Source organism: Pinus tabuliformis, chromosome 9 (genome assembly GCF_031772625.1).
Source record: "Pinus tabuliformis cultivar Carrire ecotype Pingquan chromosome 9, CPIR1, whole genome shotgun sequence".
Classification (NCBI taxonomy): domain Eukaryota; kingdom Viridiplantae; phylum Streptophyta; class Pinopsida; order Pinales; family Pinaceae; genus Pinus; species Pinus tabuliformis.
Window position 1 is genome coordinate 426,886,602 of NC_142307.1, and position 72,089 is coordinate 426,958,690.

Below are 72,089 nucleotides of genomic sequence, written 5' to 3' on the forward strand. Positions count from 1 at the left end.
ATCCTCTAAGCTAACAAATACAATAGTGAAGAAACCTTTGGCATTGAACTCAAGCTTGATTTGGCCTTTCCATTTCCACTTGATTTGGACCTAGTGAGAGCGGGATTTTTTTGAAGGCCATATCCCTAGAAATTTCTGGATGAGTACATGATCTCGCATATACTGTATATATTCTCCCATGTGATTTGAGTGGACCTCAAGTTTGGGCTTTATTGTAGTATTTGACCAACAACTACTAGGTTGTAGTTTCCCTAGTTGGGTAATAGAATGATGAAGATTGAATTGAGCTCCATTCAGAATAGAACCAAAAGTAGAGAGGCATTTTCCATAGAAAAACCGGAAAGAGTGAGAACTATAAATGCTACAACTAATGTTTAAAGACAAAGCCTAAAAAATGTTACCCTTAAACTTTCAAAATTTAAAACTATAAATGCTACGACTAATATTTAAAGACAAAGCCTCAAAAACGTTACCCTTAAACTTTCAAAATTTTATCATTATCCATTATAATAATAATTAATCTTTAAAATAATAAAAATAATATATTTTAAAAATATAATTGGAATAGATGCTAAAATATTTACTAAATTATATAATTTATAAAAATATATAATGTAATTTTATGCATTTATAATGTATATATATATATATATATATTAAATATAATAAAACTCTATAGTAAACTCTACACTAAATCCACTTTTAAATAGAACCAATACAAAAATTTTAAAATAATAATTAAACCATTAAAAAACATAACAATAATTTAAAAATAATAATTAAACCATTAAAACAACATAACAATAGGAAACACATGGAAATAATATAATTGTAACCAACAAAATCCCTAAATGGAAAACGTTGTTAAGGAAATTTTAATCTAAGTACAACAGAGAGATGAAACCGCCTCTGGACACTATCCACAAAACCATCATTTTTTTTTAATTCGGCTCAACGTCCAATCGGAATGAGACAAACATTACAAATGAACCAGAACAACGTCACGTCCAATCGGAATGAGACCAACATTATAAATGAACCAGAACAACATTTCTCAGAAAACCATTTAAAAAACCATTCGTTTCTAGAGAAACCGGTTTTATGTATTCAGAAACGAAAACGACCGTACAAAACGGCGTTTTCAGTACCGTTCCCTTTTTTTTGCGTTTTTTTCCCAAAACGAACGCTCCCGTTTCGTTTATGGTAACACAGCTGTGGGTCTCTTGTATGTGTACCAACGTGCAATTAAAAGATAGACCAGAAAATTCAGACCGCTCAGGATGGCAAGAAGCCAAAAGAAGTAATCAATATGTCCATAGTTCAAGTTATTGGGAATCCATCCTGCTTTTCCATTCCTTGTTGTAATGTCAGTTACAATGGTAACCAGCAGAGTACTCAGGTAACTGCCCAATGCTCCTGTAGTTAGTTGAACTGCACTCATTAAGCTTCGCATAGCATCAGGTGCTTGATCATAAAGGAACTCTATTTGCCCTATGGAGGTGAAAATTTCAGCAGCACCTATTAAGAAATACGGGGGAACCTGCCAAAAAATGCTCATGGGTATGGTTGTTCTTTCATAGTAGTTATGCTCCTTGATCATGTCGAGTCTCTTGATCTCAACAATGGCTGCAATCACCATGGATAAAATAGAAATGACCAAGCCAATCCCTATACGCTGTAGTTGGGTAAAGCCCCTTTGATGACCTGTATATTTTCGTACAAGTGGAACAATTAGACGGTCATAAACTGGAACCCAGAATAAGACACTGATAGTATCAAATATAGATAATGATGCTGCTGGAATATTAAAATGGGGACCAATACTGGCATCCATAGTGTCTCCTTGTTCCACAAACAATGTATCCATTTGACTACAGACAGTAGAAAAAATAATCCCGGTGCCACAAATTGGAAGAATACGGATAACTGCTTTTAACTCCTCCACTTGAGTCACTGTGCAGAGTCTCCATGGGTTATTGGAGCCAACTGTACTTTTATCATTTACTGTTTCTACTGCAGCTTTGTCTAGAAAGCTGCATGAAGACAGGCTCTGTTAGTTGACATCATCTTTGAAATAAAAATGTTTACACTCATGAAAAATTTACTCTGCAAATGCATTAAGCATAAACTACTCAGAATTGTAAGATATGAAGCAGATGAGTTACAAACTTACAAACATTCAGAGGAGAAATTTTCAAATAGGACGAGCACAATTTCAGAGCCTTCGGGAATTTAATTTGATTAAAGCTAAGATTGATTTTGTAAATGAGAGGAGAACAGAAGCATCAGAATTCTACTAAAATCTAAATATAGAATCTCATCTGCCTATATTAAGTGTAAATACTAAACATCATAATCAATTTTAATTGATATAGTAAACAATTGGAAAACTAATGAAAAGGTCAATAGAATATGATTACTCCGTCATCATGGTTCTGTGACTTCCTCTGCACTAGTTCCTTTGGTTGCTCAGATGTTAGCATATATGCATTGGCATCTTGCAGGTTCTAAAAACAAATGCACAGGGGCTGCTCCGACGGTTTTTACCTTTTTAGTGTTTGGTTGAGTCAACAAAGTTCGCATACATTGAATTTTACAGCAATCAAATATTTCAGGATAATAGTTTTCAATCCTCCCCCTGTTGAAACAGTTTTGTTTAGTGTTGATGTAAACTTACTTATACAGTTTGAGTGCTTTTAATGGTAGATGGTAGAGTATGTATATATCCGTAGACTTTGCAGTCAAATTGCTCTGCAGAGGTGAGTCCCTTGTCACACAAACAATGGGGTATCATACACCAAATTTGGGAATAGAGTATGTATGTTTTGGTAGACTTAGCAGTCAAATTGCTCTGCAGAGGTGGACCTCTTGTCACACAAACAAGGAGTCTGATACACCAAATTTGGGGTAGAGTACGTATGCCTTGGTAAACTTAGCAGTCAAATTGCTCTGCAGAAGTGGGTCTCTTGTCGCAGGAACAAGGGATCTCATACACCAATTTAGTGTCTGGCTTTGCTGTGACCTTAATATTACATTATTATTATTATATGTGTTTTCTCATCTAAGCAATTTTCCATTATAAGCAGAAAACAATGATAATGATTATTATATATGTTTTCTCATCTAAGCAATTTTCCATTATAAGCAGACAGCAATGAAGAGTAGTTTCTCTCAAGTGGTTTGAATGTCGAAGCTGTGAAATCCTTTTAAGATCGTGCTGCATTGAATACAAGAGCCGTCATCAACAGAAGGCAACCTATCAGCTTTCCATGGAAAATTCTTGTGATTAATCTGCGAGGTTTCTTTAATGGTGATTTATTCAATCCTGAATATGAAACCGAGTTAGTTTTGAAACGTCCATATGAAGAAATCAAACATAGAGTATTATCAAATTACTTCTTCCGACGGAAATTGGAAATCACAAAGGTTACTTTGTAGGCCTAGTCAGTTGATTGCAGGTAAATTAGTATTAAAAGACACTAAAGGCACTTAATTAGGTTAACCATTTTTAAGCAGATGCTTGAAGTCAAATCATTCTCAATGATTCTATAAATAGGAAAATTCAGAAAAAAGTATGAAAAAGAAAATCAGGAAGCTTGGTAGTAATCTTACAGGAATTTATCTGTGTGCTCAAGCTTTCGACTTCCTTCAATGACAGACTCCTTATCTTGAACTTCATAAAGACCAGACTTATCACGTGGAACAGGGATGTTCCATTTTCGAAATGATGCAACTAACACCTGGGCTATCCGGGTCAAGGGACTGCCCCCTGGCTTTTGATGTCGGTATAAACGGGTACCTGAAAAGAAGCTGCACACCGCTATTCCCATGGCCACAGTAGGAATTCCAAAACCCCACCCCCAACCAACATTCTCTTGGACCCAAACAAGAACACTAGCTGCAACAAGAGCACCAATGTTAATTGAAAAATAAAACCAGTTGAAAAAAGAACTTTTCTTTTTCTTTTCTACATCATCTGTCTCATCAAACTGGTCTGCTCCTAACGATGATACGCATGGCTTGATACCACCAGTCCCTAGCGCAATAATGTAAATTGCCAAAAAGAAAACACCAGTTTGAGTCGTTGTTGCATGGCAATTAAGGTCTGAAGCTTTGCAGGGAGGCTTAAGATTAGGCACAGATGCAGATATAGTCAACAAGGCCATTCCCTGAAAATGGACAAAAATATTCTTCAACCAAAATGTGTTGCAAACAATGTCAAAACATGATAAATTGACAGAAAGGTGTTGAGAGAATTTGCTTCTAAATATGTTACTATTCATTTCTCAATTAACAGAAAAACTTGATAGAACAGCAATGAACTTACAAAAAAATACACAATAGAAAATACAGCAATTGTTTTATAACGTCCCCAGTATGCATCAGCCATAAAAGCTCCAATCAAAGGAGTTATGTAACAAGTTCCAGACCAATTTGTGACATTATTGGCTGCAGTTGAATTGCCTTGCTTGAACTTATCTGTCAAATAGTTCACCAGATTTGAACTGAATCCATAGTATGCCAATCTTTCGCAGCACTCATTCCCTGTAAAATAAATCCGTTATGGAGACCATAATCCAATTGAAGGTATATAAATATAAAATAACAGTGTTTCCTTACCCAAATTTCAAAACCAGTTCTGCAATTACTAGTTATTTTCTGGTTAGTTTGTCAATAAATATGTGTGCTAACTACTCGTTGAGAAAGATATTAGTATGCTGAAAAGAACATTTTGACGTTTAAAGGTCATCACATATACCCAAAATAAATGGACAAGCCTTCCAGTTCCCCGATTTGTTCTTGACTGAACGTTTTCCATGAATATCTACAGACCCATCTTGAGTATACTCATCATCAAGATTCACTGAAGAGTTCATACTTCTTATTGGTCGAGTGTTGACCTATAACATAAAAACCAATAAAATGTTAGCAAAGAATGAAAGAACAGGAATTATATTTATTTATAATTACTGGATAAACAGTTCCATAAAAAAAACCATGACAACTCTGTATTATACATTTCACGTAGTTACACCAGGCATACAGATTTGGCAAGCACACACAATAGTTTAAGTCATTGTGCAAAACGTTTCACTAAAAGGGGATCAGCGTTATGCTTCAGCTCAAGATGTGTTTACTAACTACATCCCCAATTTGTAATTTAATTATTTATGAAGAGAAATAGGGAACTGAATGTGGTGATGATTCGAATAAGCTCCCTAGGAATGTTCCCGAGTAAAAAACTTATCGCATAGAATTTAACACATTACATAAATTGAATACACTCTTGATCTTACAGCCATATGAAAGTGCATATGCATTTGCATGGAAAATTATAAGACCACATTAAAAAGGGTCATAGTAAAATATTGGGAAACAACTTTGGCTAAGACCACAAAGATAATACATTGCTAGCTCAACGTTACCAGAATTCAGATGCAACAACGTTGATGATTGATCCCTCAATATATGACCATAAACTGGCCTTAATACAATATTTCATTCTGGCAGTTTCAAGTTTCAACAGCAGTCCAAGGGTAAACAGGACCACTCTTGATTGAAGACCACTCTTGATTGAAGAGCACTAGAAGGTTTTTGGTTGAAACTCTAGCCTTTTCCCTCATTGTGTAGTCTAGTCCCTTGTGAAGCTAACAATTGCTTTCAAGTGTGTAGAATTTTTTTTTGTGTTTGAGCAATGCTTGAGCGTGGGGGATAAGTCTTCGATTGGATGAACTCACTCTCAAGGAAAAACATGTAAGAACCCACATCAGATCAAGTTTCTCTCAAAGGCTTATCCAACAAATTGAAAGGGAGCCTCCTACCCTAGCTTTCTAACATATTTTGTTCTCAAATCAAATTTTATTTGTTACAATTTATGCACTCTCATGGATCATATCTAGCTTCGAGGGCTTGTTGAATGCGATTTCCCCTCTTGTCTTTTGCAAGTTGTATTCTAGTTGTACATTCTCTTATTGTATATTCATCTCTTGATCTAATTCTCTTATGTTTATATGCTTGTACAATCCTATGGGGGCTTGAAAGCCGTGTTTTTTTTAGGCATCATTTGAAGGGATTTGTAGGTGGAAGATTGAAGGACTAAAGAAACTTCACCTTCACTCTTACCCTCTTCCATTTGCGCAAGGATTCCTCTAGGAGTTTGAGAAGTTGAGCCACCAAATTTGATCTCCTTGAGGAATGTGAGTTGACTCTTTGAGGCATTCTTGAGTTGTAACTTTGCAATAAATTGTAGCTTCTCATTCCTTGTATTTGTATTCGATCTTAAGGAAGAGTAGCTTGCTCTCTTGAGCTTGTTGTAAACTCTCCTCAAGCCTCAAAGTCCCTCATTTCTCTATAAGAGAACTTCTTGTCTAAATAATAAAAGTAAATCTTTCTTCATGAGGGAGCTTGGGGATTTCCCCATGGCATCCCAATCTCCTCATTTAGTAGGAGGTAGCAGTGGTGATTGGTTTCTTGCTTTGCACTTTCATGTTCTCTTTTCACTCTTGGAAGTAGCCTAGATCAATTTCATTTCACATATTTACTTGCTCAAGTTTCTCACTAATTCACACTTTTGTTGGCCTAATTTAGCACTTGCAATTTACACTTTACATTGCTCATCTACTCATTGCAAATTTGATATATTCACAGCTGATCTAGTCCATTTAAATGTTGATAATATATTCGCAGCTGATCTAGTCCATTTAAATGTTGATAATAGTGTTATTTCATTTGCTCTTTTCATAGCTCTCATTTGTAGTTCTTTCTATTGACATGCAAAGACACTTTACATGCTAATGTGGTTTCCATTTTGATACAATTTTCTGATTTTGTCATCTAGTTTCAACTAGTATTTTTTTATCATAAGTTCATTTCATTTTCATGCAAGTATAGTGTCATAATTTGTTGATTGGTATCTTTATGAAGTTATTTTGAGCCATCTTGAAATACTACTTTTACTTGCAATCAAATTTGATCATTTACATCTCACTTACACTTGCAATTTTGCAATCCTTCTAAAATTTACCTCCAAGACATAAGTCTTGGTTGAATAGACATTTCAGGAAATCTTCTTTGAAGATCCCAAGTCTAAGTTTGGAGAAAAGGTTAAAACACGTGACCATGCAGTTAGGGTATGGCTGAGTCCTGCATGAAAATGGTGGCACGTGGATAGCCTTGAGGGACTAGGTGGATCTTTGGTAATGAAGCTAGCTTCTCCACTTAAAACCCCAAGCTATAACCTCTATCCATACAGTGGTGAAGGATTTGAGAGGGAGTAACACCTTAGATATGCCTTTAATAAAATCAACCAATAACACTTACCTCACACAACTCACTCCAGCAACTTTGGGTTATCTTGCATGCAATTGTGATATCATTGGTTATCTTATCTTTCCTTTTTACATGCAAGTTGAATTGTGAGCACTTATATTTACTTTATTGCAAGTACTTTGCTTCATTCACATTCTTGTACTTTATTTGGTTTATGGTTATTTGCTTATCTTGAAGTTCATTTGATGCAATGTTGTTTATATCATATGTGAGCATATTTTATTTCCAAGTACAAGTATTATTTCACTTGCAAGTTTCATTCAAGTGCTCTTCTTTCAAAGTTGTATCTAATATTTTACAATTGTAATCTAATCTACTAACATCTGTCTTGCAGCTTTCACATATCATTGTACTTGTCAACTCTTGAAAGAATTTATTTTATTGAAGTATTGTTATTTATTTGAGCATATTTATCTCTTGCAAGTTTATATTTATTGGCACTGGTCTATTTACATCAATTTTCCTTGCAGGATATATTGTTGAATCATTGTGATTTATTTACACGTAGATGTTGATTATATGCTTATGATTCATTTATACTTGCTAGTTTAATTCCTTGCTTCAAGTTACATTTCAAAGTCTTTGGATGGTTGATTCTTTAATTGATTTATTAATAATCTCTTAGAACTTGTTGAGTCTAGCAAGCTTTCCTTAGAAATATTCCTTAGGGTCTATTGAAGAATGTAACTAGTTTCGGTATTCGTAATTGTACTTGTCAAAAGAAATTTTATTATTAAAGAAAATGACTTATTAAAGCATGGGTTTCATGCTTGGGTCAAATTTTTTCTAAGTCAAAGCCTCCATTGAAGGCTTCTCGGTTTTGTCTTGAGTCATTAGAGTCATTGTCGTTTTTATTAGACCCTTCTTGGGCTTTTGTATCATGTAAAAAGAGTTATTTTTTAGTCAAAAAGGTTATTTGTCACCTCCACACCAAGGCGGCCCTATCCCCATGAAGTCGGCCTATATTAGGGCAATTCGACCGAGCATAAAGGCTATTTAGAGAGAGACAATTCGACCTATTTGGAGCATTCACTAAACAAGTTCGATCTTCAAGGAAGATAGGCAGAAAAGAGAGCGAAATTTGCTGAGAAGACCTAATTCGCGTTTATGGGCTATCTATGTCTCACACGTGCGAAGCTTTTGGGAAATTGCTAGAGCCGAAATTCTGTTTCTACTGCAGGTTCGAAATTATGTTGTTGCGGGTCGAAGTTCTGTTGTTGGGAGCCCGAAATTATGGATCGAATCTGCTGCTAGGGAGTTGTTACTTGGAGAGTTTGACAGGGATCATCTATTGAAGGGAAGGGTTGACTTGGTGGTTGGAGGATGTCTTTGTCTAGGTCTGAGAAGTCTGGAAATGTCTCATCTTTATTTGAATCTAATAAAGGAAGAGTTTGACTGGGTTTTCCCCTTATAGGGGATTTTCCCTGGCTAAGCGCCTACATCTTGTGTCTCTTGTTCTTGCGATCTTCATTTACATATAATTTGGTAATTTCTTGATGAAAGATAAACTAATAAAGAAGTGAAAGAAGCCAACATAATTCACAAGTAATTATCAAGAAAGAGGAATCAAACCCTAACTCCTATAAGCGTTGATTTCTCAACATGGTATCAAAGCTAAGGTCGAAAAAGGCTGAAGATCACTTTGTTAGCTTGGAAGAAAAGGTTACTCCCTCTATGGCAAGTTACTTGAAGATGGGATTCAATATCATAAGAATGCAGGAAGCTGGATTGGAAGAATCGTCTACAGTCTATCTAGAAGAGTCAAGAGTGAAGGATTCTTGGCTACACTTTCAGGTACTCTTGATGATGATAATGCATGGATCATTGATAGTGGAGCCTCAAGACATATGATGGGAGAAAGAGGAAAAATCCATACTCTATCAAGAGAACCATCATCGCATGCAGTGGCGCTAGGAGACAACAACAATTATGCAATCAAGGGCCTTGGATCTACATACTAAAGCTGGAAAGTGGAGCAAAGCTACACCTCAACAACATACTCTATGTTCCAGGTTTAAAAAGAATTTACTTTCCATTTCTTATTTAGAAGATAAAGGAGATCATAGGGTTTCCTTTGTAGGTGGTAAATTTTTGGTTTGGGGAAAGGATTCAAATATTGAAAAGGAAAAAGTTATTTGAGTTCGTGAAGGAAGGCTATATAGAGTCATAACACCATCTCCTCAAGCCCTAGTTCACATGAAGATCAATCCTATTGAACTATGGCATAGAAGATATGGGCATATTCATTACAAAATAATACCGTAACTTAGTCAAATGGTAAAGGGCATCCCCAACATCAAGGAAGATCATGAAGGAGCATGCAAGGGATGTGCTTTAGGAAAGAATACAAGGAAACCTTTTACAAGTAGTGATACAAGGTCTAAGGAGATATTAGACCTCATTCATTCTGATGTGTGTGGGCCAATGTCTAACAAATCTCTTGGAGGCCATCTTTATTATGTGACCTTCATTGATGATCACTCTAGAAAGACATGACTCTATCTTCTCAAGACAAAGGAAAAATTATTTGAAAAGTTCAAGGAATTTAGATCCGAAATGGAGATCTTAACCGAAAGAAAGATAAAAACTTTGATACTCGACAATGGTGGGGAATACAATTTAAAAGAATTAATTGAATATTGTAAAGAAGCAGGTATTAAGAGGGAGCTCATTGTTCCCTACAATCCCAAACAGAATGGAGTTGCAGAAAGGAAAAATAGAACAATTGAAGAATGTATATGAACTATGATATTTGATCAAGATCTACCAAAGTTTCTATGGGGAGAAGCAACAATGACAACAATATATATACAAAATAGAAGTCCTCATAGAATCCTTGATAATATGACACTGGAAGAAGCATTCACAGGGAAGAAGCCATGTGTAGACCATCTCCGAATCTTTGGGTGTCCCGCATACATCCATGTTCCAAAAGACAAATGAAAGAAATTGGATTCTACAAGCATAAAAGGGATCTTCGTTGGTTACAGTCTTTCTTCAAAGGCGTATAGAATCTACATCAAGGAAGGAAGACAAATTGAAGTTAGCAGGGATGTTATATTTGATGAAAATCATGCCTACAAAAGATCCAAGGATATACCAATCAAATCCGATGATGAAGATGTACCACTATTTGAAGAAGAAGAGCATCATGACAAGACAACTACAAACCAAGAAGAAGAAGAAGAAGGACCAAGTGAGCCTATTCAACTTGTAATCATTCCTGAAACAAAGAAGAGACCAAATTGGTTAAAAGCTACACTTGAATGTGCTGAAGAAAATGGAGCTACTAAAGGATCTTTTAGAGAAAGCAAAAGACGAAAGAGATATTCAGGATATGCAGCATACATGACAAAATTGATAGAATTTGAACCAAAAACATTTGAAGGGGTTGCTCATCAAGTAGAATGGAATAAGGCAATGCAAGAAGAATATCAATCCATCATGAAGAATGGTGTCTAGGAAATCGTTCCTAGACCAAGTGACAAATCAGTTGTCAACTCAAAATGGATTTACAAAATCAAACATGTTGTTGATAGAAGCATAGACAAATACAAAGCTAGATTCGTTGCAATGGGTTCCTCACAAAAGGAAGGAATAGCCTATGAAGAAACCTTTGCTCTAACTGCTAGGTATACTACTATAAGATCTTTGGTTTCGCTAGATGCTACTATGGTATGGAATATCCATCAAATGGATGTCAAAACATCTTTTCTAAATGGAACCATTGATGAAGAAGTATACATCGAACAACCATAAGGCTTCGAAATAAATAGCAAAGATACACATGTTTGTAGACTCGAGAAATCCCTACATAGCTTCTAGGGCATGGTATGAAAGAATGGATGCATATCTCTTAAGAATTGGGTTCGTCAAAAGTTTTGTTAATGAAAATCTCGACATTAAGGTGGTAAAGAATGAACTAGTCATTATACTACTATATGTGGATGATTTGTTTATTACAGGTGTAGAGCACAGAATACTAGAATGCAAGAAAATATTGGTAGCTAAATTCAAGATGAAAGATCTGGGACTCATGCACTATTACTTAGGCCTAGAAGTTTGGCAGAAACGCGGTGAGATTTATTTGGGTCAATGTAAATACATAATCAAGATGTTGCAAAAATTCGGTATGATGGATTCCAAGCCTATGACTACTCCCACGATCACCAATCTCAAGAAGTTGAGAAGCTCCGAATCTAGTCTTGTCTATCCTACTAGCTATCATATGTTGGTGGGTTCTTTGATGTACTTGGTAAATACAAAGCCTGATATATGTTTTGCTATAAATGTTCTTAGTCAATTTTAGTTGGAGCCTTGTCATGATCATTAGATAGCTTCCAAGCATATTTTGAGATACCTACGTGGCACAATACATCACTGTCTGAAGTATGATGGAAAGGAAGTTAAGCTAACAGGTTTTACTGATTCTGATTGGGGTGGCAGTGAGACTGATGGAAGAAGCACTATTGGTGGATGTTTCAGTTTGGGATCTGCAATGATTTCATGGATGAGTAGAAAACAAGATCATGTTGCGTTAAGTAGTGCTGAAGCAGAATATGTTGTTGCATGTGAAGTAGGAAAGGAAGTTGTTTGGTTAAGAAAACTCTTGTCAAATTTGTTTGGAAAGCCTCTGGATCCTACAGTGATAAATTGTGATAATCAAAGCAACATCAAGATGTCTGAAGACCCCGTATTCCATGCAAGGATGAAGCATATCAACAACAAGTACCACTACATTAGAAGTTTGGTAAAAGATGGGGTCGTGAAGCTACAATATATCCCGACTGATGAACAGATAGATGATGTGCTGACGAAGTCTCTTCCTAATAAGAAGTTTGAATATTTAAGGAGCATGTTTGGGTTTATTGATGTTACAGATTTAGTTGATAGGGAGAGATGGAGCATCTTATGGCAAGATGCTTGGGAGGACATCTGGCGGACCTATGTGTTGATGTCTAGATCTCGAAGAGGGAGGGTGGCATTGGTCATGGAGCTTTGACCTTGGATACACACCTAGATCTGTGGGTTGGTGGTAGAGATTAAAATCCTGATGTTATCTAGAATGGCTAAATCTTAGTCTCGTTAGTCCCACCCGAATAGAATACCCTGGTCAGGTATCTAGTCCGCAACACTGAGTGTACTATAATTCTTCGTAGTTCATCTCATTTTGAAATCTTCCATGTACTCTTATATGTATGTAATTATGAATACCTCCCTAGTTAAGAGGGAGTGTTGAAGAAAGTAACTAGTTTCGATCTTCATAATTGTACTTGTCAAAAGAAATTTTATTATTAAAGAAAATGACTTATTAAAACACAGGTTTCATGCTTAGGTCAATGTTTTCTAGGTGAAAACCTCCATTGAAGGCTTCTAGGTTTTGTCTTGAGTCATTGTCGTTTTTATTAGACCTATTTGGAGCATTCACTCAACAAGTTCAATCTTCAAGGAAGAGAGGCAGAAAAGAAAGCGAAATAGCTGGAGAAGGACAAAATTTGTTGGGAAGACCTAATTTGAGTTTCTGGGCTATCTATCTCTCACATGTGTGAAATTTCTGGGCAGTTGCTGGGGTTGACATTCTTTGTCTACTGCAGGTCTGAAATTCTTATTTTGGGGGTCAAAGTTCTATGTCTAGGAGGCTGAAATTCTAGATCAAAGTTTTTGAGGAGTTGTTACTTGGATACTTTGATAGGGATCATCTATTGAAGGGAAGGGTTGACTTGTTGGTTGGAGGAGGTCATTGTCTAGGTCTAAGAAGTTTGGAAGTGTCTCATCTTGATTTGAATCTACTAAAGGAAGAGTTTGACTAAGTTTTCCCCTTATAGGGGTTTTTCCCTGGCTGAGCGCCGACATCTTGTGTCTCTTGTTCTTATGATCTTCATATACATATAATTTGGTAATTTCTTGATGAAAGATAAACTAATAAAGAAGTGAAAGAAGCCAACATAATTCACAAGTAATTATCAAGAAAGAGGAATCAAACCCTAATTCCGTTAAGCATTGATTTCTCAATAGGGTCTACCCCCTTGGATTTAGCTAAGAGAGAGCCTAAACAGATAGAATTTGGAGTAGGTGACAACCCCAATTCTAAGCTTTGCCACCAAGGGCATGTGAAATTTTTATCTATTGCAGCAATTGGAAATTATTCTTCTAACTGAAAAATTAATCATGTTGTTTATTTGCTACGACTAACAATGAATAAAATCACAACTACAATTTTCACCATAAAAATATTGCGGAAAATAGAATATTGAAAACTGAGAAATTCTAGCAGTTGTCCCCGAAAAAACCCAATGTGGAAAAACAGATGCAGCAGATGAGGGTTTTATTATTATTATTCAGCAACAATTTTGAGTACAATAATTTAGATGCCTGACTAAAAAATTAATCTGAGGAAACTACTGGAAAAATTATCAGGAGAATTTTCTCCCACCCCACAACTATTTTCTGCCTCCACAATTGCCTCCCTACCCTTTGCACTGAGCTCCCTGTGTCACCCTCTACACATAGCTTACACTAGCCCTTTGCAAATTTTGGCCTTCCTTCCTTTGACTCTTTCGGGGACTAGAAACCTTCCTCCCAGAATGTTGTTTCCCTCCTCTTCCATGTGCTACTCACCCTCGGCTCTATCTTCTCTGCTGAGATGCTTCTACTGAGAAAATCAAATTGCCTGGGCAACTGCGTATCTGCACTGGTGTATTCTCCATCACCACATCAATCTCCTCTTATATCCCCTGTTGGAGCACCAACGACCAAGATTAAAACTTAATCAATCGCTAGGATCATCTTTAGATCGATCTGTGTGAGATTTTAGATGATTATCACCTTATCTCAATTAATATTGATTAATTAACCATGTTCCCTAAGTTTAGACTTAGGAAATATTTAAAAATTGGTTAATAATCTAATTGAGACACTTCTAGGTGAAATTTCCAGAAATGAGTTTTGGGTTTTTGAGATCTCATGTATTCTAGCCTCTCCACCAAATTTCGTGGCTATAACACATCTGGTGCTACAAAAACTAACACTCCCTCTTAGTGAAGAATGTGTTCTAGTGCTACTGCACACCATGTCTTTGCATCATCTCTTGTCATGTTGCTGATGTCTGGCTGCTTTTTCCCACCAACCATTGTGCAACTCTGATATACGCTGCATCTGTGATGCTGTTGACACTGCCATACTACTGCCAACATTGCATCTGCACTACAACTCCCTCTCATCTGTTGTTGTTGCAGCTGAGAATCATCCAAAGTAATCTATCCCTTCTACTGAAACAGGTTCTCCACAATAACCATTTGTTCTCTAAAATAGATGAAGTTAGCTCTCCCTAGAGCTTTCGTGAGTATATCTTCAATCTGCTCTTTTGTGGGAACATATTGTAGCTAGACTGCTCCATGTTGTACACAATCTTTAATGAAATGACACTGAATATTGATGTGCTTTGACCTGCCATGAAACACTGGATTCTCAGAGAGATTTGTGTAACTCTAATTATCACAGTAGACACTGGTCGTCTCCATCCTCTGCCTGAACAAGTTTACTAGCATCTTTCGAAGCCATACAACTCCACACGTAGTTGTGTTGGCTGCTATATACTCTACTTCTGCAGAGCTCAATGCTATTGATTTCTGCTTCTTGCTACACCAAGAAACCATCCCTGATCCAACACTGAAGCAGTACCCGGCGGTACCTTTCCTGTATATCTTCACCCATACTCGATTGTGCCGCGAACATACCTATGAATATGCCTCGCTGCTGCCCAATGTACCCTCTCTGGCTCTACCATGAACTGACTTAAGGTATTGACTGCGAAGTAGATATCTGACCTAGTGTTGACCAAATACATGAGAGACCCAATAAGTTGTCTATACAAGGTGGGGTCGACATCCTTGTCATCTGATGCATCTATCTTCCAATTGGTGATCATGGGCGTAGACATGGATCTGCAATCCTGCATTCTAAACCTCTTCAAAATATCTGTAGCATATCTTCCTTGCCCAAGGAAGATCTCCCCATCCTTCTACCATACTTCCAATCCTAGGAAATAATGCATCAATCCCAAATCCTTCATGTCAACTTTTGTTGCCAGGTTCCCCTTGCATTCCTCTATGAACCTCGATGATCCTGTAAAAAAGAGAGCATCCAGATACAAAACTAGAATGAGTGGCTCACCCTCTACCATCAAATAGTAAAGATTGGGATCTGCGTCACTCCTGATGAATCCCATCTACTATAGGTAGTTGTCAATCCTACAATACCATGCCATGGGAGCCTTCTTGAGTCTATATAGAGCTTTCTTCAATCTGCACACATGAGTTTGCCTCTCATGAGTCTCAAAGCCCTCTCATTGTTCTATGTACACTTCTTCCTCTATCACCTCGTTCAAGAAGGCTGTTTTGATGACCATCTGGTGAATCTGCGATCCCATCTGAGCTGCCAGAGATATAACAGACCAAATAGAATTGTGTCTGGCAACTAGGGCGAAGGTCTCCTCATAATCTATTCCTTCTTTTTGTGCATACCCCTTTTCCACGAACCTAGCCTTGTGCTTTTCCACACTGTCGTTTTCCGCATATCTGATCTTATAAACCCATCTAGAACCTACAACTGATCTTTCTTCCGACCTTGGCACTACCTCCCAAACATCATTCGTCATGATAGAGCTATACTCTTCTACCATGGCATCTACCCACACTTGATGTTATGCAACCTCCTGAAAGCTGGAAGGTTCTGCAACTTGAGCCACTAATGCTTGGTACTTGTCAGATTGTTTGCATTGTCTTGTGTTTGTCCTAGGAGTTCGAATAAACTCCTTTGCATCTCTCAATGTTTGACGAACCTTTCTTTTGGCTTGACTGCTAGTCATGGGAGGTTCAATCAGCTCCTCCTCACCCTGCCTTTGCTACTCCATCTGCTGAGAGCTCCCCGGATTTCCTGCAACTAAGGAAATGTTGGTACTGGTCATAGTACTCGATCCTTGTGATTGTCCTCGTGCTTGTCCCATTGGCTGGCCCTGTGGTTGCCCCTACTACTTGAACAAAGGAGCTTCTGCTGACCAATTTAAATCACTTGCAGGCATCTCATGAGATATCCTGAAAGCTCAGTCCTCCATGAACTTCACGTCTCGCCTTACTACAATCTTCCTATTACTAGGAAAGTAGATTCTATATGCCTTTGAGGTTTCATTGTAAGAACCCCTTCTTTGCAGTTTGATCTAGTTTGGTACGTTTATCATCTGGCACGTGGCTAAGCAACATTGCCAAAAATTTTGAAGTGGCTAACTTCTGGCTTCTTCCCTGTGAAGACTCCTGGCATTTTCTACCCCAATGCTCTATGAGGAGTCCTTTTCTAAATATATACTATCGTGTTACATGCTTCTGCCCATAGAAATTTGGGTAGATCTTGGTCATATAACATAGCCTTTGCAGTGCCAACAATGGTTATGTTTTTTCCGCTCCGCTACACCATTCTGTTGTGGATTATATGGAGCTTTCCATTCTCTTTTGATGCCTTCCTTCACACAAATATTTGTGAAGTCTTTATTCTCTACCATTATCTGAGCGAAGCACTTTGATCTTCTTCCCTATCGCATTCTCCGCGAAAGCTTTGAACTCTCTGAAACGATCAAAGACCTCATCTTTGGTCTTAAAAAAGTAGATCCAAGTTTTCTTGGAATGGTCATCAGTAAATGTGACGAAATATTCAGCACCATTGAGAGCTCTAGTGGACATCGAGTCGCAAATATCTGAATGTATGAGTCCTAACATGCCATCAACTCTACTATCACTTCTTGGAAATGTTGCCTTAGCATACTTCCCAAGTACGCATCCTCTGCACACATCATCGTGTTCTGTGCCAAGTTTTGGAACCCCTGTTACTATTTCTCTGAGCATCTTGAGTGCTCCATGGTGTAGATGTCCCATTCTCTTATGCCATAACTCATTCAGCTCCTTCCCACTACTACTGTCACTGCCTATTAGTGTCATTGGAGAATCAATCTGTAACCGATACAATCTGTTACTTCGAACTCCAATTTGTCTTACCTTTTTCCAGCTTGGGTGTTTGACATACACTTTCTTCCCTACAAAGTGAATATCATACCCCTTATCTTGTAACTGGGATATTGAAATCAGGTCCATACCCAATCCTGGCACATGCAATACGTCTGTAGCACTGGTGCTTTCTCCTGACTCCTTCTGAAAATCTATGGTACCTCTCCCTATTGGAATACATTTTGTTTTGTTTCCCATAGTAATCAGTATGTCCATCTGCTCCTCTTTGTAGCTAGAGAAATATTTTCTAACCCCTGTCATGTGAGTTGATGCTCCATGTCTACATACTAGACTCCCTGTGAAGATGATCCTGCTAAGCAAGCAAATTCGTCCTCCAATTTGGAAGACAAATCTGAAGTCTCCTGAATGTTACTTCTGTCCATGCTTATGCTGAAAAATTTATATTGTGTTATTCCTCTTTTCCACCTCGACGTTGGCTCTATTCTAGCAAATTGTTGCAAAACCCTTTGCATCCAACTAGAGATCTGCCCAACGAAGGTATTGAGCTACTCCCTCTGCCTCTGGAATCACTCGATCTGGAAGGATCAAAATTTTTTGCCCCTCTCTCAGAAAAATCGGTCTTTCCTCAAGCAACTCGGCCCCTTTGCCAAATACTGTGTTGCCTTTGAGAATTTCGGCTTGCTGCCCTTGCTGAGTAGCGAAAGTCCTTTTCCTTGTTTTCCTGAGCTCTCTGGCTAATCAACTTTGCTATAATACCATGTGAAATTATTATCTATTGTAGCAACTAGAAATTATTCTTCTAACTGAAAAATTAATTATGCAGTTTATTTGCTACAACAAACAACGAATTTATAACTACAATTTTCACCATAAAAATACTACGGAAAATAACTGAAAAATTCTAGCACACACATAAGAATTTTGACATAGTTATTTTTGGACATTTGTCCCCGAAAAAACGCAATGTGGGAAAACCGGTGCAACAAATGAGGGTTTTATTATTATTCTTCAGCAACAATTCTGAGTAAAATATTTTAGATGCCCAACTGGCAATCTAATCTGAGGAAAACACTGGCAAAATTATCGTGAGAATTTTCTTTCATCCCACAACTATTTTCTGCCTCCAAAATTGCTTCCCTAGCCTTTGCGCTGAGCTCTCTGCGTCACCCTCTTCGTAGAGCTTACACTGGCCCTCTTAGAATTTCGGCCTTGCTTCCTTTGCCTCTTCCGGGGATTGGAAACCTTCCTCTCAGAATGCTGCAATCCTCCTCATTCACCTGATACTCACCCTCTGGCTTTATCTTCTCTGTTGAGTTGCTAATACTAAGAAAATCGAACTGCCTGGGAAACTGAGTATCTGAACTGGTGTATTCTCCATCACCACATAGATCTCCTCTTATAATTCCCTGTTGGAGCACCAATGGGCAAGATTAAAACTTAATCAATGGCTAGGATCATCTTTGTATTGATCTGTGTGGGTTTCTAGATGATTTTCACCTTATCTCAATTAATACTGATTAATTAACCATATTCCCTAAGTTTAGACTTAGGAAATATTTATAAATCGGTTAATAATCTAATTGAGACACTTCTAGGCGGAATTTCCAAACACGATTTCTTGGTTTTGGAGATCTCATGTATTTTATCCTCTCCACCAAATTTTGTGGCTAAAGCACATCCAATGCTACAAAAACTAACAGGCCACATTTAGTGGGGTTGAATATTTTTCCCACATTAACTTAGGTGTGTAAGCAAGGCGGCAACTAGTCCCAAAGGCCTAAGCCCATTACATAAGCTCATCATTCTAGCATTCAATTATACAATTCCCCCTGTGGGGTACAAAATTTGGAAAAAAGAAGAAGAGCAGAGAGAAAGGGAGGGGAACGCATGCCCGGCTGGACTTATGGTCTTCAAAAAAAAAATTCTTTGTGCCTTGTCCATTGGGCAATGGAATCTTTGTTTATGTGCATATGAGCAGGTAACACAGATGTTTCATTCTTTATTCTTGATACCAAGTTTGAACATATAACAAAGAGATTTTTATTTTTTATAGATAGTCTTTTGGTGACATATCATTTTTCTCAAATTTTTTTACTTCTTTTATAGCATTACAAGTTAAAAAATAATTTTCATGAAAAGACGAAAAATAGGATCATAGAAGAGCAACATAATTGAAGTAGTAAGAAGCATGCTCACTTTCAAGTTTTACAGTATAGGAAGAAAGAATCACTTTGAACATAATAATTAGCTAAAATATTAACAGCGAGTATAGTACAAATTGTTGTGCCATAACATAACCCCTTGTCCAACAATGTTACATCTTTTGTATAAATGAAAAAATTTCAATTGTATGCAAGTCACCTAGGGATCTCTCAACTTTGGCCATATTTCGTTAAACCTGCGTATCAATCCATTAGCACAATAATAACCTTCTTCCACCTGGACCACGGTGGCACAGAGACTGGTTTTTCAATGCAGAAGGATGGGATAGCAGGTTTCATCGTATTCAGAAACAAATAAAAAAAAGGCATTTCTTAGGTACAAGTTACAGCCCTTCATTGTATATTCCCTCACCGAAGAGCCTCCTTCCTTTTGGGGAGGAGCCAAGCCATTGTTTGATGGAGTGGTTTTGTTGGCTATCATGGATGGTTCCATGGGAGCCACAAGCCTTGCTGCAGTCAAGCTTTATAGTAGATGCAAAGGAGGCAGAATGAAATATAGGGAGTCTGCTAGGACAAAGCCTTGACAGCGCATCGACTCAGCTTCACCATCCTTCTCAACGCAGAAAGAAAACACCCACCAGACTGAATCAATTCAAAGCAACCTATAAAAAATAGGATAACCTACTGTGTACTTAGCATAACTCAGAGGACATAGATCTTACACTCTTCTCCTACACAACAAAGTGTTGAAAATGCAATAAGAAAATCCTAATTCAATTTTGTCTTTGAATTAATTTAGGAATAAAATTGTAATTCCACATCACAAGACAACTTGTACGAGTTAACTAAGCTAAATTGACTTAGCTGGCTCAGTGAATTCGAGTTGAAGGTCTAACTTGAGTAATGTAGAGCATCTCCTACATTATAGGAGCCCTGGTTGAGTTTATTTTGAGTTGTAGTTAATTAATTCAGTTTAATTGAGTTAAAATCAGTTAAACTAATTCCAACTGATGGAAGAACTAGTAGGAAGTCAGACATTGGGGTGTTGCTTCATGTGTTCAACCAGTTAGTTGATGATTCACTCATAAATAACTCATGCATGTCTGATTTGAGAGTTATCCAGTTGAGATTGGAGTTCAAAGACAGTGTACTATCAGTTGTATAATCATCCGAATTGTACTAGTGGTGCATGCAGTCAGTGGAAGGCCTATGAGGATTGCGCAATTCATATTGCAGAATTTCCCTAATTAATAGGGGGCTAATTCCCAAGGAAACAGCGCAAAGAAATAGGGACTTGGGCAAGCCAAAATTTGGTTATGTATTAGCTTGGCTTGTCTAGGAAGCTGTGAGACAGATAAAGATAATGCAGAGGTTGCTTGGGCTTGAGCAAAGCATTGTAATTTTCTCATATTTTCTGACTAATGCAATATACAAATAGCAGGGGTTTTTCGTTGTGGCTTTCCCCGAGAAATCATTGTATAATGTTTTGATTGAATTCTTTCTATTGTATGTTCCATGATTTCGCGATCATTTAATTGTTTCCGCTGATGAGTAGAGTAAATTCAAGTGTATTGTTTTAATAAATTACAATTAGCAGTTTGAATATACAAATTTTCTACACAAAACACATCTTCTCAATCAAATCCCCCAATTGAAGACAATAAACTTTTAATTATAATCATCAAAGGTTCCCTTAACTTAGTGTTAAAATCCATTGAAAATAACCAAAAATGCGCTTCCAGTCCAAACACTGTAACTTAGTGTTAGAATCCATTGAAAATAACCAAAAAAGCCCTTCTAGTCCAAACAAACCTCTATATTATTAATGACGCTACAGTTACGGGCTGATTTCTGTCGAAATATGCAGCTTGCTGTCCTTATATTTTGGCCAATCAGAAGCTCCAAATCATCTGATTAATTCGGATTGTGAAAGCTTTACTTTAGATTGTTAGAACCTTTCAGTGAGATTCATACTGACAGAAAAAGACTTGGTTCAGGCTCTAGACTTCAGACAGATTCAAGACCTGCAAAGGTGAACTGATAGTACATAATACATACACTGGTTTCTTTATTTTGAGCTCGGGAAGCTCAAAGGACCTCAAACATAACACCATGCTTATTAGGAAGCCATGTTCTCAACGTGGATAGGGAGATATGCGACCCCTCTGCTTTCCCCGAAGAAAGAGCATACCCTACCCATCCAGGAAATGACTATGGGTGAACTAAGTAAGCTTGTACGTAGATTTCTGTATGGAAGTAATGCCATGATCAAGAATCGAACCCCACAATAACAACTGTTAAATTTCGCCTAATCTAAAAATCAAAAGGCATGAATTAAGAACGTCTGGTTTTTACAATACACACCGGGATGCAGCTCAGAGCAGCCTGCAAATCTTCATAAATCTTATGAATTAGCCTGATGGGAACATTTTCATTGGTTACCTCTGAAACTAACCAGTGGACATGATACTAATATAAGACGATGCTACTCAAGTGGGTTGTAATCAAGTGGTTCAGACCTGGATTCATGACCCCCTGAACTTTGAAGACATGTTGCAGCACTCCTACCTTCGGTAAGCAAAGTAGAGCCCACTTCCTTAACAAAGGGCCATTTACCATCCACAAAAAAGAAATGATCCTGTAGTGTATCGTCTAAAGCTAGAAGAAATAAATAATGCTTCTGGAGCGACAATTTCAGTTCAATTATAGAGCAAATAGCACATGTGTTAGGTTTCTTCTCACGAATTTGCAGGCTATGAATGCATTGGAGTGAGAAATTTTGAAATATGCATCTTCATATCCAGCATCCCAAGATGAAGTAGCTAAGAACAGAGAAGAGTCCATTTTGAAAACAAAGATCAGGAAATGCTAAACAATGTACCCACTTACAGAGACGTGTGAATTGTCCTCGTTTGCAGGCAGAATCTAAAAAGCTCTGTTCAAGAGTACCCAAAAAAACACCAGACAAGTATCAAGTATCACAAGCTTCGATTGACACTCACACAGAATTTTAACAAAAATTCTGTGCAGAAGATTTTAAAAATTACTCTCCATAATGTTAGGAGAGATGAGTTTGATACTCAGACTTATTAGCAGTTGGATCTTTTCCATCAAGGCAGTATCTTTTATATTCTTACATAGTAATTTTTATATTATGCATTATATTTTTTTATCTTTTATATTTTTACATGGTAATTTTTATATTCATGCATTGTATTTTTAACAGGTGATTGTCTGCAATCCCTTTGACTTACCTTGTAGTCATTAATTAGACATAAATATAATCATCTTATCTTATCTCTATCAAGTACCAATCTATCAGCCACAGATTCTCAAACTCAATCTTTATATATCTTCAAACTCAATCTTTATATATCTACATCCAGTGACAGCTAGTGCCTAGAATCCATGGACAGTTTTTAATTGTAAAAACTACCTACAGAGGGCCATCTTTACCTGATACATGTTCTAAGCAAGCACGGCTTCCCTTGGATTGTCGTCTTGCGTTGAAAATTCGAAGGGTGTCATAACTCGCACCAATGTGAATGAATCGTCAAGAGGTGAATATCTTGTCAAAAGATTCATTGAGAATCCCGAAAATAAGAAGATGGAAAACAAATGTGTGCTAGGCTGTCCAGTGACGGGCAAAACGAAGAGTTGAATGCATTCGGATTTGAATAACTCTAACAAGACTTATAGCTGGTAAATAATTTATGGGATGTTAACGTTAAAGTAATATTTTTGTGATTTTTTTAAAAGATAATAATAGTTTACCTGTCTATGATAGTGAGCTGATTCTTTCCAAGAGGGACAGGGCATTCGTCTTTTGAAGGAGAGGGAGACTCCGTGTTCCCTCTGGCCATCAGGTATATCAGTTTCAGCCTCCCTGAGTGGAGCTTGACCGCACACTTTTATAATTTTTTTAATTTTTTTCATTTAGCAGTTTTATTGGAATCAATGTGCGAGGACAGAGAAGAGGCCAGGCCTAGGAATTTTTGAACACTTTTTTTCCTTGTTCTAGAATGGCTGTGCTATGTACTAATGGATGTTCAGTATTTTTGTCATTCATTGTAAATATGGAATCTTGATTACAGTCTGGTTCACCCAGTTGGATAAAATTTTGGGTTATTTTTTACTAATAAAAAAGATAAAATTTTCCTTTTCGGTACCAAAAAAAAATACGGACAAGTATTCCATATTAATATGTTAATTTATGCTAAAACAAAATTATGAATATTATTTATACTTAAAAAAACGTTGAAAACCAGCGTATAAGATTTTGAAGTGATGCTATATTAAGAAATTTAAATACCAATGAGTAATTCTTAAATTAAAATATGTAGTTAATATATAATATTTAAATTTATAATGAAGTCTTTTTATATATTTATATAAAATAATAAAATGAAAAATTAATGGTTTTAAGTTATGAAATTGTAAAAATTAAATGATAACACTCTAAAAGTTAATTGTGATAAAGGGCACCCTTGGGAGGTAAGCGAAATTGAAGAAAAGTGAGCGATTCCACTCAGCGCCCAATGCGTGGCAGGTGGAGGAGAGATAAAACCATCGCTCATCGCGCACTAATGGTTGAGCAAATCAACCACACGAAATGAGCGAATAGTGTCGGATCTAGGGAATCCAGATCTAACGGCTGAGATCGCGCCCGATGGGGGAACCAGATTTAACAGGGTATTAAGCCGCGATGTATAAGGATTTGAGGTCTGATTTGACCGCTAAGATGGAAAATGACTCATTCCACAATGTAACTGGAAAATCGAACCAACGAGGAAGAGCTGGCGCAGTTCGCAAGAGGACAAGTGGCCACTCCCTGTGAGCCATTGATGATGACGCAGAAGACAGGGAATTCCAAGTGAACAACAGCAGGCGATTTGACGGAGGCGGAAGGGGAATCAAGCAGTCATGAGAGTGACTGGCTTTAAAGCCATGAATAGACAGAATAGAACACAAGGAGAACGGAGACCGAAGAAAGAAGAAGACGAAGACAGAGAACAAAGAGAGAGTGTAGCAAAGAGCAGAAAGACAGAGAGCTGAGCTGACCTGCAACATAAGGTAGCATGAAGCCATCCTTGAGAGGATCTGTCGAGGAACTGAGCACCACATTGGGCTCCTCCCATTGAAGACCAGAGAGGTCCAGAGCTGTTAAGGAAAAGAGTTTGTGCACTCTAGTGGCTTGGGGAATCCAAGAACCACCCTGCCAAGCAATTCTGTTTCAAGAGACTCAGTTTGAGCTCCTCATTGTAATTCTCTGCTTTAAAGACAATAAATGAAGGCCACCACTGAAAGCTAGACAGAGATGTAGCCCTGGAGGATAGGGTGAACTCATTAATTTGTTGTGTTCTTGTCTTTTCTTACTATTTTCTCTTACTGTTTTCCATTTTCCAGTGTTTGTGTATTTTGCAATCTGATCGATTCGTTGCCTAAAATAACATAGACACACACTAGCACAGGAGTTTGTAATACCTTCATTCAATAATTAATTAACTGAGGTCACTCAAGAGTGGCTTTTCAAATCAATTATGGAATAGGAGACTTGGCCATTTGCACCATGGAGCTTTGAAGATCATGCAACATATATCTACACGACTTCCCAAGGGTGCACTAGATCAATGAGATACATGGAAAGGGTGTACACTGGGGAAGTACGCCAAAGCCACCTTTCATGATAAGGGAAGTAGAGCGCAAGTTATCCTTGAAAGAGTTCGCTCAGATGTGTGTGGAACATTCTTGATAGCCTCCACAACCAAGCACAGGTATTATGTGATATTTGTAGATGATTTATCACGTAAGTGTTGGATTTTCTACATGCAGAAGAAAGACCAGAAATTCTTCAAATTTTATGAATTTAAAGCACTTGTCGAGAAAGACACTGACATGAAAGTGAAGGTTCTCAGGAGCGATAATGGTGGTGAATATGTGTCGAATGAGTTCAAGAAATTATGTGCATCAGAAGGCATTCAACGAGAGTTAATAGCACCCCATAACCCACAACAAAATGGGGTGGTTGAGAGGAAGAAAAAAAACTATTGTGGAAGATGCACAGGTGATGTTACATGATCAGGGCCTACCATTGCACTTGTGGGCTGAAGCATGCAACACAACTATATATGTGCAGAATAGGAGTCCTCATCGGATTCTCAGCATGAGTACACCAAAAGAAGCTTTTTTAGGGAAGAAACTAGATGTCTCACACTTAAAGATATTTGGTTCATCAGTTTATTGTCATGTTACCAAGGATGCAAGGAAAAAGCTAGAACCGACAGCTGAGTTAGGCATATTTATGGGGTACACTGATACACCTCACAACTATCAGGTGTACCTTCCATCTCACATGATGAAATTGTTCGTAGAGATGTGAAGTTCAATGAAGAGAAGGCCATGAGATATTCCCTTGAGAGGGAGCATTAGTTACATGCAGATGAGGATCTTTTGGCTTTAAAGGAAGAACCTCAAGATGATGTGGAGCAGCCATAAGTAGAGGAGCTAAGAGTGGAAGAAACCACTCATGCAGAGACATCCAGAGATGGAAGGAAGCGCACTAGGGAAGATGAAAGATTATTTCATGATGCTAGTGAGAATATGGGAGCACCCACATCACAATGTAGGCAAAGGAGGTGACCAGATCGGTACACTGGGTACATGGCTCCAATGAGTGAGCTAGTTGAGACAGAACAATCCTCATTCGAGGAAGAAGTGCAAAATCCAGTATGGATTGATTCCATGGTAGAGGAATATGATTCCATAGCCAGAAATAGTGTTTGGGAAGTTGTCCCAAGACCAAAGAACAAATTAGTGGTAGGTTTGAGGTGAATCTACAAGGTGAAGCAAGCAATAGATGGAAGAATCGAGAAACACAAGGCCATATTTGTGGCCAAGGGATTCTCTCAGGTGGAGGGAATTGATTATGAGGAGACCTTTTCTCCAATAACAAGGTACTCTTCTATCAGATCAATTCTAACTCTTGTAACACATATGGGATGGAAGATACATCAGATGGATGTGAAGACAACATTCCTCAATGGAGTGATTGAGGAAGAGGTGTACATTGAGAAACCAAAAGGATTTGAGACCTTTAGCAAAGAGCCACATGTGTGTAGACTCAAGAAAGTGTTGTATGGATTGAAACAAGCACTTTGTGCATGGTACACCAGGATTGACAACTATTTCACCAGGTTACACTTCACCAGAAGTGAAGAAGATGAAAACCTTTACCATATTGTGGTTGAATGTAAATTATTGATTATAGTATTATATGTCGATGATTTAATTCTAACCGGTGATGAAAAGATGGTCAAACCTTGCAAAGAGGATGTTGTAAGAGAATTCAAGATGAAGGACCTGAGGCTCATGCATTATTTCCTTGGTATGGAAGTATGGCAAGGAGATGGGGAATTGTTTGTCTCTTAGAGCAAGTATGCCAATGAGATACTAAATAAGTTCCACATGGAGAGCACCGAACCCATGAAGACTCCTCTAGCAGGGAATTGGAGGAAGGAAGATGCTACTTCAGGTGAAGTAGTGGAGGCTACTATTTACAGGTAGCTTGTGGGTTCACTTATGTATTTGGTGAATACACAACCAAAAATGTGTTATGTAATTAACCAACTTAGTCAAGCAATGGTTAAGCTTACTAAACTGTATTGGAAGGAAACCAAACATGTGTTGAAATACTTCAAAGGCACCACTTAGGTTGGTCTTTGGTACATGCAAACAGAGGGAGTGAAGATGCAAGGCTTAACATTTGCAAATTGGGTAGATAGTTCATCAGACAGGAAGAGAACATCAGGAGGCATCTTCAGTATTGGGTCAGCAAAAATTTCTTGGTATAGCAGGAAGCAAAGATCAATTGAACTCAGTTCAACAGAAGTAGAGACATGGCTGCTAGTCAAGCAGCTTATGAAGCTATCTGGATGGGGAAGATTCTTGTTGTGTTATTTGGTCAAATGATGGATCCCACTATGATTTACTATGACAATCAAAGTTGTATCAAACTCTCTGAAAATCTATTTTTTCATGATCGATCCAACCATATAGACACCCGGTATCACCATCTATGAGATTGTGTGCATAGGAGAATCTTGTTGTTTGAGTAAATTCCTACAGAGAAATACAATGCCCATATTTTGACAAAGGCATTGTCAAGATGAAAATTTGAGTTCCATAAAGGTAAGATTGGGGTAACATATAATCCCTTTCTTATTGAGAGGGAGTGTTGAAAATGGCAAAAATAAAATCAAGATTTAATTTTCCCTTGAATTAAATTAGGAGAAAATTGTAATTCCACATCATAAGACAACGAGAATGAGTTAACTAAGTTAATTTCACTTAGTTGGCTTAGCTAATTCGAGTTGAGGGACTAACTTGAGTCATGTAGAGTGTCTCCTAAATTTTAGGAGCCTAGGTTGAGTTTAATTTGAGTTGTAATAGTTTAATTTGAGTTGTAATAGTTTAATTCAATCAAACTGAGTTAATGTTAGTTAAACTAGTTCCAACTATTGGAGGAACTAGTAGGAGGTCTAGCAGTGGGGTGCAACTTCATGTGTTCAACTAGTTAACTGATAAATCAACCATAATTAACTCATGCATGCATAAAATTTGAGTGACCCAATTGAGATTGGAGTTCAAGGGCATTGTACTATCAGTTGTATAATTTTCCAGGTTGTACAGGTGATGTGTGCAGTCAAAGAAGGGCCTATAGGAATTGCACAATTCAAGAGGCGATTCCCCTAATTAATAGGGGGCTAATTCCTTGAGAAACAACACAAGGAAATAGGAGCTTGGCAGACAACATAATTGGCTAAGTATTGGCTAGAGATTGCTGGTGAAGCAGTGAGATAGATTGTACTAGTGCAGAGGTTTCTCAGACTTGAGAAGCATTGTAAATCTTCTCTATTTGTATGATCTAATTCAATATATAGATAGGAAGGGGTTTTGAGTAGCAAGCTTTCCCCTTAGATAAATCTCTGAGCATATGTGATTGAATCTTGTCTCATATTTTGTGATTTATCAATCGATTAATTGTTTCCGCTGATGAGTAGAGTAGATCCAAGTCTTTTGTTTTAGCATATTACATAAGAAGTTTGAATCTACACAGAATTTCTACATATTTCTACATCTTCTTCAGCAAATAATTGAGTGCATTGATGAAGCTCCACCGACCATCTTATTTATTGTATTATATCTATTGCATGAACACCATCATAGGTTACCAAATGAATTGTGGATCTTGGAAAAATGTATTGCCTACATGAACCTTGCTATGTTTTTGTTATGTCCAATGGTTTTTTAATAAGAGCAAAAGCAATGGTCAAGATGATACAAAAGAACATCCTTCTCCTCACATGGGGTGTTAATAATTAAACACAGCTCGTTGGACTTGCAAGGAGGATAAGACCATCATAGTCAAAGAATTCAATGGGTTATTTAGGTCTTGCAAGTGAAAGGCCATTAAGGACTAAGAGGAAGACTTTTATCTTCTCACATTATTTCATTATCATTTCATTCACTTCTGTTTCAAAAGTGTGCCATATTTTAGAGCATGTGTTATCTCAGGCCATAGTGACCTAACGAGAAATAGTCACAAGCTGTAAGAAGCCATTTTCAAAAGAGATTAAAGAGGGTAAAGATTAAGAAGTTAGGCCAGAGAAGAATATAAGACTTATATGAAGGTGCATGTAAAAGCACTGATATACTGTGTAATCCAGACATATCAACCATAAGGTGATATGCTGTGTCTCATATAGTTCTTCGTTACATCCAATATGTACATTAACCATCCCAATCTTATCGTGCCTATCATATAAATGAACAACAAAAAGAAATGTGTATTCCAAAAGATCACATTAATTTATTATAAAAGGCCTAAGCATTGTCATAATTTCATTGCAAAGGTTTCTTTCACAATGACGAAGTTTAAACGGAAACAAGGAAACTCCCTTCCTGGTGAAAACCCATAGTTTTTAGAGGCCTCACTCTAACAAAATCCTGTCACTATCTTAGGTTGATAGTTGAGAGGAAAAATATCATGTGAGTTCAAAAGATAATAATGGTAATCTAGGAAATGTAGTTTTCTAGCCTATAAACTAAAACTTTCAAGAATTTAGGTCTTTTCAGGCTTTTGGCTTGTAGTGGAGACAAGGTGCATTCACTAAAAACATCAATCAAGACTGCGATTATAGAATTCCTGCAGTGAACCTTGGTACTTAACATGGATTCTTGATTTGTAATCACTGGACAACATGATGAGAATTTCCAAGAAAACAATTATTTATACATTAAAGTGTGTACGCTAAACTAAAAGAAGACAATCATCGTATATTAATAAAGATGATTATGTCAATCAACCATATTTATATACAAAAATCAAAGTTGGCAGCTCGTCATCCAAAGAGAAATATGTCTCAGTTTTGTTGAGAAGCTAGGCAACGAGTCTCTCCTCAAGAAAAAATGAAACATAAGATCTTTTGCACATCTTATATAGTATGTTGCTAGTGTAGACCACTACAATGGCTGCATTTGCTTAGTTATAATAGAAAACAAAAGTCTCAATTTCCTTCTTTCAGCAACATCACATCTGCAGAATATAGTTGTACGACACTAGAGGGGCTGCTAGTGCACCTTCCAAATCAATAGGCTTACTTGCTTATGTGGAACACTGCTGTGGGTGTATATTACTAGAAACGAGAAATGGGAGATGAAACAACGGGACGAGAAATAGAATTTGGAGGTTTCTCATTCAACAAATGAGAAGAGAAAAAAAAAAATGTGAAAAACATAAAATAAAGCATACATCATCCACATTCTCCAATAACGTGGTTTATAAGTAGTTGTTCATAGGCTTTCGTTGCTCACATATGTCATTCTCGAATATTCATAGTGAGAAACAAAGCTTGTGTTGCTTACATGAGTCATTCTCAAATACCCATATTTGATCCTCTAAGCTGACAAATACAATAGTGAAGAAACCTTTGGCAATGAAGTCAAGATTGATTTGGCCTTTCCACTTCCACTTGATTTGGACCTAGTGAGAGCGAGATTTTTTTGAAGGCCATATCCCCAGAAATTTTGGATGAGTACATGATCTCGCATATGCTGTATATATTCTTCCATGTGATTTGAGTGGACGTCAAGTTTGGGCTCTATTGTAGTATTTGACCAGCAACTACTGGGTTGTCGTTTCCCTAGTTGGGTAATAGAATGATGAAAATTGAATTGAGCTCCTTTGAGAATAGAACCAAAAGTAGAGAGGCATTTTCCACAGAAAAAGTGGAAAGAGTGAGAACTATAAATGCTACAACTAAAGTTTTAAGACAAAGCCTAAAAAATATTACCCTTAAACTTTCAAAATTTAAAACGATAAATGCTAATACTAATATTTAAAAACAAAACCTAAAAAACATTATCCTTAAACTTTCAAAATTTTATCATTATCCCTTATAATAATAATTAATTTTTATAATAATAAAAATAATATATTTTAAAAATATAATTGAAATAAATACTAAATTATTTACCAAATTAATGTAACTTTATACATTTAAATTTATAATTTATATAAAAAAAGTTTAAATATTAAATATAATAAAACTCTATAAAAAAAACTCTACAGTAAATCCACTTTTAAATAGAACGAACACAAAAATTAAAAAATAAACATTAAAACATTAAAAAAACATAACAATACGAAACATATGGAAATAATATAATGATAACCAACAAAATCCCTAAATCCTTAAATGGACAACGTTGGTAGGAAATTTTAAGCTAAGCACAACAGACCATGAAACCGCCTCTGAAAACTATCGACAAAACCATCCTTCATTTTTTTTGCTCAGCTCAATGTCCAATCGGAATGAGACCAACATTACAAATGAACCAGAACAACGTTACGTCCAATAGGAATGAGACCAACATTATAAATGAACTAGAACAACATTTCTCACCATTCGTTTCTCGAGAAACCGGTTTTCTGTATTGAGCAACGAAAACGACCGTACAAAACGGCGTTTTCAGTACCGTTCCCTCTTTTTTGCGTTTTTTTTCCCAAAACGAACGCTCCCGTTTCGTTTATGATAACACAGCTGTGGGTCTCTTGTATGCGTACCAACGTGCAATTAAAAGATAGACAAGAAAATTCAGACCGCTCAGGATGGCAAGAAGCCAAAAGAAGTAATCAATATGTCCATAGTTCAAGTTATTGGGAATCCATCCTGTTTTTCCATTCCTTGTTGTAATGTCAGTTACAATGGTAACCAGCAGAGTACTCAGGTAACTGCCCAATGCTCCTGTAGTTAGTTGAACTGCACTCATTAAGCTTCGCATAGCATCAGGTGCTTGATCATAAAAGAACTCTAGTTGCCCTATGTAGGTGAAAATTTCAGCAGCACCTATTAAGAAATACGGGGGAACCTGCCAAAAAATGCTCATGGGTATGGTTGTTCTTTCATAGTAGTTATGCTCCTTGATCATGTCGAGTCTCTTGATCTCAACAATGGCTGCAATCACCATGGATAAAATAGAAATGACCAAGCCAATCCCTATACGCTGTTGTTGGGTAAAGCCCCTTTGATGACCGGTATATTTTCGTACAAGTGGAACAATTAGACGGTCATAAACTGGAACCCAGAATATGACACTGATAGTATCAAATATAGATAATGATGCTGCTGGAATATTAAAATGGGGACCAATACTGGCATCCATAGTGTCTCCTTGTTCCACAAACAATGTACCCATTTGACTATAGACAGTAGAAAAAATAATCCCGCTGCCCCAAATTGGAAGAATACGGATAACTGCTTTTAACTCCTCCACTTGAGTCACTGTGCAGAGTCTCCATGGGTTATTGGAGCCAACTGTACTTTTATCATTTACTGTTTCTACTGCAGCTTTGTCTAGAAAGCTGCATGAAGACAAGCTCTGTTAGTTGACATCATCTTTGAAATAAAAAAGTTTACACTCATGAAAATTTACTCTGCAAATGCATTAAGCATAAACTACTCAGAATTGTAAGATATGAAGCAGATGAGTTACAAACTTACAAAAATTCAGAGGAGAAATTTTCAAATAGGACGAGCAGAATTTCAGAGCCTTCGGGAATTTAATTTGATTAAAGCTAAGATTGATTTTGTAAATGAGGGGAGAACAGAAGCATCAGAATTCTACTAAAATCTAAATATAGAATCTCATCTGCCTATATTAAGTGTAAATACTAAACATCATAATCAATTTTAATTGATATAGTAAACAATTGGAAAACTAATGAAAAGGTCAATAGAATATGATTACTCCGTCATCATGGTTCTGTGACTTCCTCTGCACTAGTTCCTTTGGTTGCTCAGATGTTAGCATATATGCATTGGCATCTTGCAGGTTCTCAAAACAAATGCACAGGGGCTGCTCCGACGGTTTTTACCTTTTTAGTGTTTGGTTGAGTCAACAAAGTTCGCATACATTGAATTTTACAGCAATCAAATATTTCAGGATAATAGTTTTCAATCCTCCCCCTGTTGAAACAGTTTTGTTTAGTGTTTATGTAAACTTACTTATACAGTTTGAGTGCTTTTAATGTTAGATGGTAGAGTATGTATGTATTCGTAGACTTAGCAGTCAAATTGCTCTGTAGAGGTGAGTCCCTTGTCACACAAACAATGGGGTATCATACACCAAATTTGGGAATAGAGTATGTATGTTTTGGTAGACTTAGCAGTCAAATTGCTCTGCAGAGGTGGACCTCTTGTCGCACAAACAAGGGGTCTGATACACCAAATTTGGGGTAGAGTACATATACCTTGGTAAACTTAGCAGTCAAATTGCTCTGCAGAAGTGGGTCTCTTGTCGCACAAACAAGGAATCTCATACACCAATTTAGTGTCTAGCTTTGCTGTGACCTTAAAATTACATTATTATTATTATATGTGTTTTCTCATCTAAGCAATTTTCCATTATAAGCCGACAACAATGATAATGATTATTATATATGTTTTCTCATATAAGCAATTTTCCATTATAAGCAGACAGCAATGAAGAGTAGTTTCTCTCAAGTGGTTTGAATGTCGAAGCTGTGAAATCCTTTTAAGATCGTGCTGCATTGAATACAAGAGCCGTCATCAACAGAAGGCAACCTATCAGCTTTCCATGGAAAATTCTTGTGATTAATCTGCGAGGTTTCTTTAATGGTGATTTATTCAACCCTGAATATGAAACCGAGTTAATTTTGAAACGTCCATACGAAGAAATCAAACATAGAGTATTATCAAATTACTTCTTCCGACGGAAATTGGAAATCACAAAGGTTTCTTTGTAGGCCTAGTCAGTTGATTGCAGGTAAATTAGTATTAAAAGACACTAAAGGCACTTAATTAGGTTAACCATTTTTAAGCAGATGCTTGAAGTCAAATCATTCTCAATGATTCTATAAATAGGAAAATTCAGAAAAAAGTATGAAAAAGAAAATCAGGAAGCTTGGTAGTAATCTTACAGGAATTTATCTGTGTGCTCAAGCTTTCGACTTCCTTCAATGACAGACTCCTTATCTTGAACTTCATAAAGACCAGACTTATCACGTGGAACAGGGATGTTCCATTTTCGAAATGATGCAACTAACACCTGGGCTATCCGGGTCAAGGGACTGCCCCCTGGCTTTTGATGTCGGTATAAACGGGTACCTGAAAAGAAGCTGCACACCGCTATTCCCATGGCCACAGTAGGAATTCCAAAACCCCACCCCCAACCAACATTCTCTTGGACCCAAACAAGAACACTAGCTGCAACAAGAGCACCAATGTTAATTGAAAAATAAAACCAGTTGAAAAAAGAACTTTTCTTTTTCTTTTCTACATCATCTGTCTCATCAAACTGGTCTGTTCCTAACGATGATATGCATGGCTTGATACCACCAGTCCCTAGCGCAATAATGTAAATTGCCAAAAAGAAAACACCAGTTTGAGTCGTTGTTGCATGGCAATTAAGGTCTGAAGCTTTGCAGGGAGGCTTAAGATTAGGCACAGATGCAGATATAGTCAACAAGGTCATTCCCTGAAAATGGACAAAAATATTCTTCAACCAAAATGTGTTGCAAACAATGTCAAAACATGATAAATTGACAGAAAGGTGTTGAGAGAATTTGCTTCTAAATATGTTACTATTCATTTCTCAATTAACAGAAAAACTTGATAGAACAGCAATGAACTTACAAAAAACTACACAATAGAAAATACAGCAATTGTTTTATAACGTCCCCAGTATGCATCAGCCATAAAAGCTCCAATCAAAGGAGTTATGTAACAAGTTCCAGACCAATTTGTGACATTATTGGCTGCAGTTGAATTGCCTTGCTTGAACTTATCTGTCAAATAGTTCACCAGATTTGAACTGAATCCATAGTATGCCAATCCTTCGCAGCACTCATACCCTGTAAAATAAATCCGTTATGGAGACCATAATCCAATTGAAGGTATATAAATATAAAATAACAGTGTTTCATTACCCAAATTTCAAAACCAGTTCTGCAATTACTAGTTATTTTCTGGTTAGTTTGTCAATAAATATGTGTGCTAACTACTCGTTGAGAAAGATATTAGTATGCTTGAAAGGAACATTTTGACGTTTAAAGGTCATCACATATACCCAAAATAAATGGACAAGCCTTCCAGTTCCCAGATTTGTTCTTGACTGAACGTTTTCCATGAATATCTACAGACCCATCTTGAGTATACTCATCATCAAGATTCACTGAAGAGTTCATACTTCTTATTCGTCGAGTGTTGACCTATAACATAAAAACCAATAAAATGTTAGCAAAGAATGAAAGAACAGGAATTGTATTTATTCCTAATTACTGGATAAACAGTTCCATAAAAAAAACCATGACAACTCTGTATTATACATTTCACGTAGTTACACCAGGCATACAGATTTGGCAAGCACACACAATAGTTTAAGTCATTGTGCAAAACGTTTCACTAAAAGGGGATCAGCGTTATGCTTCAGCTCAAGATGTGTTTACTAACTACATCCCCAATTTGTAATTTAATTATTTATGAAGAGAAATAGGGAACTGAATGTGGTGATGATTCGAATAAGCTCCCTAGGAATGTTCCCGAGTTGATCTTACAGCCATATGAAAGTGCATATGCATTTGCATGGAAAATTATAAGACCACATTAAAAAGGGTCATAGTAAAAATATTGGGAAACAACTTTGGCTAAGACCACAAAGATAATACATTGCTAGCTCAACGTTACCAGAATTCAGATGCAACAACGTTGATGATTGGTCCCTCAATATATGACCATAAACTGGCCTTAATACAATAATTCATTCTGGCAGTTTCAAGTTTCAACAGCAGTCCAAGGGAAAACAGGACCACTCTTGATTGAATAGCACTAGAAGGTTTTTGGTTGAAACTCTAGCCTTTTACCTCATTGTGTAGTCTAGTCCCTTGTGAAGCTAACAATTGCTTTCAAGTGTGTAGATTTTTTTTTTTTGTGTTTGAGCAAAGCTTGAGCATGGGGTAAGTCTTCGATTCGATGAACTCACTCTCAAGGAAAAACATGTAAGAACCCACATCAGATCAAGTTTCTCTCAAAGGCTTATCCAACAAATTGAAAGGGAGCCTCCTACCGTAGCTTTCTAACATATTGTGTTCTCAAATCAAATTTTATTTGTTACAATTTATGCACTCTCATGGATCATATCTAGCTTTGAGGGCTTGTTGAATGCGATTTCCCCTCTTGTCATTTGCAAGTTGTATTCTAGTTGTACATTCTCTTATTGTGACTTATATTCATCTCTTGATCTAATTCTCTTATGTTTATATGCTTGTACAATCCTATGGGGGCTTGAAAGCCGTGCTTTTTTTAGGCATCATTTGAAGGGATTTGTAGGTGGAAGATTGAACCTTCACTCTTACCCTCTTCCATTTGTGCAAGGATTCCTCTAGGAGTTTGAGAAGTTGAGCCACCAAATTTGATCTCCTTGAGGAATGTGAGTTGACTCTTTGAGGCATTCTTGAGTTGTAACTTTGCAATAAATTGTAGCTTCTCATTCCTTGTATTTGTATTCGATCTTAAGGAAGAGTAGCTTGCTCTCTTGAGCTTGTTGTAAACTCTCCTCAAGCCTCAAAGTCCCTCATTTCTCTATAAGAGAACTTCTTGTCTAAATAATAAAAGTAAATCTTTCTTCATGAGGGAGCTTGGGGATTTCCCCATGGCATCCCAATCTCCTCATTTAGTAGGAGGTAGCAGTGGTGATTGGTTTCTTGCTTTGCACTTTCATGTTCTCTTTTCACTCTTGAAAGTAGCCTAGATCAATTTCATTTCACATATTTACTTGCTCAAGTTTCTCACTAATTCACACTTTTGTTGGCCTAATTTAGCACTTGCAATTTACACTTTACATTGCTCATCTACTCATTGCAAATTTGATATATTTGCAGCTGATCTAGTCCATTTAAATGTTGATAATAGTGTTATTTCATTTGCTCATTTCATAGCTCTCATTTGTAGTTCTTTCTATTGACATGCAAAGGCACTTTACATGCTAATGTGGTTTCCATTTTGATACAATTTTCTGATTTTGTCATCTAGTTTCAACTAGTATTTTTTTATCATAAGTTCATTTCATCTTCATGCAAGTATAGTGTCATAATTTGTTGACTGGTATCTTTATGAAGTTATTTTGAGCCATCTTGAAATACTACTTTTACTTGCAATCAAATTTGATCATTTACATCTCACTTACACTTGCAATTTTGCAATCCTTCTAAAATTTACCTCCAAGACATAAGTCTGGGTTGAATAGACATTTCAGGAAATCTTCTTTGAAGATCCCAAGTCTAAGTTTGGAGAAAAGGTTAAAACACGTGACCATGCAGTTAGGGTATGGCTGAGTCCTGCATGAAAATGGTGGCACGTGGATAGCCTTGAGGGACTAGGTGGATCTTTGGTAATGAAGCTAGCTTCTCCACTTAAAACCCCAAGCTATAACCTCTATCCATACAGTGGTGAAGGATTTGAGAGGGAGTAGCACCTTAGATATGCCTTTAATAAAATCAACCAATAACACTTACCTCACACAACTCACTCCAGCAACTTTGGGTTATCTTGCATGCAATTGTGATATCATTGGTTATCTTATCTTTCCTTTTTACATGCAAGTTGAATCGTGAGCACTTATATTTACTTTATTGCAAGTACTTTGCTTCATTCACATTCTTGTACTTTATTTGGTTTATGGTTATTTGCTTATCTTGAAGTTCATTTGATGCAATGTTGTTTATATCATATGTGAGCATATTTTATTTCCAAGTACAAGTATTATTTCACTTGCAAGTTTCATTCAAGTGCTCTTCTTTCAAAGTTGTATCTAATATTTTACAATTGTAATCTAATCTACTAACATCTGTCTTGCAGCTTTCACATATCATTGTACTTGTCAACTCTTGAAAGAATTTATTTTATTGAAGTATCGTTATTTATTTGAGCATATTTATCTCTTGCAAGTTTATATTTATTGGCACTGGTCTATTTACATCAATTTTCCTTGTAGGATATATTGTTGAATCATTGTGATTTATTTACACGTAGATGTTGATTATATGCTTATGATTCATTTATACTTGCTAGTTTAATTCCTTGCTTCAAGTTACATTTCAAAGTCTTTGGATGGTTGATTCTTTAATTGATTTATTAATAATCTCTTAGAACTTGTTGAGTCTAGCAAGCTTTCCTTAGAAATATTCCTTAGGGTCTATTGAAGAATGTAACTAGTTTCGGTATTCGTAATTGTACTTGTCAAAAGAAATTTTATTATTAAAGAAAATGACTTATTAAAGCATGGGTTTCATGCTTGGGTCAAATTTTTTCTAAGTCAAAGCCTCCATTGAAAGCTTCTCGGTTTCGTCTTGAGTCATTAGAGTCATTGTCGTTTTTATTAGACCCTTCTTGGGCTTTTGTATCATGTAAAAAGAGTTATTTTTTAGTCAAAAAGGTTATTTGTCACCTCCACACCAAGGCGGCCATATCCCCATGAAGTCGGCCTATATTAGGGCAATTCGACCAAGCATAAAGGCTATTTAGAGAGAGACAATTCGACCTATTTGGAGCATTCACTAAACAAGTTCGATCTTCAAGGAAGATAGGCAGAAAAGAGAGCGAAATTTGCTGAGAAGACCTAATTCGCGTTTATGGGCTATCTATGTCTCACACGTGCGAAGCTTTTGGGAAATTGCTAGAGCCATAATTCTGTTTCTACTGCAGGTCCAAAATTATGTTGTTGCAGGTCGAAGTTCTATTGTTGGGAGCCCGAAATTATGGATCGAATCTGCTGCTAGGGAGTTGTTACTTGGAGAGTTTGACAGGGATCATCTATTGAAGGGAAGGGTTGACTTGGTGGTTGGAGGATGTCTTTGTCTAGGTCTGAGAAGTCTGGAAATGTCTCATCTTTATTTGAATCTAATAAAGGAAGAGTTTGACTGGGTTTTCCCCTTATAGGGGATTTTCCCTGGCTAAGTGCCTACATCTTGTGTCTCTTGTTCTTGCAATCTTCATTTACATATAATTTGGTAATTTCTTGATGAAAGATAAAATAATAAAGAAGTGAAAGAAGCCAACATAATTCACAAGTAATTATCAAGAAAGAGGAATCAAACCCTAACTCCTATAAGCGTTGATTTCTCAACATGGTATCAAAGCTAAGGTCGAAGAAGGGTGAAGATCACTTTGTTAGCTTGGAAGAAAAGGTTACTCCCTCTATGGCAAGTTACTTGAAGATGGGATTCAATATCATAAGAATGCAGGAAGCTGGATTGGAAGAATCGTCTACAGTCTATCTAGAAGAGTCAAGAGTGAAGGATTCTTGGCTACACTTTCAGGTTCTCTTGATGATGATAATGCATGGATCATTGATAGTGGAGCCTCAAGACATATCATGGGAGAAAGAGGAAAAATCCATACTCTATCAAGAGAACCATCATCGCATGCAGTGGCGCTAGGAGACAACAACAATTATGCAATCAACGGCCTTGGATCTACATACTAAAGCTGGAAAGTGGAGCAAAGCTACACCTCAACAACATACTCTATGTTCCAGGTTTAAAAAGGAATTTACTTTCCATTTCTTATTTAGAAGATAAAGAAGATCATAGGGTTTCCTTTGTAGGTGGTAAATCTTTGGTTTGGGGAAAGGATTCAAATATTGAAAAGGAAAAAGTTATTTGAGTTCGTGAAGGAAGGCTATATAGAGTCATAACACCATCTCCTCAAGCCCTAGTTCACATGAAGAGCAATCCTATTGAACTATGGCATAGAAGATATGGGCATATTCATTACAAAATAATACCGTAACTTAGTCAAATGGTAAATGGCATCCCCAACATCAAGGAAGATCATGAAGGAGCATGCAAGGGATGTGCTTTAGGAAAGAATACAAGGAAACCTTTTACAAGTAGTGATACAAGGTCTAAGGAGATATTAGACCTCATTCATTCTGATGTGTGTGGGCCAATGTTTAACAAATCTCTTGGAGGCCATGTTTATTATGTGACCTTCATTGATGATCACTCTAGAAAGACATGACTCTATCTTCTCAAGACAAAGGAAAAATTATTTGAAAAGTTCAAGGAATTTAGATCCGAAATGGAGATCTTAACCGAAAGAAAGATAAGAACTTTGATAGTCGACAATGGTGGGGAATACAATTTAAAAGAATTAATTGAATATTGTAAAGAAGCAGGTATTAAGAGGGAGCTCATTGTTCCCTACAATGCCAAACAGAATGGAGTTGCTGAAAGAAAAAATAGAACAATTGAAGAATGTATATGAACTATGATATTTGATCAAGATCTACCAAAGTTTCTACGGGGAGAAGCAACAATGACAACAATATATATACAAAATAGAAGTCCTCATAGAATCCTTGATAATATGACACTGGAAGTAGCATTCACATGGAAGAAGCCATGTTTATACCATCTCCGAATATTTGGGTCTCCCGCATACATCCATGTTCCAAAAGACAAATGAAAGAAATTGGATTCTACAAGCATAAAAGGGATCTTCGTTGGTTACAGTCTTTCTTCAAAGGCGTATAGAATCTACTTCAAGGAAGGAAGACAAATTAAAGTTAGCATGGATGTTATATTTGATGAAAATCATGCCTACAAAAGATCCAAGGATATACCAATCAAATACGATGATGAAGATGTACCATTATTTGAAGAAGAAGAGCATCATGACAAGACAACTACAAACCAAGAAGAAGAAGACGAAGGACCAAGTGAGCCTATTCAACTTGTAATCATTCCTGAAACAAAGAAGAGACCAAATCGGTTAAAAGCTACACTTGAATGTGCTGAAGAAAATGGAGCTACTAAAGGATCTTTTAGAGAAAGCAAAAGACAAAAGAGATATTCAGGATATGCAGCATACATGACAAAATTGATAGAATTTGAACCAAAAACATTTGAAGAAGTTGCTCATCAAGTAGAATGGAATAAGGCAATGCAAGAAGAATATCAATCCATCATGAAGAATGGTGTCTAGGAAATCGTTCCTAGACCAAGTGACAAATCAGTTGTCAACTCAAAATGGATTTACAAAATCAAACATGTTGTTGATAGAAGCATAGACAAATACAAAGCTAGATTTGTTGAAATGGGTTCCTCACAAAAGGAAGGAATAGCCTATGAAGAAACCTTTGCTCTAACTGCTAGGTATACTACTATAAGATCTTCGGTTTCGCTAGATGCTACTATGGTATGGAATATCCATCAAATGGATGTCAAAACATCTTTTCTAAATGGAACCATTGATGAAGAAGTATACATCGAACAACCATAAGGCTTCGAAATAAATAGCAAAGATACACATGTTTGTAGACTCAAGAAATCCCTACATAGCTTGAAGTAAGCTCCTAGGGCATGGTATGCAAGAATGGATGCATATCTCTTAAGAATTGGGTTCGTCAAAAGTTTTGTTAATGAAAATCTCGACATTAAGGTGGTAAAGAATGAACTAGTCATTATACTACTATATGTGGATGATTTGTTTATTACAGGTGTAGAGCACAGAATACTAGAATGCAAGAAAATATTGGTAGCTAAATTCAAGATGAAAGATCTGGGACTCATGCACTATTACTTAGTCCTAGAAGTTTGGCAGAAACCTGGTGAGATTTATTTGGGTCAATGTAAATACATAATCAAGATGTTGCAGAAATTCGGTATGATGGATTCCAAGCCTATGACTACTCCCACGATCACCAATCTCAAGAAGCTGAGAAGCTCCGAATCTAGTCTTGTCTATCCTACTAGCTATCATATGTTGGTGGGTTCTTTGATGTACTTGGTAAATACAAAGCCTGATATATGTTTTGCTATAAATGTTCTTAGTCAATTTTAGTTAGAGCCTTGTCATGATCATTAGATAGCTTCCAAGCATATTTTGAGATACCTACGTGGCACAGTACATCACTGTCTGAAGAATGATGGAAAGGAAGTTAAGCTAACAGGTTTTACTGATTCTGATTGGGGTGGCAGTGACACTGATGGAAGAAGCACTATTGGTGGATGTTTCAGTTTGGGATTTGCAATGATTTCATCGATGAGTAGAAAACAAGATCAAGTTGAGTTAAGCAGTGCTGAAGCAGAATATGTTGCTGCATGTGAAGTAGGAAAGGAAGTTGTTTGGTTAAGAAAGCTCTTGTCAAATTTGTTTGGAAAGCCTCTGGATCCTACTGTGATAAGTTGTGATAATCAAAGCAACATCAAGATGTCTGAAGACCCCGTATTCCATGCAAGGATGAAGCATATCAACAACAAGTACCACTACATTACAAGTTTGGTAATAGATGGGGTCGTGAAGCTACAATATATCCCGACTGATGAACAGATAGATGATGTGCTGACGAAGTCTCTTCCTAATAAGAAGTTTGAATATTTAAGGAGCATTTTTGGGTTTATTAATGTTACAGATTTAGTTGATAGGGAGAGATGGAGCATCTTATGGCAAGATGCTTGGGAGGACATCTGGCAGACCTATGTGTTGATGTCTAGATCTCGAAGAGGGAGGGTGGCATTGGTCATGGAGCTTTGACCTTGGATACACACCTAGATCCGTGGGTTGGTGGTAGAGATTAAAAGCCTGATTGTATCTAGAATGGCTAAATCTTAAGTCTCGTTATTCCCACCCGAATAGAATACCCTGGTCAGGTATCTAGTCCGCAACACTGAGTGTACTATACTTCTTCGTAGTTCATCTCATTTTGAAATCTTCCATGTACTCTTATATGTATGTAATTATGAATACCTCCCTAGTTAAGAGGGAGTGTTGAAGAAAGTAACTAGTTTCAATCTTCATAATTGTACTTGTCAAAAGAAATTTTATTATTAAAGAAAATGACTTATTAAAACACGGGTTTCATGCTTAGGTCAATGTTTTCTAGGTGAAAACCTCCATTGAAGGCTTCTAGGTTTTGTCTTGAGTCATTGTTGTTTTTATTAGACCTATTTGGAGCATTCACTCAACAAGTTCAATCTTCAAGGAAGAGAGGCAGAAAAGAAAGCGAAATAGCTGGAGAAGGACAAAATTTGTTGGGAAGACCTAATTTGAGTTTCTGGGCTATCTATCTCTCACATGTGTGAAATTTCTGGGCAGTTGCTGGGGTTGACATTCTTTGTCTACTGCAGGTCTGAAATTCTTATTTTGGGGGTCAAAGTTCTATGTCTAGGAGGCTGAAATTCTAGATCAAAGTTTTTGAGGAGTTGTTACTTGGATACTTTGATAGGGATCATCTATTGAAGGGAAGGGTTGACTTGTTGGTTGGAGGAGGTCATTGTCTAGGTCTAAGAAGTTTGGAAGTGTCTCATCTTGATTTGAATCTACTAAAGGAAGAGTTTGACTAGGTTTTCCCCTTATAGGGGTTTTTCCCCAGCTGAGCGTCGACATCTTGTGTCTCTTGTTCTTTTGATCTTCATATACATATAATTTGGTAATTTCTTGATGAAAGATAAACTAATAAAGAAGTGAAAGAAGCCAACATAATTCACAAGTAATTATCAAGAAAGAGGAATCAAACCCTAATTCCATTAAGCATTGATTTCTCAATAGGGTCTACGCCCCTTGACTTTAGCTAAGAGAGAGCCTAAACAGATAGAATTTGGAGTAGGTGACAGCCCCAATTCTAAGATTTTCCACCAAGGGCATGTGAAATTTTTATCTATTGCAGCAATTGGAAATTATTCTTCTAACTGAAAAATTAATCATGTTGTTTATTTGCTACGACTAACAGTGAATAAAATCACAACTACAATTTTCACCATAAAAATATTGCGGAAAATAGAATATTGAAAACTGAGAAATTCTAGCAGTTGTCCCCGGAAAAACCCAATGTGGGAAAACAGATGCAGCAAATGAGGGTTTTATTATTATTATTCAGCAACAATTTTGAGTACAATAATTTAGATGCCTGACTGAAAAATTAATCTGAGGAAACTACTGGAAAAATTATCAGGAGAATTTTCTCCCACCCCACAACTATTTTCTGCCTCCACAATTGCCTCCCCACCCTTTGCACTGAGCTCCCTGTGTCACCCTCTACACAGAGCTTACACTAGCCCTTTGCAAATTTTGGCCTTCCTTCCTTTGCCTCTTTGGGGGACTAGAAACCTTCCTCCCATAATGTTGTTTCCCTCCTCTTCCATGCGCTACTCACCCTCGGCTCTATCTTCTCTGCTGAGATGCTTCTACTGAGAAAGTCAAATTGCCTGGGCAACTAAGTATCTGCAGTGGTGTATTCTCCATCACCACATCAATCTCCTCTTATATCCCCTGTTGGAGCACCAACGACCAAGATTAAAACTTAATCAATTGCTAGGATCATCTTTGGATCGATCTGTGTGAGATTTTAGATGATTATCACCTTATCTCAATTAATATTGACTAATTAACCATATTCCCTAAGTTTAGACTTAGGAAATATTTAAAAATCGGTTAATAATCTAATTGAGACACTTCTAGGTGAAATTTCCAGAAATGAGTTTTGGGTTTTTGAGATCTCATGTATTCTAGCCTCTCCACCAAATTTCGTGGCTAGAACACATCTGGTGCTACAAAAACTAACACTCCCTCTTAGTGAAGAATGTGTTCTAGTGCTACTGCACACGATGTCTTTGCATCATCTCTTGTCATGTTGCTGATGTCTGACTGCTTTTTCCCACCAACCATTGTGCAACTCTGATATACGCTGCATCTGTGATGCTGCTGACACTGCCATACTACTGCCAACATTGCATCTGCACTACAACTCCCTCTCATCTGTTGTTGTTGAAGCTGAGAATCATCCAAAGTAATCTGTCCCTTCTACTGAAACGGGTTCTCCACAATAACCATTTGTTCTCTAAAATAAACGAAGTTAGCTCTCCCTAGAGCTTTTGTGAGTATATCTGCAATCTGCTCTTTTGTGGGAACATATTGTAGCTAGACTGCTCCATGTTGTACACAATCTTTGATGAAATGACACTGAATATCGATGTGCTTTGACCTGCCATGAAACACTGGATTCTCAGAGAGATTTGTGTAACTCTAATTATCACAGTAGACACTGGTCGCCTCCATCCTCTGCCTGAACAAGTTTACTAGCATCTTTCGAAGCCATACAACTCCACACGTAGTTGTGTTGGCTGCTATATACTCTACTTCTGCAGAGCTCAATGCTACTGATTTCTGCTTCTTGCTACACCAAGAAACCATCCCTGATCCAACACTGAAGCAGTACCCGGAGTTACCTTTCCTGTATATCTTAACCCATACTCGATTGTGCCGCAAACATACCTATGAATATGCCTCGCTGTTGCCCAATGTACCCTCTTTGGTTCTACCATGAACTGACTTAAGGTATTGACTGTGAAGTAGATATCTGACCTAGTGTTGACCAAATACATGAGAGACCCAATAAGTTGTCTATACAAGGTGGGGTCGACGTCCTTGTCATCTGATGCATCTATCTTCCAATTGGTGATCATGGGCGTAGACATGGATCCGCAATCTTGCATTCTAAACCTCTTCAGAATATCTGTAGCATATCTTCCTTGCCCAAGGAAGATCTCCCCATCCTTCTACCATACTTCCAATCCTAGGAAATAATGCATCAATCCCAAATCCTTCATGTCAAATTTTGCTGCCAGGTTCCCCTTGCATTCCTCTATGAACCCCGATGATCCTGTAAAAAAGAGAGAATCCACATACAAAACTAGAATGAGTGGCTCACCCTCTACCATCAAATATTAAAGATTGGGATCTGCGTCACTCCTGATGAATCCAATCTACTACAGGTAGTTGTCAATCCTACAATACCATGCCATGGGAGCCTTCTTGAGTCTGTATAGAGCTTTCTTCAATCTGCACACATGAGTTTTCCTCTCATGAGTCTCAAAGCCCTCTCGTTGTTCTATGTACACTTCTTCCTCTATCACCTCGTTCAAGAAGGCTGTTTTGATCGGTTAGACACTGGTCGCCTCCATCCTCTGCCTAAACAAGTTTACTAGCATCTTTTGAAGCCATACAACTCCACACGTAGTTGTGTTGGCTGCTATACACTCTACTTCTGCAGAGCTCAATGCTATTGATTTCTGCTTCTTGCTACACCAAGAAACCATCCCTGATCCAACACTGAAGCAGTACTCGGAGGTACCTTTCCTGTATATCTTAACCCATACTCGATTGTGCCGCGAACATACCTATGAATATGCCTCGCTGCTGCCCAATGTACCCTCTTTGGCTCTACCATGGACTGACTTAAGGTATTGACTGCGAAGTAGATATCTAACCTAGTGTTGACCAAATACATGAGAGACCCAATAAGTTGTCTATACAAGGTGGGGTCGACATCCTTGTCATCTGATGCATCTATCTTCCAATTGGTGATCATGGGCGTAGACATGGATCTGCAATCCTGCATTCTAAACCTCTTCAAAATATCTGTAGCATATCTTCCTTGCCCAAGGAAGATCTCCCCATCCTTCTACCATACTTCCAATCCTAGGAAATAATGCATCAATCCCAAATCCTTCATGTCAACTTTTGTTGCCAAGTTCCCCTTGCATTCCTCTATGAACCTCGATGATCATGTAAAAAAGAAAGCATCCACATACAAAACTAGAATGAGTGGCTCACCCTCTACCATCAAATAATAAAGATTGGGATCTGCGTCACTCCTGACGAATCCCATCTACTACAGGTAGTTGTCAATCCTACAATACCATGCCATGGGAGCCTTCTTGAGTCTGTATAGAGCTTTCTTCAATCTGCACACATGAGTTTGCCTCTCATGAGTCTCAAAGCCCTCTCATTGTTCTATGTACACTTCTTCCTCTATCACCTCGTTCAAGAAGGCTGTTTTGATGACCATCTGGTGAATCTGCGATCCCATCTGAGCTGCCAGAGATATAACAGACCAAATAGAATTGTGTCTGGCAACTAGGGCGAAGGTCTCCTCATAATCTATTCCTTCTTTTTGTGCATACCCCTTTTCCACGAACCTAGCCTTGTGCTTTTCCACACTGTCATTTTCCGCATATCTAATCTTATAAACCCATCTAGAACCTACAACTGATCTTTCTTCCGACCTTGGCACTACCTCCCAAACATCATTCGTCATGATAGAGCTATACGTTTCTACCATGGCATCTACCCACACTTGATGTTATGCAGCCTCCTGAAAGCTGGACGGCTCTGCAACTTGAGCCACTAATGCTTGGTACTTGTCAGATTGTTTGCGTTGTCTTGTGTTTGTCCTAGGAGTTCGAATAAACTCCTTTGCATCTCTCAATGTTTGACGAACCTTTCTTTTGGCTCGACTGCTAGTCATGGGAGGTTCAATCAGCTCCTCCTCACCCTGCCTCTGCTACTCCATCTGCTGAGAGCTCCCCGGATTTCCTGCAACTAAGGAAATGTTGGTACTGGTCATAGTACTCGATCCTTGTGACTGTCCTCGTGCCTGTCCCATTGGCTAGCCCTGTGGTTGCCCCTGCTGCTTGAACAAAGGAGCTTCTGCTGACCGATTTAGATCACCTGCAGGCATCTCATGAGATATCCTGAAAGCTTAGTCTTCCATGAACTTCACGTCTCGCCTTACTACAATCTTCCTATTACTAGGAATGTAGATTCTATATGCCTTTGAGGTTTCATTGTAAGAACCCCTTCTTTGCAGTTTGATCTAGTTTGGTACGTTTATCATCTGGCACGTGGCTAAGCAACACTGCCAAAAATTTTGAAGTGGCTAACTTCTGGCTTCTTCCCTGTGAAGACTCCTGGCATTTTCTACCCCAATGCTCTATGAGGAGTCCTTTTATAAATATATACTATCGTGTTGCATGCTTCTGCCCATAGAAATTTGGGTAGATCCTGGTCATATAACATAGCCTTTGCAGTGCCAACAATGGTTATGTTTTTTCCGCTCCGCTACACCATTCTGTTGTGGATTATATGGAGCTTTCCATTCTCTTTTGATGCCTTCCTTCACACAAATATTTGTGAAGTCTTTATTCTCTACCATTATCTGAGCGAAGCACGTTGATCTTCTTCCCTATCGCATTCTCCGCGAAAGCTTTGAACTCTCTGAAACGATCAAAGACCTCATCTTTGGTCTTAAAAAAGTAGATCCAAGTTTTCTTGGAATGGTCATCAGTAAATGTGACGAAATATTCAGCACCATTGAGAGCTCTAGTGGACATCGAGTCGCAAATATCTGAATGTATGAGTCCTAACATGCCATCAACTCTACTATCACTTCATGGAAATGTTGCCTTAGCATACTTCCCAAGTACGCATCCTATGCACACATCATTGTGTTCTGTGCCAAGTTTTGGAACCCCTGTTGCTATTTCTCTGAGCATCTTGAGTGCTCCATGGTGTAGATGTCCCATTCTCTTATGCCATAAATCATTCAGCTCCTTCCCACTACTACTGTCACTGCCTATTAGGGTCATTGGAGAATCAATCTGTAACCGATACAATCTGTTACTTCGAACTCCAATTTGTCTCACCTTTTTCCAGCTTGGGTGTTTGACATGCACTTTCTTCCCTACAAAGTGAATATCATACCCCTTATCTTGTAACTGGGATATTGAAATCAGGTCCATACCCAATCCTGGCACATGCAATACGTCTGTAGCACTGGTGCTTTCTCCTGACTCCTTCTGAAAATCTATGATACCTCTCCCTATTGGAATACATTTTGTTTTGTTTCCCATAGTAATCAGTAAGTCCATCTGCTCCTCTTTGTAGCTAGAGAAATATTTTCTAACCCCTGTCATGTGAGTTGATGCTCCACGTCTACATACTAGACTCCCTGTGAAGATGATCCTGCTAAGCAAGCAAATTCGTCCTCCAATTTGGAAGACAAATCTAAAGTCTCCTGAATGTTACTTCTGTCCATGCTTATGCTGAAAAATTTATAGTGTGTTATTCCTCTTTTCCACCTCGACGTTGGCTCTGTTCTAGCAAATTGTTGCAAAACCCTTTGCATCCAGTTAGAGATCTGCCCAACGAAGGTATTGAGCTACTCCCTCTGCCTCTGGAATCACTCGATCTGGAAGGATCAAAATTTTTTGCCCCTCTCTCAGAAAAATCGGTCTTTCCTCAAGCAACTCGGCCCCTTTGCCAAATACTGTGTTGCCTTTGAAAATTTCGGCTTGCTGCCCTTGCTGAGTAGTGAAAGTCCTTTTCCTTGTTTTCCTGAGCTCTCTGGCTAATCAACTTTGCTATAATACCATGTGAAATTATTATCTATTGTAGCAACTAGAAATTATTCTTCTAACTGAAAAATTAATTATGCAGTTTATTTGCTACGACAAACAACGAATTTATAACTACAATTTTCACCATAAAAATACTACGGAAAATAACTGAAAACTGAAAAATTCTAGCACACACATAAGAATTTTGACATAGTTATTTTTGGACATTTGTCCCCGAAAAAATGCAATGTGGGAAAACCGGTGCAACAAATGAGGGTTTTATTATTATTCTTCAGCAACAATTCTGAGTACAATAATTTAGATGCCCAACTGGCAATCTAATCTGAGGAAAATACTGGCAAAATTATCGTGAGAATTTTCTTTCATCCCATAACTATTTTCTGCCTCCAAAATTGCTTCCCTAGCCTTTGCGTTGAGCTCTCTGCGTCACCCTCTTCGTAGAGCTTACACTGGCCCTCTTAGAATTTCGGCCTTGCTTCCTTTGCCTCTTCCGGGGATTGGAAACCTTCCTCTCAGAATGCTGCAATCCTCCTCATTCACCTGATACTCACCCTCTGGCTTTATCTTCTCTGTTGAGTTGCTAATACTAAGAAAATCGAACTGCCTGGGAAACTGAGTATCTGAACTGGTGTATTCTCCATCACCACATAGATCTCCTCTTATAATTCCCTGTTGGAGCACCAATGGGCAAGATTAAAACTTAATCAATGGCTAGGATCATCTTTGTATTGATCTGTGTGAGTTTCTAGATGATTTTCACCTTATCTCAATTAATACTGATTAATTAACCATATTCCCTAAGTTTAGACTTAGGAAATATTTATAAATCGGTTAATAATATAATTGAGACACTTCTAGGCGGAATTTCCAAACACGATTTCTTGGTTTTGGAAATCTCATGTATTTTATCCTCTCCACCAAATTTTGTGGCTAAAGCACATCCAATGCTGCAAAAACTAACAGGCCACATTTAGTGGGGTTGAATATTTTTCCCACATTAACTTAGGTGTGTAAGCAAGGCGGCAACTGGTCCCAAAGGCCTAAGCCCATTACATAAGCTCATCATTCTAGCATTCAATTATACAATTCCCCCTGTGGGGTACAAAATTTGGAAAAAAGAAGAAGAGCAGAGAGAAAGGGAGGGGAACACATGCCCGGCTGGACTTATGGTCTTCAAAAAAAAATTCTTTGTGCCTTGTCCATTGGGCAATGGAATCTTTGTTTATGTGCATATGAGCAGGTAACATAGATGTTTCATTCTTTATTCTTGATACCAAGTTTGAACATATAACAAAGAGATTTTTATTTTTTATAGATAGTCTTTTGGTGACATATCATTTTTCTCAAATTTTTTTACTTCTTTTATAGCATTACAAGTTAAAAAATAATTTTCATGAAAAGACGAAAAATAGGATCATAGAAGAGCAACATAATTGAAGTAGTAAGAAGCATGCTCACTTTCAAGTTTTACAGTATAGGAAAGAAGAATCACTTTGAACATAATAATTAGCTAAAATATTAACAGCGAGTATAGTACAAATTGTTGTGCCCTAACATAACCCCTTGTCCAACAATGTTACATCTTTTGTATAAATGAAAAAATTTCAATTGTATGCAAGTCACCTAGGGATCTCTCAACTTTGGCCATATTTCGTTAAACCTGCGTATCAATCCATTAGCACAATAATAACCTTCTTCCACCTGGACCACGGTGGCACAGAGACTGGTTTTTCAATGCAGAAGGATGGGATAGCAGGTTTCATCGTATTCAGAAACAAATAAAAAAAAGGCATTTCTTAGGTACAAGTTACAGCCCTTCATTGTATATTCCCTCACCGAAGAGCCTCCTTCCTTTTGGGGAGGAGCCAAGCCATTGTTTGATGGAGTGGTTTTGTTGGCTATCATGGATGGTTCCATGGGAGCCACAAGCCTTGCTGCAGTCAAGCTTTATAGTAGATGCAAAGGAGGCAGAATGAAATATAGGGAGTCTGCTAGGACAAAGCCTTGACAGCGCATCGACTCAGCTTCACCATCCTTCTCAACGCAGAAAGAAAACACCCACCAGACTGAATCAATTCAAAGCAACCTATAAAAAAATAGGATAACCTACTGTGTACTTAGCATAACTCAGACGACATAGATCTTACACTCTTCTCCTACACAGCAAAGTATTGAAAATGCAATAAGAAAATCCTAATTTAATTTTGTTTTTGAATTAATTTAGGAATAAAATTGTAATTCTACATCACAAGACAACTTGTACGAGTTAACTAAGCTAAATTGACTTAGCTGGCTCAGTGAATTCGAGTTGAAGGTCTAACTTGAGTAATGTAGAGCATCTCCTACATTATAGGAGCCCTGGTTGAGTTTATTTTGAGTTGTAGTTAATTAATTCAGTTTAATTGAGTTAAAATCAGTTAAACTAATTCCAACTGATGGAGGAACTAGTAAGAACTCAGACATTGGGGTGTTGCTTCATGTGTTCAACCAGTTAGTTGATGATTCACTCATAAATAACTCATGCATGTCTGATTTGAGAGTTATCCAGTTGAGATTAGAGTTCAAAGACAGTGTACTATCAGTTGTATAATCATCCGAATTGTACTGGTGGTGCATGCAGTCAGTGGAAGGCCTATGAGGATTGCGCAATTCATATTGCAGAATTTCCCTAATTAATAGGGGGCTAATTCCCAAGGAAACAGCGCAAAGAAATAGGGACTTAGGCAAGCCAAAATTTGGTTATGTATTAGCTTGGCTTGTCTAGGAAGCTGTGAGACAGATAGAGATAATGCAGAGGTTGCTTGAGCTTGAGCAAAGCATTGTAATTTTCTCATATTTTCTGACTAATGCAATATACAAATAGCAGGGGTTTTTCGTTGTGGCTTTCCCCAGGAAATCATTGTATAATGTTTTGATTGAATTCTTTCTCTTGTATGTTCCATGATTTCGCGATCATTTAATTGTTTCCGCTGATGAGTAGAGTAAATTCAAGTATATTGTTTTAATAAATTACAATTAGCAATTTGAATATACAAAATTTTTACACAAAACACACCTTCTCAATCAAATCCCCAATTGAAGACAATAAACTTTTCATTATAATCATCAAAGGTTCCCTTAACTTAGTGTTAAAATCCATTGAAAATAACCAAAAATGCCCTTCCAGTCCAAACACTGTAACTTAGTGTTAGAATCCATTGAAAATAACCAAAAAGGCCCTTCTAGTCCAAACAAACCTCTATATTATTAATGATGCTACAGTTACGGGCTGATTTCTGTCGAAATATGCAGCTTGCTGTCCTTATATTTTGGCCAATCAGAAGCTCCAAATCATCTGATTAATTCGGATTGTGAAAGCTTTACTTTATATTGTTAGAACCTTTCAGTGAGATTCATACTGACAGAAAAAGACTTGGTTCAGGCGCTAGACTTCAGACAGATTCAAGACCTGCAAAGGTGAACTGATAGTACAAAATACATACACTGGTTTCTTTATTTTGAGCTCGGGAAGCTCAAAGGACCTCAAACATAACACCATGCTTATTAGGAAGCCATGTTCTCAACGTGGATAGGGAGATATGCGACCCCTCTGCTTTCCCTGAAGAAAGAGCATACCCTACCCATCCAGGAAATGACTATGGGTGAACTAAGTAAGCTTGTACATAGATTTCTGTATGGAAGTAATGCCATGATCAAGAATCGAACCCCACAATAACAACTGTTAAATTTCGCCTAATCTAAAAATCAAAAGGCATGAATTAAGAACATTTGGTTTTTACAATACACACCGGGATGCAGCTCAGAGCAGCCTGCAAATCTTCATAAATCTTATGAATTAGCCTGATGGGAACATTTTCATTGGTTACCTCTGAAACTAACCAGTGGACATGATACTAATATAAGACGATGCTACTCAAGTGGGTTGTAATCTAGTGGTTCAGACCTGGATTCATGACCCCCTGAACTTTGAAGACATGTTGCAGCACTCCTACCTTCGGTAAGCAAAGTAGAGCCCACTTCCTTAACAAAGGGCCATTTACCATCCACAAAAAAGAAATGATCCTGTAGTGTATCGTCTAAAGCTAGTAGAAATAAATAATGCTTCTGGAGCGACAATGTATCGTCTAAAGCTAGAAGAAATAAATAATGCTTCTGGAGCGACAATTTCAGTTCAATTATAGAGCAAATAGCACATGTGTTAGGTTTCTTCTCATGAATTTGCAGGCTATGAATGCATTGGAGTGAGAAATTTTGAAATATGCATCTTCATATCCAGCATCCCAAGATGAAGTAGCTAAGAACAGAGAAGAGCCCATTTTGAAAACAAAGATCAGGAAATGCTAAACAATGTACCCACTTACAGAGACGTATGAATTGTCCTCGTTTGCAGGCAGAATCTAAAAAGCTCTGTTCAAGAGTACCAAAAAAACACCAGACAAGTATCAAGTATCACAAGCTTCGATTGACACTCACACAGAATTTTAACAAAAATTCCAGGCAGAAGATTTTAAAAATTACTCTCCGTTTGCCTCAAATGTTAGGAGAGATGAGTTAGATACTCAGACTTATTAGCACTTGGATCTTTTTCATCAAGACAGTATTTTTTATATTCTTACATGGTAATTTTTATATTATGCATTATATTTTTTATCTTTTATGTTTTTATATGATAATTTTTATATTCATGCATTGTATTTTTACTAGGCGATTGTCTGCAATGCCTTTGACTTACTTTGTAACCATTAATTAGACATAAATATAATTATCTTATCTTATCTCTATAATTTTCTGCCACATATTCTCAAACTCAATCTTTATATATCTACATCCAGAAAGCTAGTGCCTAGAATCCATGGACAGTTTTTAATTGTAAAAACTACCTACAGAGGGCCATCTTTACCTGATACATGTTCTAAGCAAGCACGGTTTCCCTTGGATTGTCGTCTTGCGTTGAAAGTTCGAAGGGTGTCATAACTCGCACCAGTGTGAATGAATCGTCAAGAGGTGAATATCTTGTCAAAAGATTCATTGAGAATCCCGAAAATAAGAATATGGAAATCGTCAAGAGGTGAATATCTTGTCAAAAGATGCATTGAGAATCCCGAAAATAAGAATATGGAAAACAAATGTGTGCTAGGCTGTCCAGTGACGGGCAAAACGAAGAGTTGAATGCATTCGGATTTGAATAACTCTAACAAGACTTATAGCCCGTAAATAATTTATGGGATGTTAACGTTAAAGTAATATTTTTGTGATTTTTTTAAAAGATAATAATAGTTTACCAGTCTATGATAGTGAGCTGATTCTTTCGAAGAGAGACAGGGCATTCGTCTTTTGAAGGAGAGGGAGACTCCGTGTTCCCTCTGGCCATCAGGTATATCAGTTTCAGCCTCCCTGAGTGGAGCTTGACCGCACACTTCTATAATTTTTGTCATTTAGCAGTTTTATTGGAATCAATGTGCGAGGACAGACAAGAGGCCAGGCCTAAGAATTTTTGAACACTTTTTTTCCTTGTTTTTGAATGGCTGTGCTATGTACTAATTTTTCATTGGATATTCAGTATTTTTGTCATTCATTGTAAATATGGAATCTTGATTACAGTCTGGTTCACCCAGTTGGATAAAGTTTTGGATTATTTTTACTAATAACACAGATAAAATTTTCTTTTTTCGGTAAAAAAATAAGGACAAGTATTTCATATTAATATGTTAATTTATATTAATTTGTTAATTTATTGTTGAATTGAGGCTTCTGTGATCCATAATATTTATAAGTAGAATTTCGGGGTGAATCACATAAAGAGAGATATTTGTGGACGCGTTTGGAACCAGCAAGTGTGGCTCATCGTCAGGACAAGTTGAAGAAACAGATCCAGCTATAGTCTGAGCAGAGCCTCCAACGGCTATCTTGATCAACGACTAATTTTGACTTAGGCATTTTAGTCAAAAAGTCAAAATGATAATTTAAAGGGAGTTAGTTAGATTATATAAGAAGGAGATGATGATTACGCTATTAGTTTAATAAAAAACCGTGATTTGTATGGGAATTAGTTAGATTAAGGACCTGACTAATATCCATATATATATATTAAATATATTAAATAAATATATAAATAAAAGTTAGTTAGATTAAGGACATGACTTATATATATAGATATATATATATATATATATATATATTTTAAATAAATAAATAAAAGTTAGTTGAAAGGTGTGATTTAAAAATAAATTAAGGGGAATTAGTTATGATAAAGACCAATATAAAATTAATATTAAATATATAAATAAAAATTAGTTGAAAGGTATAATTTAAAAATAAATTAAGGGGAATTAGTTATAATAAAGACCAATATATATCTAAATATATAAGAGGTAGGTTAGTTAGTTATAATGACTAGAAACTTAAAAAAATAATATTATTTTATATGGTGATTACTTATTGGTTGGTTAAATTTAATTTAATTATTATTATTATTATTATTTTTATTTATTTTCTTAATTGGAAATTAGTTCGATAAAGGAACTTATTTTCATAAATATATTAATAAGATAATTTAAGGTGATGGTTGTAGTAATTATATATTACTAATCTGTTAAAATAAGAAAAATAACCAAAAAAAACTGAATAAAACTAATTAAGAATGTGGAAATAAATAAATAAAATAAATAAATAAATAAAATAAAATAAAATAAAATAAAAAATAAAACATCTTCCTTAACAAGGATGATTACCGTAGGAAGATGTTAGATCATCTTCACAATAGTGACAATTATAAAAAACTGCCCAAGAACCCTTTGAAGAAGATTTCTAGGACAGTGGCTCTTGCCATCAAATCGAATAGCTCGGTGAGTTCCCTATGCCACAAGCTCATTGAAAGCAATCTCATTGCTCCTAGGATCTATGGGTTACTGAAGATTCACAAGGAAGGGGCTCCTCTGAGGCCTATCGTCAACACCATTGGTGGTCCAACCTATCTTCTAGTTAAGGTCCTTGCCCTCAAACTTAAGCCCCTGGTTGGCTGCACTGAGTCCTTCGTGAAAGACTCTGCATCCTTCGTTAACGAGCTTAAGGATATTAAGCTTAGCCCTGAGGACTTTCTCGTCAGCTTTGATGTGGTCTCCCTTTATACTTGCATCCCTATAAAGGAGGCCTTGGAAGTGATCTTTCGCCTAACAGATCCCGATACCGCTCATCTGGTGGAGATCTGTCTCACTTCCACGTTCTTCTCTTTTGAGGGTGAGTTCTTTGAACAGACTTGTGGTGTTGCCATGGGTTCCCCTCTTTCCCCTATTGTTGTGAATCTTTTTATGGAAGATTTCGAAGCCAAAGCTTTAGTGTCGGCTCGTCTCCTTCCCAAGCTTTGGAAAAGGTATGTAGATGACACTAATGTCATCTGGCCCCATGGCCCAGAGAAGCTGGAACACTTCTTTAATCACCTGAACAGTCAGTCCTCTGCCAATAAGTTCACCATGGAAAAAGGGGTCAATGGTTGCCTCCCTTTCCTGGATATTCTTATATCCAAGAATAAGGATGGCTATCTCTCACACTCTGTGTTCCGAAAGAAAACGCATACTGAGCAATATCTTCATGCTGATTCCCATCATTTCCCTGCTCAGAAGATGGGTGTTCTTAACACCCTCACTACTCGTGCCCTTAGGATTTCTGATAGTGAGAGCTTTGATAAGGAGAGATCCCATCTCCTTGATGTCTTTGTGGAGAATGGATATAGTAGGCGCCTAGGTCAGAAGGCTTTCCGAAAAGCCTCTAAAAATGCGTTAATTAAGAAAGAGCCTAAAGAGCGTCGTCTAGGTGTCCATCTTCCCTATGTCCAAGGAACCACGGACAAGATTGCTCGGATCCTTAAGAGGTATGAGATTCCCTCAACCTTTAGGCCCCTTAACACCATTCGCAATTCCCTCCGATCGGTAAAAGATCCCATTAACCCTAAGGACATGAAGGGTGTCTACTTGATCCCTTGTTCTTGTGGGACCCCCTATATTGGGGAAACAGGGCGCTCCATCCATCAGAGGATCAGCGAACATGCAGCCGACCTAAGACATGGGAGATCCAAGTCTTCAGCATTGGCGGAGCATGTTGAAAAGACCAAGCATCAGGTGTGTATAGAGGAGGCCAAGGTTGTTGCCAAAGTTGCTCAATTCCATCATCGTAAATTCAGGGAGGCTATTGAGATTGAAAGAAGGCCAAACAATCTCAATAGAGATGACGGATGGAAGATCAGTAGATGTTGGATCCCCGCCCTTTCATCCTAGTCTTTCTCTTCCGCCCTTCCCTCCCCCCTCCCCCTCTCCTTTTTCATCTTCTTTGATTTCGTTATGGTTTGTCCTTCTTGTTTTCAGGCCTTTTCCGGTCCTCCTCCTCCTTTTTAGATGCTCTTTCTCTTTACTTCTTCGTGATAGATTTTTATGATTATGATCATAACTATTATATAAATATGATCGTTAATATTATTAATTTGATCGTAAATATTATTAATTAATTATTATCGTTATCATTATCATTATCATTATTATTATTATTATTATTTTATTTTATTTTTTATTTTATTTTATTTATTTATTTCCACATTCTTAATTAGTTTTATTCAGTTTTATTTTTTAGTTATTTTTCTTATTTTAATAGATTAGTAATATATAATTACTACAACCATCACCTTAAATTATCTTATTAATATATTTATGAAAATAATCCTTTATCAAACTAATTTCCAATTAAAAAAATAAATAAAAATAATAATAAAAATAAAAATAAAAATAAAAATAAATTTAACCAACTAATAAGTAATTACCATATAAAATAATATTATTTTTTTAAGTTTCTAGTAATTATAACTAACTAACCTACCTCTTATATATTTTCATATATATATTGGTCTTTATTATAACTAATTCCCCTTAATTTATTTTTAAACTATACTTTTCAACTAATTTTTATTTATATATTTAATATTAACTTTATATTGGTCTTTATCATAACTAATTCTCCTTAATTTATTTTTAAATCATACCTTTCAACTAACTTTTATTTATTTATTTAATATATTTAATATATATATATATATATATATATAAAAGTCATGTCCTTAATCTAACTAACTTTTATTTATATATTTATTTAATATATTATATATATATATATATATATATATATATGGATATTAGTCAGGTCCTTAATCTAGCTAATTCCCATACAAGTCATGGTTTTTTATTAAACTAATAGCGTAATCATCATCTTTTTCTTATATAACCTAACTAACTCCCTTTAAATTATCATTTTGACTACAATCCCTAACTCAAAATTAGCCGTTGGAGGCTTTGCTCAGACTATTTAGCATGCAAATGTTTCTCTTTATGTGATTTACGCCCAAGTTCTACTTATAAATGTTAATTTATTGTGAATATTATTTATACTTAAAAAATGTTGAAAACCAGCGTATAAGATTTTGAAGCGATGCTATATTAAAAAATTTAAATACCAAAGAGTAATTCTTAAATTAAAATATTTAGTTAATATATAATATTTAAATTTATAATGAAGTCTTTTTTATATATTTATATAAAATAATAAAATGAAAAATAAATGGTTTTAAGTTATGAAATCGTAAAAATTAAATGACAACGCTATAAAAGTTAATTGTGATAAAAGTACGAAGGTGTTAAATCTATTTTTAATTAAAAACATTTATTTCAGTTTAAAATTATAATTTTAATAAAAAATTGTCAAATAATTAGATTTTGGTAAATATTTAATAAGAAAAAGTCAAAGTTATAATATGTGTACCTTAAACTATGGTTAAAAAAAAGTTTCAATTTTTCTTTTGCTAAACTAACACCGGTTAATATTAACAAGTGCTATATAATAACTATGTCACTTAGTTTAAATATAGCTAAACTAAAGGAAAAAAACAATAAAATAAAAAGACAATTATATTTACGCAAAATAATGTAATAGTGTTTGATGCATTTATATCTTTGTTTTTTATGCTTACTTGATATTAGTAAATAAAATATTTTAATAAATATGTGCTCAAGCCATGTTACATTGTAGTTGGCCCATACCACTTAGTTTAAATATAGATAAATTAAAGTAAAAAACATAAAGACATAAAGATAGTTTATATTTCATTATCTTTATATAACTCCGTGTTTACTTGTTTCTAGAGTCTCCATATTGTTGTGACTATTATTTGTAGTTTCTCTTGTACAAAAAAAATGTTTTTCTTTAATATTCTTCCAAAAATAATATGTTAAAAGTCACAAACCAAATCTTTTATTTGTCTAGAGATCAAACACATAAAAATATAAAATTGTTCAGTATGTTCGAGGGAAAAACATAAGATGCTTCAATACTCGATAAGATAATCATGCTTGTTTACATAAGAAAATAACATAACACTACATCCGAGAACAATTAATTACACTCGTGTTACTTATACAATGGCTTGATGAGTGCAAAATAATTGTGATCTTGATGCTTCAAAGCAAATGTATTATCCAAAGGATATTCTCTGTAGAAAATGTAAACATGCTTAAGTTAGAAAGTATCAGAAAGGTTCTTCAATGAGAAATTGTTGCTAGCTCATTCAATGTTATTGACTGAAATTGAATCTCGCTTCCAGATAAAATGTTGCCATGATTGTTTTTATGGTGCATCGTATCTCAATTAGGAACTTGTTCATGGTGGCATTTGTTCACTGAAATAAGATGGACCCTAGCTCAATTGGCGTGAATGAGCAAAATTGGACTTCACAACTGTAGTATACCTAGGGGGGATAATATGGGGTACAAAGGGAGGTACCCAAGGGAATAATGTAATAATGGGATGGACTATAATAATAAATAAGGTGGTTAACCAGTATCATGTAAGGGAGCACAAGTGGTTAACAATAATGTAATAAGCCCATGGTATTAGATAGATGGTATTGAGGGAACCATGGTAATAACCCATGATATTGTATGTATGAGGCCTCTATAGAGGCTAGAGGCTCCCCATTGAGAGATGTCAAGGAATATTGTATGAACAGGCATATGGCTTGTGGAGTGTTCTCCTTCCTTAAGGAGTGAATGTATGGTGTTGTCCTACCTTAAGGGTTCGATCAATAAAGTGAAGCATTTCTATATTCAGATCTTGTTATTTCTTGGGTTTATTTCTATTATTTTATACTTTCAGAGCAGATCCATAACAAGTGGTATCAGAGCACTTTCTTGTGCAAAGTGGAGAATATATATATTTTTTTTGTTAAGAATTTTTTGGGGCGGTGAGTTTGCAAATCAGCTCTATACTTTTTGGTGCAAAATATGCAAAATCTAATTGCAGATCCGGATTGTTTGTGAAAAATACCAAAGTTCAAAAAAAAATCGGCCGAATCGGAGTCCGAATGAGGGAGATATTGCTGATTTAAAAATCAGTTGGGTTGCAGACATTTTTCGGGGTGACGAGTTTGCAGATCAGATCTGTATATTTTGGTGCAAAATCTGCAAAATCTAATTGCAGATCTTGATTTTTTGTGAGAAAATACCCAAGTTCAAAAAACAATCGGCCAAATCAGAGTCCGAATGAGGGAGATATTGCTGATTTAAAAATTAGTGGGGTTGCAAACATTTTTCGGGGCACGAGTTTGCGGAGTAGATCTGTACGTTCTGGTGAAAAATCTATAGAATCTAATTGCAGATCTAGATTGTTTGTGAAAAAATACCTAAGTTAAAAAAAAAATCAGTCGAATCAGAGTCCGGATGAGGGAGATATCACTGATTTAAAATCAGCTCTTTTTTTCAGAAATTTTTTGTGACGACGAGATAGTTGCAGCGCGGATCTGAAATTCCAGTGCCTAGATCGAGATTTCTACCACATGGGAAGATGTAGAATGGTTGTTCCATTTCCGAAAACAGGTCATAATAGGGATTCTGAGCAATATTGACGGAATTGTGGCCATTTCAAATTTTCGCCAAGTAAGCGCTTTGTTTTCAAAACCCTCTTCATGGCGGTTCTATGTTTTATAAGAAAAGATAATGGTCCTACTATTGAAGAATTCATAAAAAATCAAAAGTCAATATGGGGAAAAAATTGGAAACTTTGGGTAGTGAACCAATTTAAAGATGAGGTGGTCACATGGTGGGAATTACTTAACAAAAAGAAATTGTGCAACCTTTCAGATGAAGAATTTGAAAAATTACTTTTAGACAGATAGTTTCATGCCAAAAAACAAGATAATGAGAAACATGTGGAGTTATTTCCTACTAGTATCTCCTTATTGCAAGTTCATGGATTGCTTCAGAAGGAGAAGATCATTGTGTCTATAAATCCCAGTTGCAAGTAGAATCTTATAAATGTCAATTTGGCAAAAAAATTGCAATTCCCAGCAAAACAAATGGAGCACACACAAGTTAATAATGAGGAGGTGCAAGTTTATAAAGATTTGAAGATTTCTATGGACAATTATGTATTGCATTCTAATTTTTATGCTTCAGATATGGCTAATGTGGATGTTGTTTTGAGATACCCTTGGATGGAAGCGATGGGTACTATCAATATTAATGTGCATAAGAAATTCCTGAATCTCTAGTATAAAAAGAAGAAAATTACATTACAGGATATTTCCATTAATAAACAGGGAGAGTCCATGGAGGCTGAAGCAGAAAATGTTACATTAGATGAGGATTCTGTTGTTGAAGTAATATTGGAAGATAAGAAACAACAACAGGCACCACAACATGCACCAGATACCAATCAGACTCCATTAGGTGGTAAATTAAAGAAAGATACACTGTTGGTTAAAACTTCAGCATATCACCACCCACATCACCCAACAAAAAAACAACCAACAAGATGGCAACAAATTAGCTACAAGGACAACAACCCCCGCATGGCATATAGAGAGGGGCAACGATCCACCTACTATACATCAACACAGAAGAGCTATGAGGATCAACTTCCATCTCAAGCGAGCGAGGCACCAGCTAGATCGAGAGTTCACCTTTCTCTTGGATGGCTAGATGCACGTGCATGGTACCAGTGGACTACTCTTTTGAGTAGATCTTATTATTTGTGTTCTTCCCATGTTTCGGGGATGAAACATGTTAAGGGGGGTGGAATGTAGTATACCTAGGGAGGATAATATGAGGTACAAAGGGAGGTACCCAAGGGAATATTGTAATAATGAGATGAGCCATAGTAATAAATAAGGTGGTTAACCTGTATCATGTAAGGGACCACAAGTAGTTAGCAATAATGTAATAAGCCTATGGTATTAGATATATGGTATTGAGAGAACCATGGTAATGAACCATGCTATTGTATGTATGAGGCCTATATAGAGGCTAGAGACTCCCCATTGAGAGATGTCAAGGATTATTGTATGAACAGGCATATGGTTTGTGGAGTGTTCTCCTTTCTTAAGGAGTGAATGTATGGTGTTGCCCTACCTTAAGGGTTTGATCAATAAAGAAGCATTTCTGTATTCAAATCTTGTTATTCTTGGGTTTATTTCTATTTTCATATCAGATCTATAACAACAACCAAGCTGGCTAAACATAACCACAATTTGTAGTATGTAAAGTGTCATTTTTAGCAACCGCGACTTAGTTTAAATATACCCAAATTAAAGTAAAAAACAATAAACATTTGTTGATGGATGGATGGATAAACTAGAAATGATGCCACCATTTTTGTAACATTTTAAATTTTTAGCAAATTATATTTGCCAAGTGAAAAGTTAGAAATCTCCATTTTCTGCAACAGAAACATTATGGTAATCATTACTTAGTGGGTCATTTGATACACCAAATAAGGCGCGAGCCCCCAATGGCAAAGTCAAACAATGTAACTATAGTAAAGATCATAAACAAATGAAATTCGCAAAAGCCCCATACAATTTCTAACATAAACAATATGATTTCCAGAGATAAAAAATATTTCATGAATCAAACCCTAATTCCTTTAAGCATTGATTTCTCCATAGGGTCTACCCCCCCTGGCTTTAGCTAAAAGAGAGCCTAAACGGATAGAATTTGGATTAGGTGATAGCCCCAATTTTAAGCTTTGCCACCAAGGCCATGTGATTTTTATTTATTTATTGCAGCAACTGGAAATTATTCCTTTAACTAAAAAATTAATTATGTTGTTTATTTGCTACGACTAACAATGAATAAAATCACAACTGCAATTTTCACCATAAAAATATTACAGAAAATAAAATTGAAAACTAAGAAATTCAAGCACACACACAAGAATTTTGACACATTTATTTTTGGACAATTGTCCTCTAAAAAACCCAATGTGGGAAACCGGTGAAGCAGATGAGGGCTTTATTATTATTCTTCAACAACAATTCTGGTACAATAATTTAGCTACCCAAATGACAATTTAATCTAAGGAAATTACTAGCAAAATTATCAGGAGACTTTTCTCTCACCCCACGGCTATTTTTTGCCTCCAAAATTGCCTCCCTACCCGCTGCATTGAGCTCCTTGTGTCACCCTTTGCACAAAGCTTACACTGACCCTCTGAAAATTTTGGTCTTACTTCCTTTTCCTCTTCCAGGGACTGGAAACCTTCATCCCAGAATGTTGTTTCCATCCTCTTCCATGTGCTACTCACCCTCTCGCTCTATCTTCTATGCTGAGCTGCTTCTACTGAGAAAATCAAATTGCTTGGGCAACTAAGTTTTTACACTAGTGTATTCTCCATCACCACATCAATCTCCTCTTATAATCCCCTGTTGGATCACCAATGACCAAGATTAAAACTTAATCAATGGCTAGGATCATCTGTGGATTGATCTGTGTGAGTTTTTAAATGATTCTCACCTTATTTCAATTAATATTGATTAATTAACCATATTCCTTAAGTTTAGACTTAGGAAATATTTAAAAATCGATTAATAATCTAATTGAGACACTTCTAAGCAAAATTTCCAGAAACGAGTTTTGGGTTTTGGAGATCTCATGTCTCCACCAAATTTCGTGGCTGGAACACATTTAATGCTACAAAAACTAACACTCACTCTTAGCGAGGAATGTGTTCTATTACTACTGCACATTGTGTCTTTGCATCATCTCCTGTCATCCTGCTGATGTCTGGCTGCTTTTTCCCTCCAACCACTGCACAACTCTGATATACGTTGCATCTGTGATGCTGCTGACACTGCCATATTGTTGCCAACACTGCATCTGCACTACAACTCCCTCTCATCTACAACTAAGAATCTTCCAAAATAATTTGTCCCTTCTACTGAAACGGATTCTCCACCATACCCATTTGTTCTCTAAAATAGATGAACTTAGCTCTCCCTAGAGCTTTCGTGAGTAAATCTGTAATATACTCTTCTGTGGGAACATACTATAGCTGAATTGCTCCATGTTGTACACAATCTCTAATGAAATGACACTGACTATCGATGTGCTTTGACCTGTCATGAAACATTGGATTCTCAAAGATATTAATGTAACTCTAATTATCACACTAGACACTATTCACCTCCATCCTCTACCTAAAAAAGTTTAATGACATCTTTCGAAGCCATATAGCTTTGCACGTAGTTGTGTTGGCTACCATATACTCTACTTCTGCAGAGCTCAGTGCTACTGATTTCTGCTTCCTACTACACCAAGAAACCATCCTTGATCTAACAATGAAGCAGTACCTAGAAGTACTTTTCCTGTCCACTGAACTGCCTGCACAATCTGCATCTGTGTGCCCACAAATTTTGATTTCATACCCTCGAGTATATCTTAACCCATACTCGACTATGCCATTAACATACCTCCGAATATGCCTCGCTGCTGCCCAATGTACCCTCTTCATCTCTACCATGTACTGACTTAAGGTATTGATTGCAAAGCATATATCTGACCTAGTGTTGACCAAATACATGAGAGACCCAATAAGTTTTCTATACAAGGTGGGGTCGACATCCTTGTCATCTGATGCATTTATCTTCTTCTAGTTGGTGATCATGGGCATAGACATGGGTTTGCAATCCCGCATTCTAAACCTCTTTAGAATATCTGTAGTGTATCTTTGTTGCCCAAGGAAGATCTCCCCATCCTTCTACCATACTTCCAATCCTAGGAAATAATGCATCAATCCAAAATCCTTCATGTCAAATTTTGCTTCCAGGTTCCTCTTGCATTCCTCTATGAGCCCCGATGATCCTGTCAAAAAGAAAGCATCCACATACAAAACTAAAATGAGTGGCTCACCCTCTACCATCAAATAGTAAAGGTTGGGATCTGTGTCATCTTGAAGAATACCATCTTCTGCAAGTAGTTGTCAATCCTACCATACCATGCCTTGGGAGTCTGCTTTAGTTTGTATAGAGCTTTCTTCAATCTGCACACGAGTGTGCCTCTCATGAGTCTCAAAGCCCTCTAGCTATTCTATGTACACTTCTTCCTCTATCACCTCGTTCAAGAAGGTTGTCCTGATGTCCATCTGGTGAATCTGCCATCCTATCTGAGCTGCCAGAGATATAATTGATCGAATATAATTGTATATGGAAACTAGGGCGAAGGTCTCCTCATAATCTATCCTTTCTTTTTGTGCATACCCCTTTGCCACGAACCTAGCCTTGTACTTTTCCACACTGTCATTTGCCACATATCTGATCTTACTGATCCATCTAGAACCTACAATTGATATGTCCTCCGACCTTGGCACTATCTCCCAAACATCATTCGTCATGATAGAGCTATACTCTTCTACCATGGCATCTACCCACACTTGATGTTGTGCAACCTCCTGAAAGCTGGAAGGTTCTGCAACCTAAGCCACTAATGCTTAGTACCTGTCAGATTGTTTGCATTGTCTTTTGTTCGTCCTAGGAGTCCCAGTAAACTCCTTTGCATATCTCATTGTCTGACGAATCTCTCTGTTGGCTCGACTGCTAGTTGTGGGAGGTTCAGCCAACTCCTCCTCATCCTACCTTTGCTGCTCTATCTGCTGAGAACTCCCCAGATTTCGTGCACCTAAAGAAATGCTGGTACTGGTCATAGTATTTGATCCTTGTGACTGTCGTCTTGCCTATCCCATTGGCTGGCCCTGTGGTTGCCCCTATTGCTAGACCAAAGGAGCTTTTGCTAACTGATTCAGATAACCTGTAGGTATCTCACGAGATCTCCTGAAAGCTTGGTCCTTCATGAACTTCACATCTCTCCTTACTACAATCTTCCTATTGCTAGGAATGTAGATTCTATATGCCTTTGAGGTTTCACTGTACCCAGCGAAGAACCCCTTCTTTGCACTCTGATCCAGTTTGGTACGTTTATCATCTAACACGTGCCAATAAGCAACACTACCAAAAAATTTGAAGTGGCTAACTTCTGGCTTCTTCCCTATGAAGACACCTTCTGGTGTTTTCTACCTCAATTCTCTATGAGGAGTCATGTTCTAAATATATACTATGGTGTTACATGATTCTGCCCATAGAAATTTGGGTAGATCCTGGTCATAAAACATAGCCTTTGCAGCGACAACAATGGTTTTTTTTTCCGCTCTGCTACACCATTCTGCTGTGGATTATATGGAGCTATCCATTCTCTTTTGATGCCTTCCTTCGCACAAAAATCTGTGAAGTCTTTATCAATATATTCTCCACCATTATCTTAGCGAAACGCCTTGATATTCTTCCCTATCGCATTCTCCACGAGCGCTTTAAACTCTCAGAAATGATCAAAGACCTCATCTTTGGTCTTCAAGAAGGAGATCCTAGTTTTCCTGGAATGGTCATCAATAAAGGTGATGAAATATTTGGTACCACTGAGAGACGTTCTAGTGGACATTGGGCCACAAATATCTAAATGTATGAGTCCTAACATGCCATCAACTCTACTATCACTTCTTGGAAATGTTGCCTTAGCATACTTCCCAAGTACGCATCCTTTGCACACATCATCGTGTTCTATGCCAAGTTCTGGAACCCCTATTCTCGTTTCTCTGAGCATCTTGAATGCTCCATGGTGTAGATTTCCCATTCTCCTATGCCATAACTCATTCATCTCCTTCCCATTGCTACTGTCATTACCTATTAGGGTCATCGGAGAATCAATCTGTAATCGGTACAATCTATTATTTCGAACTCCAATTTGTCTCACCTTTTTCCAGCTTGGGTGTTTGACATGCACTTTCTTCCCTACAAAGTGAATATCATACCCCTTGACCTGTAACTGGGATACTAAAATCAGGTCCATACCCAATCCCGACACATGCAATATGTCTGTAGCGTTGGTGCTTGTTCCTGACTCACTCTGAAAAACTATGGTACCTCTCCCTACTGGAATACATTTCGTTCTATTTTCCATAGTAATCTGCAAGTCCATTTGATCCTCTTTGTAGCTAGAGAAATATTATCTAACTCATGTCATGTGAGTTGATGCTCCACTATCTATATACTAGATTCCTTATGAAGATGATCCTGCTAAGCAAGAAAATTTGTCTTCCAATTTGGAAGACAAATCTGAAGTCTCCTGAATGTTACTTATATCCATGCTTATGACGAAAAATTTATAGTGTATTATTCCTGTTTTCCACCTCGAAGTTGGCTCTGTTCTAGCAAACTACTGCAAAACCCTTTGCGTCTAGCTAGAGATCCACCCAATGAAGGTATTGAGATACTTCCTTTGCCTCTGGAATCACTCGATCTAGAAGGATTGAAATGTTTTGCCCCTCTCAGAAAAATCGGTCTTTCCTCAAGCAACTCCACCCCTTTGCAAAATACTGTGTTTCCTTTGAGAATTCCGGCTTGCTACCCTTGTTGAGCAGCGAAATTCCTTTTCCTTTGTTTTCTTGAGCTCTTCGACTGATCAACTTTGCTCTAATACCATGTGAAATTTTTATCTATTACAACAACTAGAAATTATTCTTCTAACTGAAAAATTAATTATTCAGTTATTTGCTACGACAAACAACAAATAAATTCACAACTGCAATTTTCACCATAAAAATACTAAGGAAAATAAAATACTGAAAACTGAGAAATTCTAGCACACACACGCGAATTTTTACATAGTTATTTTTGGACAATTGTCCCTGGAAAAACCAAATGTGGGAAAATCGGTGAAGCAGATGGGGGTTTTATTATTATTCTTTGGCAACAATTCAGAGTACGATAATTTAGATGCCCAACTGGCAATCTAATATGAGGAAAATACTGGCAAAATTATTGTGAGAATTTTCTCTCACCCGACAATTATTTTCTGCCTTCAAAATTGCCTCCCTAGCCTCTGCGTTGAGCTCCCTGTTTCACCCTCTTCATAGAGCTTATGTTGTTCGTCTGAGAATTTTGACCTTCCTTCCTTTTCCTCTTTCGGGGACTGGAAACCTTCCTCCTGGAATGTTGTTGCCCTCCTCTTACACCTGATACTTACCCTCTAGCTCTATCTTCTCTGTTGAATTGCTGCTACCAAGAAAATCAAACTGCTTGGGCAACTGAGTGTTTGCACTGGTGTATTCTCCATCACCACATAGATCTCCTCTTATAATTCGCTATTGGAGCACCAATGGGCAATATTAAAACTTAATCAATGGCTAGGATCATCTTTGGATCGATCTATGTGAGTTTCTAGATGATTCTCATTTCATCTCAATTAATATTGATTAATTAACCATATTCCCTAAGTTTAGACTTAGGAAATATTTATAAATCGGTTAATAATCTAATTGAGACACTTCTAGGCGGAATTTCCAAAAATGATTTCTTGGTTTTGGAAATCTCATGAATTCTAACCTCTCCACCAAATTTTGTGGCTAGAACACATCCAATGCTACAAAAACTAACATGCCACATTTAGTAGGGTTGAAGATTTTTCCAACATTAACTTAGGTGTGTAAGCAAGGCGGAAACAGGGCCCAAAGGCCTAAGGCCATTACATAAGCTCATCATTCTAGTGTTGAATTATACAATTCCCCTATGGGGTACAAAATTTGAAAAAAAGAAGAAGAGGAGAGAGAAAGGGAGGGGAACACATGCCCTACGAGACTTATGGTCTTCAAAAAAAAATCTATGTGCCTTGTCCACTGGGCAATGGAATCTTTGTTTATGTGCATATGAGCAGGTAACATAGATGTTTCATTATTTATTCTTGATACCAAGTTTGAACATATAATAGAGAGATTTTTATTTTCTATAGATAGAGTTTTGGTGACATATCATTTTTCTCAAATTTTGTTACTTCTTTTATAGCATTACAAGTTAATTTTTTTTTTTTCATGAAAAGACGAAAAATAGGATCATAGACGAGCAACATAATTGAAGTCGTAAGAAGCATACTCACTTTAAAATTTTACAATATAGAAAGAAAGAATCACTTTGAACATAATAATTAGCTAAAATATTAATAGTTAGTATAGTACAAATTGTTGTGCCATAACATAACCCCTTGTCCAACAATGTTACATCTTTTGTATAAATAAAAAAATTTCAATTGTATTCAAGTCACCTAGGGATCTCTCAACTTTGGCCATATTTCGTTAGCCTGCTGTTACAAGTCTATTTGGGCACATCACTCCTAATGATCAGATCAGTACAATTAGGGCCCATCAAACCCTAATTCAGTTGCTACATGCCCTAGAAAAGTCATCAAATTGAATGCTTTCATCCGTGAAAGTTTCCTAGCTTGAAACCCTACTGACATGCTTGCTTGGGACACCAGCGCAGCCTTGGTCAGGGGTAACTGCGCTGTAGAGCAGGTAGGCTCATTCAGACGGGCACTATAGTGCACTTAGGCCCACTTTGACCTACGCTGGGCGAGAATGAGCGAAATTGGCATAGGATTTTGGGAATATTCCTTGATTCTAGAGAATTCTAGAAGGATTCCCAGCTCTTATCTCATCCTATGAGCTCGACTTTGGATAGGCTATGGATCAATTATCCCTCTATCCTCTCATCCCTTCCTCCATGGAAACTAACTCCAATTTTGGAAAACCATTCAATGCCCAATTTATGACAAAACCACTTGCATTTCCCTATAAATTGACCACTCATCATAGTAATTAGGGGGCTAGAATTTGAAGATTGTAAATAAAGAATGTTGGTTTGAGACTTGAGTTCATTGTCAAGTAATGTTATGCTGTTGGATTGATGTGCTATTGGTGTGATGAGGGTTTGGACTAAGCTGGATGAGTGACACGGGATCAAACCGCATTGGGTGTAACTCCTCCTTCTACAATCAATAAAGTTGTTTGTTCCTTTTCCCATATTCTTGTTCATACCTATGATGCATATATGTTTCAATGTTGTCGATTCCATTTGTTTATAGTAGATAGATCATATGCTTTGATCATTGTCGTCTTCTGTTTCTGTTGACAGGTACCAATTGAGCGAATTCAGTTCGAGCGGGAGCAACAGGAGCAATTCAAAGGAGATCAAAGGAAGCAAAAGATCACAAGTAGGTTCCTTCATCTCATCTATCTATTGTAGGAAAAGGTTAAATAACTTTCTTTCTATTGTTCTAAGTGTAACTACCCACTTAGGGAAGATGTACTTATCTGTAGGTATAAATTCCGTATAACAAATTGGCGACCATACTGGGGAACGAACATCATTCCTGGTAGTTTATCCTTATCATATTACATCCTAATAGACTTTACTTGACTTCATTGATCTCTTTTCAGTCATTTTGAAGCTTTTTTGGTAAAAAAATTGCACTGGAATGCCTATTCTAGGAATGTTCTGTTACCAATGCACCCTTGGTCAGGGGACAGTGCACTGCAAATCACCCTTAGCTTAGAGACAGTGCTCTGCAATGGATTGTCTCCCACTCAAGGATGCACTAATCCTTGTCAAGCTAAAAACCCATCTTTTGCTTGGTTTTTTCCAAATTTGCTTCTGATGTTGTTTGCTGAAAGATCAATGTTTTCTATGCCTTTGAAATCAATTTGTATTTCTTCTCCTAGCCCTACTTTGGCCTTGATTGTTTAGTTTTTCTTAAGATATTTCTTTATCATTATCAATTCATTTTCAAAGTTAGCTTACATCGATTAGTCTTTTCTGAAAAGGAATTGTCGTAAAGTCTTCATTTCTTTGAAAAAGAAACTGTCGTAAAGTATTCGTTTCTTGTGAAGAGCATTGATTGATAATTTGTGCATTTAGTTTCCTTATGTTCATCTAAACATTAAAGGAATGAAAAAAAACTATGCTTGAGATTGGTTTACATGCCCCCAACATGATGGCTCAATTCTAGGTGCCCATAAGACCAATATAAAATTGCCTTATTTGTCCCTGGGGCACATTCACATATAGGAAATTCCCTTTTGGTTTGAAGAACGTTGAGGCAAATTTTTAGAGGGCAATTAATTATGCTTTCCATGACATAAAACACATTGTTCAACCCTATCTAGATGATTTGCCTACTCATTCATGGAAACAGGCCGATCACTCGCAACATTTGAGAGCCATCTTTTTATGTTGTCGACACTACAAAATTCGATTCAATCCACATAAATGCGTGTTTTGTGTTGGTTCTAGTTGTTTTCTTGGTTTCATAGTGTCCAAAGAAGGAATTCAACTCAACCCTTTGAAGGTTAAGGCAATTCTTGATCTGTCTCCACCTTCCAATTTACTTCAGTTACAGAGACTCCAAGGGAAGGCTAACTTTCTAAGGAGATTCATTTCCAACTATGTCGAAATGGCTAAAGTATTTACTCGTCTTTTGGAAAATGGAATTCCATTCCATTGGGACTAGGTTGCGCAAGCTTCCTTTGATGCTCTCAAAGATACCCTAATCTGAGCATCTTTAATGTATGCCCCTTGTTATCACCCTAAAATCTTTGTCTCTAAGATTTGGAAAGTTGCCTTGT

At 36.9% G+C, this 72,089-nt stretch overlaps 1 protein-coding gene and 1 pseudogene across 6 annotated transcripts; both read right to left on the reverse strand.

The window, feature by feature from the left end:
• Window positions 1–848: 848 nt before the first annotated feature.
• LOC149148972 (protein NRT1/ PTR FAMILY 8.1-like) lies at window positions 849–53,827 on the reverse strand. 5 transcript variants are annotated; one of them, XM_089445190.1, is made up of 5 exons: window positions 53,642–53,827; window positions 4,760–4,901; window positions 4,328–4,545; window positions 3,613–4,169; window positions 849–2,033 (listed from the first exon to the last, which is right to left on the reverse strand). In XM_089445190.1, the coding sequence occupies exons 2-5, from the start codon at window positions 4,875–4,877 to the stop codon at window positions 1,199–1,201; spliced, it is 1,728 nt and encodes a 575-aa protein (XP_089301316.1). In that variant the 5' UTR covers window positions 4,878–4,901; window positions 53,642–53,827; the 3' UTR covers window positions 849–1,198. The 5 variants fall into 5 exon arrangements, with proteins under 5 accessions (XP_089301316.1, XP_089301313.1, XP_089301314.1 ...); XM_089445187.1 differs by lacking the exon at window positions 53,642–53,827 and adding an exon at window positions 23,279–23,408; XM_089445188.1 differs by lacking the exon at window positions 53,642–53,827 and adding an exon at window positions 22,961–23,130.
• On the reverse strand, window positions 31,353–54,368 carry LOC149148973 (protein NRT1/ PTR FAMILY 8.1-like; annotated as a pseudogene). The gene is made up of 5 exons (XR_016263480.1): window positions 54,181–54,368; window positions 35,153–35,294; window positions 34,720–34,937; window positions 34,005–34,561; window positions 31,353–32,426 (listed from the first exon to the last, which is right to left on the reverse strand). The product of XR_016263480.1 is annotated as a protein NRT1/ PTR FAMILY 8.1-like (transcript).
• Between the last annotated feature and the right edge of the window lie 17,721 nt (window positions 54,369–72,089).

Bases quoted from the DNA above. Each gene is read 5' to 3' on its own strand.
- LOC149148972 (XM_089445187.1), bottom strand. From the start codon at position 23,323: ATGCCCTGTCCCTCTTGGAAAGAATCAGCTCACTATCATAGACAG. The intron at 4,546-4,759 runs GTATATGTGATG...TTTATTTTACAG, and splicing joins GGCTTGTCCATTTATTTTGG to GGAATGAGTGCTGCGAAAGA. The intron at 2,034-3,612 runs GTAAGATTACTA...GTCTTCATGCAG, and splicing joins GAGCACACAGATAAATTCCT to CTTTCTAGACAAAGCTGCAG.